At 39.9% G+C, this 70,946-nt stretch overlaps 6 protein-coding genes and 2 non-coding genes across 10 annotated transcripts in view; 4 read left to right on the top strand and 4 right to left on the bottom strand.

Moving 5' to 3' along the window:
* The window catches only part of LOC133793662 (putative ripening-related protein 5), a 4,584-nt gene extending 3,492 nt beyond the window's left edge, over positions 1-1,092 (bottom strand). Inside the window, exon 1 of the mRNA XM_062230963.1 lies at positions 510-1,092. Within this exon, the coding sequence (XP_062086947.1) occupies positions 510-1,066 (557 nt within the window). The 5' untranslated portion in view covers positions 1,067-1,092. The remainder of the gene's footprint in view (positions 1-509) is intronic.
* Positions 1,093-35,852: 34,760 nt separating this feature from the next.
* Positions 35,853-39,093, top strand: LOC133795245 (serine/threonine-protein kinase VIK-like). Its single transcript, XM_062232699.1, has 11 exons — positions 35,853-36,086; positions 36,338-36,412; positions 36,620-36,700; positions 36,789-36,883; positions 37,325-37,442; positions 37,536-37,615; positions 37,963-38,025; positions 38,179-38,288; positions 38,377-38,462; positions 38,568-38,686; positions 38,810-39,093. The coding sequence occupies exons 1-11, from the start codon at positions 35,853-35,855 to the stop codon at positions 38,946-38,948; spliced, it is 1,200 nt and encodes a 399-aa protein (XP_062088683.1). The 3' UTR covers positions 38,949-39,093.
* An 80-nt stretch (positions 39,094-39,173) lies between these two features.
* Positions 39,174-39,247, top strand: TRNAV-CAC (transfer RNA valine (anticodon CAC)). Its single transcript has one exon. It is a non-coding gene; the product is annotated as a tRNA-Val (tRNA).
* Positions 39,248-39,423: 176 nt separating this feature from the next.
* LOC133796704 (voltage-dependent chloride channel 1, chloroplastic) lies at positions 39,424-42,249 on the bottom strand. The gene is made up of 4 exons (XM_062234335.1): positions 41,335-42,249; positions 40,738-40,905; positions 40,244-40,450; positions 39,424-39,850 (listed from the first exon to the last, which is right to left on the bottom strand). The coding sequence occupies exons 1-4, from the start codon at positions 42,052-42,054 to the stop codon at positions 39,674-39,676; spliced, it is 1,272 nt and encodes a 423-aa protein (XP_062090319.1). The 5' UTR covers positions 42,055-42,249; the 3' UTR covers positions 39,424-39,673.
* A 204-nt stretch (positions 42,250-42,453) lies between these two features.
* Positions 42,454-44,226, bottom strand: LOC133796705 (uncharacterized). The gene is made up of 2 exons (XM_062234336.1): positions 43,938-44,226; positions 42,454-42,832 (listed from the first exon to the last, which is right to left on the bottom strand). Exons 1-2 carry the CDS (start codon positions 44,049-44,051, stop codon positions 42,707-42,709), a joined length of 240 nt encoding a protein of 79 aa, XP_062090320.1. The 5' UTR covers positions 44,052-44,226; the 3' UTR covers positions 42,454-42,706.
* A 5,306-nt stretch (positions 44,227-49,532) lies between these two features.
* On the top strand, positions 49,533-51,753 carry LOC133796703 (uncharacterized). The gene is made up of 3 exons (XM_062234334.1): positions 49,533-49,921; positions 50,364-50,418; positions 50,978-51,753. The coding sequence occupies exons 1-3, from the start codon at positions 49,715-49,717 to the stop codon at positions 51,286-51,288; spliced, it is 573 nt and encodes a 190-aa protein (XP_062090318.1). The 5' UTR covers positions 49,533-49,714; the 3' UTR covers positions 51,289-51,753.
* Positions 51,754-51,984: 231 nt separating this feature from the next.
* TRNAC-GCA (transfer RNA cysteine (anticodon GCA)) lies at positions 51,985-52,056 on the top strand. Its single transcript has one exon. It is a non-coding gene; the product is annotated as a tRNA-Cys (tRNA).
* Positions 52,057-52,451: 395 nt separating this feature from the next.
* Positions 52,452-58,458, bottom strand: LOC133796701 (serine/threonine-protein kinase BSK3-like). Of its 3 annotated transcripts, XM_062234333.1 has the most exons (12): positions 58,377-58,458; positions 57,607-57,915; positions 57,041-57,235; positions 56,708-56,928; positions 56,095-56,230; positions 55,279-55,412; positions 55,095-55,200; positions 54,624-54,709; positions 54,274-54,462; positions 53,529-53,681; positions 53,211-53,324; positions 52,452-53,125 (listed from the first exon to the last, which is right to left on the bottom strand). In XM_062234333.1, exons 3-12 carry the CDS (start codon positions 57,120-57,122, stop codon positions 52,871-52,873), a joined length of 1,476 nt encoding a protein of 491 aa, XP_062090317.1. In that variant the 5' UTR covers positions 57,123-57,235; positions 57,607-57,915; positions 58,377-58,458; the 3' UTR covers positions 52,452-52,870. The 3 variants fall into 3 exon arrangements, with proteins under 3 accessions (XP_062090317.1, XP_062090315.1, XP_062090316.1); XM_062234331.1 differs by lacking the exon at positions 58,377-58,458 and having other exon boundaries at positions 57,607-58,163; XM_062234332.1 differs by lacking the exon at positions 58,377-58,458 and having other exon boundaries at positions 57,041-57,131; positions 57,607-58,163.
* Between the last annotated feature and the right edge of the window lie 12,488 nt (positions 58,459-70,946).

Raw genomic sequence — 70,946 nt, 5'->3', positions numbered from 1 at the left:
CACATGCCAATAATGTATAAGATAGATTTTCAGTCACGTCAATTATAGACTATGTTCTAAATTATTATAGTAATTTATAGTTACGTAACAGTTCATTTAAGATCAATCATATTGACCCTTAAAATACCTTTAATTGTATTATATATATATATATATATATATTTAAAAAAAACAACATATGCAGACAATATTTTAGTCTCCGAAAATCAATTTCACACAAGTACACCGCCCTCTAATCTTTCGATGTGTCATTCTACTCTTATAACCTCTTAGACTAACAATTGAAAGTAGATCAAAAAGAAAGTGATAAAGTGAAGAAAGAAGGCCAAACTTTTCTGTTTGAATAGATAACAGGGAAGATATGCAATTACATTAATTCAATTCAAATATAAAAAAGGAACGCTAAACAAACAATACACACAGCCTCAAAAATAGACTAGAAGATAAGCTACTACAGTTCAGCACAATGATAAAATATTATATATAACAAAGGAAATCAAGCTTGAGACCAGTAAATGTCAAGTTCACCCCAATCGCCTTCTGGAACTCGTAAGGCCTTCCAAACAGCTTTAGAGGCATCGACAATGTTATTAGGACATGGGGGCTGAAAATCATGATCAGAATCACATCCTGCTGTTGAGTCACACTCATCCACAACCATTGCATTCACACTCCTCCCATTACCATATATGGTTATGTTCTGTAAACACCTCTGCATGTTATTGAACCATCCCGTGGATAAGGCCACCACTGGAGTGCTGTCTGAGTGGAACTTGTTGTCGCATTCCGAGGGAGCGCCGCCATCTCCACCTTTCTCGAAGCTGTTTAGTGTCAAGACTGCCTTGGTGTGGCCAGAGACTCTTGGTGAGCACTTGTAAGTGGTGTAAGATTTGCCTTGTTTGCAACAATCAGAGTCATTTTCCGGGTTGCATTGTCCTGGAGGAGGAGTTTTTCCTTTTATTTTGCCACTAGGATTGCAAGTTTTGGCCTCAATGGTCAACCACTGTGTGACCACAAGAAGGAAAACGAGGAAAAGGCTCTTAGAGCAAAATTGGTTCTTCATCATTTTCTATTCCTTTTTCCTCTCTTTCTTTCTTTTGCGTTGGGTTGGATTGGTGAAAGTTGATTTAGAGAATGATTATATATAGAGATGAAGTACTACTCGAAGTATAATTGTCATTTCTTTATTTCACTACATGACATGTTGAGAGTCTTTCTACCAAATAAGTGCCGTTGGTGATAAAATGAGTGTACCAACTATGGATAGAAACAGGAACACAAAAGCACAAAGTTGAATAATTAAAAAAAAAAGAGGAATAAATTATTAGTGTTCATTATATCACCAAGTTTGAGTCTATTTTTTGTATTTTAGTGATGATTTCCCTATCTGAGTTGCTATTTTACTTAGCTTTAGCTTTGATCAAATTAATAAAGAATTTTCAATTGGAAGGTCTATAGAGATATAGAGAGATTTTAAAGATTTTTTCTTCATAGAGTACTCTGTCGCTTTTTAATAAATTACTTCAACAGTACTACATCTGTCAACTATTCTCATTATGGATCAATAAAACAACGAAGAGCGTATCTTTATGTTAATGGTTGAAAAATAGCTCTTTTGGGTAGAATAGTATTATGTGTTATATATATATATATATATATGTTAATATAGATGAGTTAATCTATTAAGATACTATTGAGTCATTGACAGAGATTGCGTCCATTTTTAGGAAAATAGAGAGGGACTGTTATTTTGTCACTGCATGCATCAATTAATATTTAATTAAGTTATTAAAAATCATAATAAAGTATACATATTGCATTAAATGTTGGATTATCATAGAGTAGAATATTTAAATCAAAAAGACAAAAGACAATGGTTAGAATGGTCATAGTTCTACATCCTTTTTCATTGGGAAATTTGATTTTTAATGCAATAAGTCAAACTCCATTTGAAAAATACATTATCCCTATAAGTCTCTCGTTTTGGTCTACTAATGCCGTTATTACCCAAAATACCCCTGGCATAATTTTCCCTCGCTTTTTCTCATAATCTTCACTCTCTATCTCTTATTTCCCTCTCTATCTCTCAAACTCTCGTACACACAAATAAAGTCAGTCACTATTAATTTGCATTTCGGATCTAGAGGCAAGTTGTGAGTACTTTCAAGTCAAGAAACTTCATTTTGGATTTCAGATCTAAGGGAAAAAATCGTATGGGTAAGTATATATTTGTTATATGTAGTGAGGAAACTTGTCTGGTTACATTACTTGTCTTATTTCGAACAGATCTATGTATGCCTTCATGTTTTATTGCAATTTTTCACGGAATGAATTTTGGATACTTCGTGCGTTTTTTTCTGGATTTTTTTCCTGCCTCGATGAGTTTCGATGAACTCGATAGGTCTCGATGTGTTGCATGCATGCTGGCTCGATGGACCTCGACGTGCCTCGATAGTGTTAGGATGTTAGTACCTCGATGGTACTCAATTGTACTCGATAAAACTCGATACGTATAGTATAAGAGTTTAATTGGAATTAATAACTTGATGGTACTCGATTGTACTCAATAAAACTCGATACGTGTAGTATAAGAGTTTAATTGGAATTAATAACTCGATGGTACTCGATTATACTCGATAAAACTCGATACGTGTAGTATAAGAGTTTAATTGGAATTAATAACTCAATGGTACTCGATTGTACTCGATAAAACTCGATAGGTGTATAAAAGTTTAATTGGATTTAATAACTCGATTGTAATCGATTGTACTCGATAAAACTCGATAGGTGTATAAGAGTTTAATTGGATTGTTTGCCTCGATTTTACTCGATAAAACTCGATAGGTGTATAAGAGTTTAATTTGATTGCTTGCCTCGATAGTCATCGACTGTACTCGATATGTGTGACCTCGATAGGACTTGACAAATATCGATAGAAATCGATATTTTCTGTTTTATGTTGTAGTTTAACTTTTTGACCTTTTTTGTTTTTTTTTTTTTTTGCAGATTCGACTGTTTCCGTATTTGTTGCATTCAATGGTGTTTGGGAACTCGAAAATAGGGATTGGATTTTCAGAGATGCTGAAAATCAAGTTCTGCCCGTGGAGAAGGGTGTGACATATGAGCAACTGCTTGATATTCTGTACGATGAGCTTGAAGTGGATAAATGTGTCCATGACTTGAAAATTGAGGTCCCGTACACATGCCTATCACAATCCGTCAAACCTACCATTATAAAAAATGGTAGGCATGTGCGTGCATTCATTGGGTTAGCATCAAAATCTATAGAGAAGCTCATTCCTCTATGTGTCACATTGATTAAGAAGGGAGGTGTAAGAAATGCATCGACTTCTGCCAGCGTTAATAAAGAAGTTCGATTTGAAGAGAACATTTCTCTTCCATGTCATGGTTTCAAAGGAACTCAAGGTGATTTGGAACATGTGTTCCCGAGACAAATCCAGATGTCATAGTCCATGATGATATCCCGGTTAGAGATCCTTCATATGTGCATGACACGGCGAAGTACGATCCTTATGGATACGAACCTTATGTCAATGACGATCCTGTTGCTGATGCAACAGATCTTGGTGGGCCAGATGTTAGGGCAAATTTTCCAACAGAGAGTTCAGATGTTATAGTAGATGAAGAGCGCATAATAGAAGACCGGCAAACACCTGGGACCAACAGTAGTCGTCTAGGTCCAAGTAGAACCGATGATAGTTTTAGATGGAGTTCTCCAATGGACTTAGGTGAAGATCGTAGAACATGGAGTGCTCCCATGTTCACCAAAGAGGATATAGAGGCCTCACATCAACATCATTCCTCAACCACCAAAACTTGAGGAGAATTGCACCTTGGGAAGTTCTTTTAGAACAAGCTTGAATTGAAAACCAAAGCATCCATATTTGCGATGAAGAATAATTTTGAGTTTATGGTGAAGAAATATGGGACTGATGTGTGGTACATTACCTGCAAGGATCCTGATTGTGGTTGGAGATTGAGGGGTAAGAAAAAAATGCGATCTGAAATGTTCGAGATTACTGTATACAACGAAGTACACACTTGCTCACAAGAAATTCGAGATAAGGACCACCGTCAAGCATCACCGTGGGTTGTTGGGCACCTAATCAAGAGGAAATTTGCTACCGATGGTACTCGGTACATGGCAAACAACATAAGGGAGGACATGAAGCACCATTTTGGGGTTGAAATGAGCTATGAGAAGGCGTGGAGATGCAAAGAAAAGGCTCTTATGTATGTTAGAGGGACACCTGAGGAATCATACTCCAAGTTACCTGAATACCTGTGTCAGGTGGAGCATAAGAACCCAGGTACAATTACTGATTTTGTAGCAGAAGATGGTCGTTTCTTGTATTGCTTCTTTTCCCTCGGTGTTTCTAGGTGTGGTTTCCAGTACTGTCATCCTGTAATTTGTGTGGATGGCACATTCTTGAATAATAAGTATGGTGGCCACATGCTTTGTGCTGTTGCGTTGAATGCAAACAACCAGTTGTTTCCAATTGCGTTTGCATTGGTGGACAGTGAGAACCATAACTCTTGGACTTATTTCATGAGAAAATTGAAGGAAGCCATAGGGGACGTTGAGAACCTTGCTTTTGTATCGGATAGGCATAAAAGCATTAATCATGCTTTGGAGCTTGGGTTCCTAGATGCATATCACGGTGCATGTCACCATCATATATGTATGAATGTTGTGGCAAAATTCAAAATTGACCACGTGCAAGACATCATGGGGTGTGCAGCGTACGCATTTCGAAGAACGGAATTTCACAAGTTCTTTGACAAGATTAAGGTAATTGATCCGACCATTGCTCAATATCTAGAGGGAATTGGCTTTGAAAGGTGGAGTAGTGCTCATTTTCCTGGTAACCGATACAATATCATGACGAGTAACTACGCAGAAAGCTTTAACAATAAGACCAAGGAGGCAAGGAGCTTTCCAGTCGCCACGTTTCTTGAATTCATAAGATTCATTCTTCAGTCTTGGTTTGCAGATAGACGTGAAAGAGCTGCAAAAGCAACAACAATGTTATCACCTGAGATGGAAAAGGATTTGAAGCAAATAGGTGATAAAGCAATCTTTTTAGATGTCCAAGTCCTTGGTCATCACGAATTTCTTGTGGTCGATGGTAATGGTGATGGTGAGGTGAACTTGGCCACAAAATCATGCTCTTGTGGCATGTTCCAAACCATTGGGATACCCTGTGTACATGCTTTTGCTGCAGCCAGAAAAAGAAGCATAAACATTTACTCATTGTGTTCCCCTTACTACAGAATCGAGGCATTGAAGGTGTAATGCCCCAAATTTCCTAATAAGGTTTAGGACCTTGATTAGGAGGCCGGGAGGGCCATAATTGATTTATTATGGTATTTAATGATTATATGCATGTTTATGTGAACTATATTATTATATGATGGTGAATGCATGCATGTGGGCTCATATTTTAAATGCAAGGGCATTTTGGTAATTTGGTCGTTGGGGGGCGTGATTGTGTAATTTCATGCATATGGGTGAATTATAATTTTACCACATTATATGTGGATTGGTTTGAGCCATTCGACATGAGACGATCATGGGAATGTAAGTGTTTGGTCTAGTCATAACGGGTCTAAGTTCGGGGCTCGGGGTGAGTCTCGGGGTCACTTTGATGATTAGAACATTACCGGGAATTAAAGGGTAATGGGGTATGATTTATTGGTATTTGAGAATATTGAGAATAGCGGGAATTGGAGAGCGTTAATTATGATTGACGGTATAGGTTGGAAAGGACAATTTTACCCTTGAAGTGGTTTTAGAGGCTTTAAGTGACTTAGGGGTATTTAGGTCATTTGGCAAGGGATATGTATTAATTAGAAGGCTGTAGAAAAAATAGAACCAAAACAGAGCATCATCATCCTCATCCCTCTCTCTTTGCAGTACACCATTTCCCTTCTTTCTTCCTTTGGAATTTTGAGAGCCAATTTGAAGGAATAAGCTAGGTATTCAAGGGTTGAGCTTAGGAACTTGATTCAGCCATTGAAGGGGGTTGAAAACCGAGCTTGAGGTAAGGAAACTCAGCCATGAAAGTCTGATTATACTCTGTTTTCTTTTAAGTTTCAGCTTGTGATTTTGATGTGTTAGTTGGGAATTAATGGGAGTTTAATTGATGTTTAACCTGGATTTTGATGTGGGTGAGTTATGGGTGATGTTTGGAGGTTTAAATGAGTGTTTGGAAGAGGTTTTGAGCTGATTTGAAGGGCTGGTTTTAGAGGAAAAACATAGGGGAGTTGGCTGGTGCGTTGCTGGTTTTTGGGTTGATCGGGGTAATGAGCCGCGGCCTGGCTTTTGTGTGTCGCGGCCTAAAGTGGTTTCTGAGGCAATTATGCCTCTGTCAGGGGGATGAGCCGCGGCATGGCTATGGTGAGCCGCGGCCCATCAAGGCAGATTTGGCCAAAAATAGGTTTTTGGCCTGGGGATGCTTGCCATAGGCCTCGGGGTTGATCCTACTACCCGGTTAAGTGGGGATTGATGTCCCGGAGGCTAGATATTGGTTTGGGAACTTATGTTGATTATTTTTATTAATGGTATCCTATATGTTTGGTTATGACTAGGTGACCGCTAAAGGACTAAAAACTGATCGTTCTCAAAGGTCGTTTCTTTTATTAATTCTCGCTCGGACCCAAGGTAAGAAAAATGCACCCCATATGTGACATGCATGGTTATGTTTGATGCATGTTGGATGTTTAAATGTAAACATTGATAGCATAATGAATGATTGGCAATCTTGCCCATTTGCATATGATTATTATTGAGGCATGCTGGATGATTAAGTGTGATGCATGTGATGCACGAGAAACATGTGATTAGGGCATGCCATGAATGAAGAATATGAGAATGGTCAGAGCTTGAGTCTCTGTGTTTGATCATGATCATAATTATGCTAGCAACTGTTTAGTAAGCATGTTGAATGCCCTGTTCTTGGATAATTGGCATATGATACACATTGATAGCATTGCTTACTTGTGCATGGTACTGACTAATTAGTCAGGTTTGGCAAAGGTGCTAGTATCAACTGTGAAGCTGTGACTTATTAGTCAGGTTCGGGAGTGGTACTGGGCACTGGTCACACAGGGCTGACTCGTTAGTCAGAATTGGAAAAGGTGTTAGTATCAACTGTGAAGCTGTGACTCACTAGTCAGGTTCGATAGTGGTACTGAGCACTGGTCACATTGTGCTAACTCACTCGTCATGACAGCCCTAGTGTGTAGTGCAAGCTATGTCGATTGGACCTAATCGACCCTCTGCATTGAATGACTCAAAGAGCATTAATGCAGGACCGACCTCAAGTTCGATGAATATAAACAAGCATTTATCTAGCCAGAGGCTAGTCATGTAGAGTCATTGCAGGAAAACGGGCACTGGGCCCTAGTGACCTGGTTTTCAGTCACTCAGTATGGTTTACCAGAACCTCAAGTGATATTCACTCATCTGATCAGAGCTATGAGCTCTGCATGATCATTTTGATCATCATATGCATGGCTTGGGCACTGAGGCCCCAGTGACTTGCTTGTTGGTCACTCAGCATGGTTTATCGAAACCTCTAGTGTTACGACACTCATCTGATTAGGATTGACTTGATAGTCCTCCAATCAGAAGGCCAGAATTTCTTATCCTGGATACCCCAGCATTTGTTGAAATCCATTTGCATGCTGAGTAGAGCTGTGATTGCTGGGCATGCCAGATATGATTTGATACCATGATATGACTAGTTATGAGCATATGAGTTTTCTTGCTGGGCTTCGGCTCACGGGTGCTTTGTGGTGCAGGTAAAGGCAAAAGGAAGCTGGACCATCCTTGAGTTGGAGAGCTTAGGTGATGATGTGTACATATGTAGCTGCTCGACCAATACTTGGGCGAGGTTTGAAAGTGGAACTAGGGCTGAACCCTATTTTGCCGCTTAGAACGGCCTGTTGTAAACACTTTCTTTTAATAAACTCTGAAATTATATTTTTGGGATCCCAATGTATACAGTAAACGTTCTAGTGAAACGTTATACCCTAACCAAGGTTTTTAACCCCTAAACCGCTAATCACACTTAGTTACACGTTTATGGCCAAACGACTCGATTAGCGAGTTTAGCACTGTTTGCAACGTGCACTGTAGCGGTCCCTGGAGTTGGGGCGTTACAATTTTGGTATCAGAGCATGCCATGGTTTATGTGTTCCTGAAGACAAGCTGGGCATGTACACTCATCACTGAAGATAGCTTCACTCAAGGAATGGTAACTATTTTTGTAGTTATGTGCTTAGCTACTTAAATAGATTGTGAATGCTTTACCTGCACATTGCATTAGGGAGCATGAGATTCTGATAGAGCTTGGCTCTTGACTACATGATTATATGCTCCATGAATATGTTTATGAACATGATCATTTGATTACCTGCTCCATGATTACATAATTGTGATATTTGCATGCTTGAGTTGAGGCATGGTGTGAATGTTGGAAGAGCAGGGATTTTGATTAAGGTATGAATGCCATGGGAATGTTTATAGCACTGCAGTGATTTGTGAATGTGGTGTGGTAAGATTGATCCCGTGGGGGGAAAGCTCATGATATGCTCATTGTGTCTAATGGGTCAAGTTATTGACTGCAAAGCAGGTTTATAGCCAAGGTAGTCATGAGGCCTGGTGGTGGTTATTCAGAGGCTGGGAGCTTCAACCAGGGGTTGAGTTCTTCATCTGCCCCTCAGAGTTTTCAACAAATAGTCACAGACTTGCGATTAAGATTGCAGAGGCATGAGGAAGAGATCAGGTGTTTGAGGCAACAGCAGAATCTGTTGGGAAGCACCTCTTCCTATGTTGTGCCAGGAGTGGCACCAGGTCTGGCTCAGTCTAGGGTTGAGAGCAGATGTGAATTTCTCTGTGGAAGATTCCAGGAATATTACCCTCCAGTTTTTGAGGGAGGCCTAGATCCATTTAGAGCTGAGCAATGGATGGGCATGATCAGTTCCATTCTTGACAGTATGGGGCTGGTAGGTCACGATAGGGTGATCTGTGCTACTTTTGTATTGCGGGATGATGCCCAGACGTGGTGGGAAGTGATATCCCAGACACGAGACACAACTGTGATGGACTGGAAAGAGTTTAGGCAGCAGTTTAATGAAAAGTATTACTGTGATGTGGCCAAGGCTGCCAAGATGAATGAGTTTCCGAATCTCGTTCAGGGAAAGGCATCAGTAAGTGAGTATGTTAATTAATTTAATGGGTTGACCAAGTTTTCTTTAGACATGGTACCCACAGATGTGGCTTGGAAGGAAAGGTTTGTTCAAGGATTGAATCCTGGAATAGCTTAGGGCATCAGAGTTGCCCCAGTGCATGAAGTCTCTACCTATGCTCAGGTGGTAGAGAAGGCTCTTGCTATTGAGAGCATCAGAGATGAGGAAAAGAGTGCATCGGAGCATGGAGCTCAGATAGTGGTACCTCCACTTAGTGGAGCAAGCAAAAAGAAAAGCTGGAAGACTGATATAGTATGCAACCGATGCAAGAGGCGTCATCTGGGAGAATGCCGAGCAAAAGCATGTTTCCTATGTGACATGGTTGGACATCTCAAGAAGGATTGCCCAAGGCTAAGAGAGCTTGAGCAAATGAGGATAGACAGCTCGACTCCAGCTCGAGTGTTTATTCCAGAGCAGACAGGGTCTGGGACTGAGACTAGCTCCTCAGGAGTGGCAGGTCAGTTTTCTAGTTGTTATTTCTAAGTTGTGTTGATTGGTTTTGGTACCATGTTGTTCCTTTGGTTGTTGCATATAAAGAGGCATAAAGTTGACATGCTGATCCCATGGTCATGTTGTGATGGAAAGGTGGTAATGTATTGGTGGCTTAAGAATAGTACCCCTTGGGCTTGAGAGTGGAAAGCCTTGTGGCAGTTGGCACTGTGCATAGAATATACTTCACTCACATTTTGCCATGATACAAGGAATTGATTATCATCGCCCTTCAACATTCTCAGCACATCATCGTCCCATGTATACTTAGTGCCGGTATCTCTGAAATGATTCCAACGACCTAGGCACACCTAGGGAAAGGTGGTGTTCATGATCGCAGCATCCTACCGAAATGCAGCATGGTAAAAGTGGCGTCGGCGGCGTAGCATGTGCAAAGCGGCATCAATATGCTAAAAAAACATAAAAATTTGTTAGTACCATCAATATATTTTAAGATTGAATTGAAAACATGAATGTAATTTACATACCGAATCCCAAAGCCAAGTCTGGACTATGTGCAACTGTAAGAACCATGCCACACCGTGCATCCCAGTATACACGTTGCGGTCTCTCTTATTGTCGATCTTCCCGATGATCCACCTATGGAAGCTCTTCTCCTGTTGTGGGTCACACTTCCTCAGTGGTTCAGCAACTAGCCCTTGTTTATCTAGTCTGACCTTCTTTGTTGGGTCGGTGAAGTCATCAAAACGCTTGGGCCTGCGTTTCCTCCTGACAACTTCAAGGCCAGCTGCCTCCTCGGGCTGTAGTACTCGTACACTGGGACTGTCAGCATCACTGGGAGCTACAGATGTCTGGGCCTGTGGAGTGGAGGGTTGATCACCGCGCTCGTAGTCTGCAGGCAAGATATCAGACTCTGTATCTGATTTTACGTCGGTGGATCGACCTGAGACCAGTGAAAGCACCTGCGCCAACTGAGCCATGATCGTGGTCTGATGAGCCATGATCGTGGTCTGATTCTGTAGTAAGGTTGCCTGGCCCTCCTCAACCCTCTTGAGCCTCTGCAGAAGTTGCTCATAATCAGGCTGGGCAACCTGACTAGATGAAGTTGCACAGGCCTGTGAAGTGCACTCATCAACCCTCAGGACATCCTCATAAAAAATGGAGGCTTCCTTTGCAACTTCTGCTAGCTTCTCTGCCTCCTTCTCAGGTGCCACTACTTCATCCACTGCAGTCCCAGCCTCTAACTCATGGAATAACTTGGAATCAACTTCTGGGAGGCTATTGTAGTAGACTACCTCACTGGGACGTGGCTTCGGCATGGAAAATACCACTAACTGCATAGTTGAATAACATGTGTCAGAAAAACTTTAATAAAATAAATCGTTAATCAATTAATTTGTGACATTTAACAAGATAAAATGGAACTTACTCGACGATTGGCAAATATAGGAGCCAACAGAGCTGTCGAAATAGTGATATCAGTCTTCGTAGCCCAGCTGAGCATCCTGGGAATCTGATTCCCACTGTTCTCACCGAACTTACTCCCGAGAGAAGGCATAGCCTCAAAAGCCCAGTAAAGAAGCGCGGGTGCATAGCAAGTGAAACTATACTTCGCCTCCTTCTGTTTTTTGCTTGACCCCTCTTTCTTCTTCTCCTCATAGTGTTTCAATTGCTTCTTCATGTCCTTTTAAAGGCCTTTGCTAACCTTCTTAAATGACAACTTCCCCCAAGGATACTTGAAAAAGTAATCAATATCCTCAACCATCCTCAGGGAATCTCCCCATATCGTTGTTGTCTTCTCTGGGGCATTCAGTACCCCCTCTATCAAATAGCACAAACCCAGCTTAAATGCATCTTCTGGGTTTGTGGAGGCCTTCAATGCATCTTCCAACTGACCAAAACTAACCTTCGAATCACCATTAAAATATTCCTAGATGATCCGATCACTTGAAAGATGCTCTTTCAATTCATCTGGGGACGGTGATTTCCCAAAATTTAGCCCGGTAACTAGGGCAAACTCTGCAATACCAAATCTACACAGAGTGTTGCCCAGGAAGAATTGACCCTCTTCAGGCTTTTTACTTTCTACCTTACGCAACATTAGCTGATGCAGCAGAACCCCAGAAAAACTAAACGGTTTTGCCTTAAAGAACTGTCCCAGCAGGCATGCCTGTGCCCTTTCAATAAGACCATGCCTCTTAAACTGCTCTATAAGGGTATCCAAGTAGGCACTACCCCTATAAGTGACACGGCCAGAAAAGTGTTTCTCCAACGGCACAATAAGTTCAGGCATCTGGAAAAAAAAAAACAATTTTTTTTTAAAATGTTAAAAATGTAAAACAATCTGGTAAGGCAGTTACTATTGAGGCAGAAGCAATCGAGTTCTATCGAGTACTATCGATGCCTATCGAGGTGGGTTCCAAAATCACAAAGAATAATATAATCGGGTTACTATCGAGTCTTATCGAGGCCTATCGAGGTAAGGCAAAAAAATCAAAGTCTAGTCATATCGAGTCCTATCGAGGCCTATCAATTCCTATCGAGGTGGGTCCTAAAAATCCCAAAGCCGTGTATCATCGAGTCTTATCGAGTCCTATCGATTCATATCGAGTTATGTTCTAAAATTCACAAAGTCTTGTATCATCGAGTCCTATCGATTCCTATCGAGGTAGGTTCTAAAAATTCCCAAAGTCGTGTATCATCGAGTCCCTATCGAGTCCTATCGATTCCTATCGAGGTAGGTTCTAAAAATTCCCAAAGTCGTGTGTCATCGAGTCCTATCGATTCCTATCGATGTAGGTTCTAAAAATTCCCAAAGCCTTGTATTATCGAGTCCTATCGATTCCTATCGACCACAGTCTAATCCATTCCTTATCCTATACTATCGAGTCCTATCGATTCCTATCAAGTTTCATGAAAATATCGGAAAAAAACCCAGATTTCTTCATTGCCAGCCCCGATCTATCTTATAAACAAAAATCAACAAAAAAAACCAGGCACGTACACATATTGCAGATTAAAAACGAAATCCCTCACCTTCGCTTTCTTTGAGGTTGTTTCCTAAAAATTTGGTTGCCTTGCTCGACGTTTTCTCCTTCCCCTTCTCCGATCGTCAAGTCCGACCTTTGGGAGCCCTTGTTCGTGTTCGTGGAAGACAATGAAGGTTGGGTTCTACGGATTCAATCGAGGCCTATCGCTTTCAAAGTTTGCTTGGTTCGAGTATTTTGGGAGAGAATACAGAGAGTTTGAGAAAATTATGCCAGGGGTATTTTGGGTAGTAACGGCATTAGTAGGACCAAAACGAGAGACTTATAGGGATAGGGTATTTTTCAAACGGAGTGTGACTTATTGCATTAAAAATCAAATTTCCCTTTTCATTTTGATCTTCTAGCATGTAACAACATATATCATAAAAGTGGTGCAGTACGTGTAATATAACTTAAGTACTTAACTGATCGCCTAACAAAACACTAGAGTAGAAAAGGTCCCTAGTTCAAAAGTACATTAAATTTGACTCTAATAATGTAGCTGTTAAACTGAAGAATGTGAAAAGAAGAACACTAGCCTACTTAAAGGGGATTGACAGTGGCGCCAGAGAGAGGACAGAGAAGCCTCCCAAATGAACAAGGTCTAGCTTCGAGTACATATATAAATCATCTTGTGTTAACGTGTATAGTACGAAATATATGAATTTCTAGCTTATGCCATGTTCAAAATTCCAATAATGATTTAAGCTAGAAGAAATACGAGTACAAACGTCATGGGCACACAATGAAGTTAGAATCTTTATTAATGATAAAAAGATTAGGCCAAGAAAAGAATCGTGGGAGCTAGATTCTCTTCCTACTCCTCCTCTGCCTTTGATCTTCTACTATGAGACTAAGCTCCTCTCCCCAACACTACTTGGACGTTGGTTGGCTTTGCAGCAATGAGCTTTCCACTAACTTCCCCATCAAGTATATCAGTACGGCCATTCAAATTACGAAAAAGACTGACCAAAAAACTTTCACTTGAATCGTCCTTACTATTAAATTTCACTATCACGAATTGTCCCTACGCAAAAGAATCCACCAAAAAAATTTGTATAAACAATCAAGTAGTATACTGTGTATAAAATATATTGTGATAAGAATACTTTTGTTACGTACCTCATGTACGGTTTCCTGGCCTGTATGCATCTTAAGAGTGGGATTAGAAACAGATCCAACTGCTGACGGAACGAACGCATTACTTGACTCCACCCCATCTGTGACGAAAATGTTCTTTAGCTTTCCTATGATGTCCTACATACATTCATGACCAAATACCAGAAGATCAGGGAAAATTAATGGAACCCTTATTATTGTCTATTTAATGTTCTAAATTTATTGAAAGAAAATGCCTACTTCTCCTACTGCGACTTCGATAAATTATCGACGATAATATGATCAGAAAGAGTCTGCGCAACACCTGACACCACACCAACCAAAATTATCATTATGAAAATATCATATTACCTATTTGTACAAAATTTTATTGTAATTAGTTGATCATAAAACTTATCCCCAGAAAGAAATGTTGACTTTCAGTCACTATTTTCACCTATATATATAATCTATATACCTCTTGGCTCCATCTTCTATGAAAATGAACTTAGACAAAATACCAGAAGATCAGAGAAAAATAATGGAACTCTTATTATTGTCTAAATTCACTGAAAGAAAATGCCTACTTGTCCTCTTGTATCGGGGATAGTAATATCAGAGGGAGGATTAGCAGATACTTTCGGTGGCATCACAAGTGGTAGTGGTAGTGGTATTTTATGGTAGGATTAGCAGAAAATTCCTACTGTGTATTAGGAATATTGGTTGTAACTGTTTTATGGGTTGTTGTTTCTGTTGGTGTTATTTTGTTGTATACTCTTGGGCCTTTATATATTATATATTGGGGTCTTTTGTGTAATAATAATATTTAGGTATTTTTTTACGTTACTGTCGTGGGCTTTTACAGTAATATGGTATCAGAGTTTATCCAGCCCATTCTTGAAACTCTCTATTCTTGAAACCCTTTCTTCTTGAAACCCTCTGTCGTTTCCTTCGTGCCTCTCTGCTCAGCCGCCTTGTTCTTTGCCCATGGCTCGCACAAGGCAATCTCAGCCACGAAGCTCATCAGTCTCCAGCCTGCCTCCTGCGCCGGTCACCGTCCCTGGTGCTTCTCCCTCAGCTCCGACCATGGCGTCTGACCCTTCTCCGAACCCAGGTGTTGTTGCGCCTCCTGCTGGGTCGTCGTCCTCGCCTCCTCGCGAAGGTCTGCCAATTGCCCCGTCGCCTCCCTCTCCAGGCCCTCAGCCACCTCCTCCGGCCGTCGTTCTCCCGAGAAGTACTGCTCCTCCCACCGGTGGTCCTCCGAGTCTTAGCATTCCGTGTGCCTCAACAGCCCCTACCTGTCAACCTTCCCACTTAGATCACACATATCACTTGGGAACCGGAGACAACCCCAACTTTCTGATATCAACTCAGATTTTAACGGGTCAAGAAAATTTTCAGTCATGGAAGAAGGCTGCTTCCATCTCCATTGCTGCCAAAAATAAAACCCAGTTTATAAACGGGTCCCTCCCTCAACCCCCTCCCCATGATCCTTATTTTCATGCTTGGGTTCAATGCAATAATATGGTTATGGCTTGGATTTTACAATCTGTTTCTCGTGAAATTGCAGCTAGCATTATGTTTCAAGATTCGGTCACTACTATGTGGAATGACCTCCATGAGCGATTTAATCAAGGCAATGGTCCTAGGATATTCCAGCTACAAACTTCAGTCCACACCATCAAACAAGGTGACTCGGATATCAATTCCTACTTTACCTGTCTCAAAGCTATTTGGGATGAACTCAAGGAGTTTCAACCCATTATCCCTTGTTCTTGTGGCTGTAAATGTGGTGATGTTGAAAGATTGCTTGGATATTATCACAGGGATCAAATTATGCAATTTCTAGCTAGTCTCAATGACTCCTATTCTTCAGTGAGAGCGCAAATTCTGCTCTATGATCCTCTTCCTCCGCTGTCCAAAGTCTTCTCCATGGTATCTTAAGAAGAAAGACAAAGAAGTCTAGGCCACACCACTCCATTCATTGCTGCTACTGGGGGTTCGCACACCTCTACCAAGCCTCCTTCATCAAGATCAAAGAAACCGAGACCCACTTGTTCTCATTGTCTCAAGCCGGGTCACTTAGTGGACAAATGTTTCTTTCTTCATGGATTCCCTAACGGGTACGGTGACAAGCGTCGTCAAGATGAAGCTCTCAAACCCTCTGTTCATCAAGCTTCCGCTTCTCCTGTTTCTGTGTCGATTTTGGGCAAACCACCTATGTTATCCCAAACCAAGCTCAGTCAGCAGCTTATCTCCCTTCTAAGTCAGAATCTTCAGCACACCGTGGTTGCCACAGACACCAACGTGCCGATTGCCTCACAAGTCTCTGGTAATCTCATTGACTTCCCTTCTTGTCTGTGGATTGTTGATAGTGGAGCATCCCACCATGTGTGTTACTCCCTTAAATGTTTTAAGACTATTGATAAACATCCTACTGCCACTTTAGTCACTTTACCTAATGGACATATCATTCCTATTTCTTATTCTGGCATTGTTCAACTTTCTAGCTGCATTATCTTGACTGATGTATTATTTGTACCTAATTTTCAGCATAATCTCTTCTCGGTTAATGCTTTTTTGCAACATAGTCATAACTCTCTAATTTTTTCTGCTTCTGAATACTTTATTCACGCACCCTCTCGGACTTCCAAGATTGGGATTGCTAAGAAAATAGGTCGGCTATTTTACTTTGAACAAGACCGTCAATTCTTGCATTTTGTACATTCTGACAGCACTCTTAATACTTGTACTAAAATGGACCAATGGCATTTCCGCCTTGGCCATCCTTCTATGTCAATTTCAAATTCAATAAATAAAACTCTTGTTTTTTCTAACAAATCTTATGATCATGTTTGCTCTATTTGTCACTTAGCCAAACAAAAATGGCTTCCCTTTGTGTCTAATAATAATCTTGCTTCTAAGCCTTTTGATCTTGTTCATTTTGACATTTGGGGGCCCTTTCATGTTATTAGCATAGAAGGTTACAAATATTTTCTTACAATAGTTGATTATCACACTCGATTTACATGGGTATATTTACTTAAAGCAAAATCTGATGTGCAAACTATTATTCCTCAGTTTTTCTATCTAATTACTACTCAATTTTCCATTTCTATTAAAGTTGTTAGATGTGATAATGCAAAAGAACTTAACCTATCTTCTTTCTATGCTTCCAAAGGGATTGAAAAATTTCACTCGTGTGTTGATCGGCCTCAACAAAATTCTGTGGTTGAACGAAAGCATCAACACATCCTCAATGTTGCTCGGTCATTATTATTTCAATCTCATATTTCTCTATCTTATTGGTCTTATCTCATTACCACAGCTGTCTATCTAATTAATAGAACTCCATCTTTACTTTTAAAGAAAAAGACTTCATTTGAGCTGTGTTATAATAAATTGCCCTCATATGAGCATCTTAGAAACTTTGGCTGCCTTGCTTATGCCTCTACTTTAGATCGGAATAGACATAAATTCTCACCTAGATCTAAAGCTTGTGTTTTTATTGGTTATCCGCATGGAATGAAGGCCTATACTTTGCTTGATATTGAGACTCACCAGATATTTCACTCTAGAGATGTCATCTTCTATGAACATATTTATCCTTTAAAGCATGATAACTCTACTGTGTCTAATGATTCATTTTTCCTAACTAAAGTGTTTGATACAGGATCTCATCATCCTCAAGTGCCCTCTTCTTTCAATAACGCCCTTGAGGATCCCTCTCCTGCGGTTACCACTTCTAAAAGTGGCCGGACTATTTCTCGCCCCTCTTATCTCAAAGACTATGCTTGTAACTTTGTTATTTCTGAGTCTTCTACTACTTACCCCTTATCTGATGTTCTATCTTATGATAGGTTAAATGATCACTTTCGGGCTACCATTTTGTCCGCCCATATGGTAGTAGAACCATCCAGTTACAAGCAAGCTTCAAACATTCCAGAGTGGCAGCAAGCAAGGCATGATGAACTCCATGCACTTGACCGAAATCACACTTGGGAAATTGTCTCTCTTCCTCCTGGCCAGCATGCTATAGGATGCAAATGGCTCTACAAAATCAAATATCAACCAAGTGGAGCCATTGATCGCTACAAGGCCCGGTTGGTTGCCAAAGGCTACAACCAAAAGCAAGGTATTGATTACTCTGACACTTTTGCACCTGTTGCAAAGTTTAACACCCTTAAATTACTTCTTGCTGTTGCTGCCATTAAAAATTGGTCTCTATACCAATTAGATATCAATAATGCTTTCTTACATGGGGACTTAAATGAAAATGTCTACATGACAATTCCAAAAGGGTATCAATCCAATAGTCCCCTACCAAAAGATGCTTGTACGCCCTGATTGTCCCACGGGCTGATTAGCAGGACGAGCCTCGGACTAATCAGGTTTAGTCCGAGGTGCCCACAGGACGAAGATCCTATTTCCAGGGCGGATCTTCTCAGCTCGAGAGGGGCATCTGAAGGCCACGCCAGGAGAACAGCTCGGAATACGAGCTGTTCGTGTCGCGAGGAGCCCAGGAAGCTCTGAGCCTTTATGAAATCAACGCACGCAAGATAAACGTGCATATATCTGACATCACGTGTCTGATATCCCCTTGACTTCTCGGACACGCAGTAGGAACGTGCATGTCAGACACCCACGGATGGGTTGGGCCGTGCGGCCCATTATATCCTTCCATGCTGATTAGACCACACTTATGTGTCAGGTTTATGAATTAATCATGAATGCCACAGAGTGGATATGACAAATGGTAAGGTCATGGGATGACCTCCCTACCAACTTCCAGGTGCCTTCTCCTATAAATATGGAGACCCTGGGAGTTGATAGGGGTTGGAAAAAATAGTCTTTGAAGGACTATATACTTTGTAAACCAAATACCCAGAGAGGATGAATAATATTGACTAGTGGAGTAGAAGGATTTTAACCTTTGAACCACTTAAAAACGTGTCTTGAGTCACCTAGTTCATTATATAAGATTTCATATCTGTGACGGTTCTACCTTGAGTGCTAATCTCTTTTTCTTCTTCTCTTAATTACCTGTTGCCGAAGAACCGCGTCAACAGTTTGGTGCTTTCATTGAGAGCAAGTTCGATTAGTACTACCGCAGACATCCAACTATGGTGACCACTCGATCCAGGCATGGTAACGAGACAGAACAGCATGATGGGCAGGAGGCCCACCAGGTTGCCATCCCTGATGAGCAAGTTCCTGAAGTCCAGCAGAGGCCGGGAAAGCAGCCGGCGGGCCAAGACGACACTGGTAGTTCAGCGCCCCGGCCGCCTAATCCGAATCCATGTTATTATTCTGCGGTGGAGATGGAGAATGTTCAGCTGAGGAGCCAGTTAGCAGCAGCTGGTCAGCAAATCCAGGATATTCTAAGCCGACTACCCCCTCTCACAACCAACGGTAACGTTGGAGAGAGGCAAGGCGAGGCTCCTAAGTCTCGCCAGAGTAATCGGTCCAGGCATAGCCGTTCGGGTTGACTTCCTGCAGCCAACTCCACCCCTTCATCACGCCATCAGGAGGCAAACCTCAGGGAAATGCCTCGGACCGGACAGCAGCAGTACAGCCGTTCGGTTAGGACGTCGACCCCTAGCTCTCAGCCTTCCTCGAGAACGCCCAGAAGAGATCGAGGAAATTCCCGAAGAAGGGCCGAGGAAGGCCAGAGACGTCGGGCCGTCCCCGAAGGACGTCCAGTTCCTCGTCCAGCTCGCCCAGCGCGGGACCAGCAAGCTGGCAGGGCCGAGAGGCCCCCACCAAATTTAGTCCGTCCGGACGGCACTAGGATCGCCTCCCCGGTCAGGCATCCTCCTTCTCCCATCAGATATCCGTCTCCTCAGCCCGTCCGAGACATCCCGACCTACGGAAATAGCAGGAGAGGCCCGCCGTCAGCTGGACCCTCCTGGCGCGGCAGGGTGCCGGAGGAAGGATCAGGTCATAGCCGCCAAAGACGCACCCCGAGCCTGTCCAACAGGAGTCACTGGACCGGTAGTGGACAGAGTGATCTCTCAGGAGGAGACCTGCGCCAGCGACTAAGTTCGGCACAAAGTCACCATACTACCCAGGGAGGCGACCTTCAAGATCGCCTCAATTCTCACAGAGAGAATCGAGTTAGGGATGGTAGCCAGACCCGCTCAGTGGGGGTCCGATCCGAAGTACGTAACGGTGGAAATGTCCCAAATAACCTATCTCAAGATAGGAGGGGCAACAACCCACCTAATATGTACAATGGGACCGGAGCTGTTGAACAGCCCCGGAATAACCCAGGATCTCAGGACAAAACCCTAGAGCGCCTAACTCAGATGGAGGAGCTGATGAAGAATCTCCTATCGGAAAAAGAAAAAGACGAATATGATTCAAGGGACGAGATGGAACTCTTCGCCCCCAATATAGCAGCAACGGCATACCCTTCTGGTTTTCGTATGCCCCACCTGTCAAAGTTCAACGGGGATGGAGACCCGTCTGACCACTTAGGGATGTTCAACACCCTAATGATGGCCCATAACATCGGCCCGGAGCTGCGTTGCTTGATCTTTCCCTCCACCCTGATTGGACCTGCCAGGCAGTGGTTCAAGCAGAGTAAAAGGCAGTCAATCAGCTCCTGGAAGACCTTCTCGGCGGACTTCAAGAGGGCATTCCGCGCCTCTCAGGCCGCCCGGGTCCAGGCCGATTCTTTAGCTAACGTGAGGCAGAAGCCCAGTGAGACGTTGAAAGCCTACTTGAGCAGATTTGCAAATGTCGCTGCTCGAGCAAGGGATGCTGACGATAGCTCCAAACTAATGGCCATGAGGACCGGGATCCTAGTCGGCGGAGACCTGTGGAAAGATATTCAAAGGAGGGGAGTCAGCTCGGTTAGCGAATTCCTTAACAGAGCCCAAGAGTGGATAAACTTGGAAGAAGCTGAAGCTTCGGCCGCCGGGACCAGCCAGGTCCCCGAGAAGACTGCTGGGACGGAGACGGAGATCGTAGTGGTGACTCCCGACGTCGCGCAGAATAACCAGCCCGGTGGTAGCAAAAGAAAAGGACATGGTGAAAACAACCAGCACGGCCAGAAGAAGAATAAGTCTGTGGATAAGTTCAAGCCTGTGTTCACAACCTATGCCGAGCTCACCCAGACCAGGGAAAATATTTTCCTGGTCAACGCTACTCGGGTCCCCTGGAAGAGGCCTGAGCCATTGAAGCACCCTAAGGGAAGGAGAGACGCTTCGAAGTTCTGCCGTTTTCATAACGACGTTGGGCACAATACCGACGACTGCAGGCACCTCAAAGATGAAATCGAGACTCTCATTCGAGCAGGACCATTGGCGCAGTACTCGCGGAACCGGGTCCCGGCAAGTCGACCCGTTCCGGAGGTCCCAGCCAGTCAGCCCGGGCGTCAGGCAGATCAGGACGTCCTTCCCCCCGTGGTCGAGGGAGAGATATCCACCATCTCTGGAGGACCACACATGGCCGGCACGAGTAGGGGCGCCCAGAAGAGATATGTGAATGAATTAAAGGCCCACAACGGAGTGGAGTTCGTCCCGGAACAGCGTCAATCAAAACAGCAACGATTAGAGAAACAACCGATAACTTTCACGGAGGAAGACGCAGGCCATGTCCAATTCCCTCATAACGATCCCTTGGTCGTAGCAGTCCAGCTCGCCAACCGGAAAGTAAGGAGAGTGTTGGTGGACAATGGGAGCTCGGTGAACCTCCTGTTCTGATCCACCTTAGAAAAAATGGGTCTGACTGTTGCCGAGCTTAAGGCAACCTCGATGATGCTATATGGTTTTTCAGGAGAAGGATCAGGAGCGATAGGGACAATCGAGCTGGTGATCACCCTAGGAGAGGAGTCCCGAACATTGTCCAAACTACTCGAATTCGTGGTCATTGACTGCTCCGCTGCCTACAATGCCATTTTGGGCCGACCTACACTCATAGCCTTCAAGGCTATCACTTCCATCCGGCACCTCGCCATGAAGTTCCCTACTTCAACAGGGGTCTGTACTATCAAGGGCGATCAGCTCGCTGCCAGGGAATGCTACAGCATTTCCATGAAGGGAAAATCTAAACCCGAGCAAGTGACGATGGCCGTTCAGGATGAAGAGGAATCTCAGGGACCCAAGGCGGCTCCTGAGATTGAAAAACCTCAGATTTCCGAAGATGAAAAGCCCGTCCTGAGTGAGGATATTGACCCCCGTGTAGGCGAGGACAGGTCCGAGCTACAAGCTATTGAGGAGCTCGAGGAGGTGAGCGTCGATAAAAAAAACCCATCACGGATGGTTAAGCTCGGAAAGAACCTCTGCGATAAAAGAAAGGCGGAGCTGACTACGTTTCTGCAGAAGAACCTAGACGTATTCGCATGGTCGCATGAGGACATGATAGGAATCAGCCCGAGCATCATCTTGCACACGCTCCACCTGGATAAAAGCGTCCCTGCCAAGTCTCAAAAACAGAGGCGTCTGGGAACAACCCGAGCCGAAGCCCTCGAAGAAGAGGTGGCCCGGCTCAAAAAGTGTGGCTTTATTTGTGAAGCCAAATTTCCAATTTGGGTCGCCAATCCCGTGCTAGTTCCAAAGCCCAACGGGAAGTGGCGGACCTGTATTGACTTCTCCGACCTGAATAAAGCCTGCCCCAAGGATTGCTTTCCATTGCCAAGGATCGATCAATTGGTGGATGCCACGGCGGGGCACGAGCTCATGTCCTTCATGGACGCGTACTCAGGCTACAATCAGATCGCGATGAATCCGGCAGACCAGGAGCATACCAGCTTCATGACCCCAACTAATGTCTATTGTTATAAGGTCATGCCATTTGGTCTGAAGAATGCCGGAGCTACCTACCAAAGGCTAGTGAACAGAATGTTCGCGGACCAGATCGGGAAAAACATGGTAGTGTACGTCGATGATATACTTGTCAAGTCAAAAACTGCCAGCAACCACGTTGCCGACCTGGAAGAATGTTTTAACATACTGCGTGAATATGGCATGAGGCTCAATCCTCAGAAGTGCACTTTCGGTGTTGCATCGGGGAAATTCTTGGGTTTCATAGTCAATACCCGAGGAATCGAGGCAAACCCCGACAAGATCAGGTCACTACTCGAGCTTCCTTCCCCCAGGTCGCGGAAAGACATCCAAGGCCTCACAGGAAGAGTGGCAGCACTGAACCGGTTCGTCTCCAAGTCGACCGATAAGTGTCTACCCTTCTACAACCTGCTCCGGGGAAACAAGAAATTCGAATGGACAGTGGAGTGCGAAAGCGCATTCCTCGACCTGAAAGCGCATTTGGCTGAACCGCCTGTGCTATCAAAACCCAAAGTAGGAGAACCTCTTTTCCTCTACATGGCCGTCACTGAGGACGCAGCTAGTGCCGTTCTGGTGCAAGAAGAGGACCAGGCTCAGAAACCGGTCTATTACATCAGCAAGAGACTCCTCGGAGCTGAATCAAGATATCCAATGATGGAGAAAATGGCGTTCTGCCTAATCACGGCCTCGCGAAAGCTCAGGCCATACTTCCAGTCCCACTCTATACACGTCATGACCGATCAGCCTTTAAGGAAGGTTTTGCAAAAGCCTGAAGCATCGAGACGCTTGCTAAAGTGGGCGGTCGAACTCAGTCAGTTCGAGATTCTCTATACTCCCCGAACTACCATAAAAAGTCAGGCCTTAGCTGACTTCGTGGCGGAATGCACGGGATTCCAGGAGATTCCATCAGGAGGCTCACCTCAGGTCGCCTCCCCCCACTCGTCGTGGAAGATCTTCGTTGATGGCTCATCTAACGAGAACGGCTCCGGGGCCGGAATCATTCTGATATCCCCAGAGGGACATAGATTCCACTCGGCGCTAAGGTTCGGGTTCAAGGCGTCTAACAACGAGGCAGAGTACGAGGCTTTGTTGGCTGGACTTAGGATAGCTAGTGAGCTAAAGGCGAGCTCTGTCCAATGCTTCAGCGATTCCCAGCTCGTGGTGAACCAGGTTCTAGGCGAATATCAGGCGTGGGGACCCAAGATGGCTGCCTATTTGGCAAAAGTAAAGTCCGAACTGTCTGCGTTTGGGCGAGGGTCAATCGAACAGATACCTCGGGAGCAGAACGCCAACGCAGATGCTCTCGCCAAGCTCGCCACCTCGGGCGAGACAGAAACCCTAGGGTTGGTGCCAGTTGAGTTCTTGGAGAATCCTAGCATAGACGGGGATCGGGCGGAAATTGAAATGATTGACATCAGGCCGACCTGGATGACTCCCATTATTGAGTATCTCGTCGAGGGCAAGTTACCCAAAGGGCGCAACGACGCACGGCGGGTCCTTTATCAAGCTCCGAGATATACGCTAGTCGAAGGGGTGTTGTACCGATGTGGGCATTCCCTACCTCTCCTCCGGTGCGTTCTTCCAAGTGAAGCGAAGGCCATCCTGCAAGAAGTTCATGAAGGATTCTGTGGAGACCACACTGGGGGGCAAAGCCTGGCTTTTAAGGTTCTCAGGCAAGGTTATTACTGGCCGACTTTGTCCAAAGACTCGATCTCATATGTAAAAAGGTGCGACAAGTGTCAGCGATTCGCTGCGGTTGCCCGAGCTCCTCCGGTCGAGCTAAAAATGATTTCGTCTCCCTGGCCATTTGCCGTTTGGGTGATAGATCTAGTAGGCGCCCTGCCTCCCGGAAAGGGCGGGGTCCGTTACGCCGTAGTAGCCATTGACTACTTCACCAAGTGGGCCGAGGCAGAGCCGTTGGCGACAATAACATCGAAAAAGGTGTTAGACTTCGTGGTTAAAAGCATCATATGTCGATTTGGCCTACCTAAGAAAATCGTCTCCGATAACGGAACTCAATTTGACAGCGATCTTGTAACGACCCAAATTCGCTAGTAAGGCTTAAGGGCCTTGATTAGTATGTCTGGAGGGCCTGATGGAGATTATGTGTGGTTTTAATAATTTAGATGCATGATAATGATTTAAAGCATGTTATATGATTACTTGAGTATTTGAGATGCATGACTATGTGTGTTAGTGTGCATATAGGCCCAGATTAGGTTAGAAGGGCATAATCGTAATTTTGGCCATTATGGGCATAACTGCTTTGATATATGTGATAATTGTTGAGACCACATTATTATGTGGATATATATTCGCGATCACTGACTCGAGACGATCCTAGTGAGCCAAGTAGTGGAAAAGTCATAGCGGGGATTTATACCCGGCTCGGGGTGAGCTCAGGGGTATAAATGGGAATTTAGTGGATGAGCTGGAGATTATTATAACATTGAGGAATGCTATTGGTGATTAATTAGGTATCGGGAAATAATAGAGACACTCGAGGAAGTAGCGGGAATTGGGCAAAATGACTAAAATGCCCTTAAGTGGACTAAAGGACTAGAGTTAATAGGGAGGGCATAAAGGTCATTTGACTCTTAAGGATGGGTATTACTGAGGTTTTAAGTTAGTGGAATTTGTAGAATATCAAAGAAGTCTGAAAAAGAAGGGAAAAGAAAGAGGGAAAACAGAGAGAGTTTCTCTAAGTCGGTTTACACTTTCCTTCACCTGTTTCTTGAGAATTTCTGGAGTAAAGCTTAGTGGAGAGCTGGGATAACTAAACATCAAGGATCTTGACCTAAGACTAAGGAATTGGCAGAGGTTTAGCAGGGTTTCACTAACACTTGAGGTAAGATTCTAGAGTTCATCCATTTCTGTTTCTGGTTTTTAAGTTGTGGTACTTGAGTTGAATTGAATGGAGCTTTGGGGAATTCAGGCTTAAGGCTGAGGAATAGCAAGCCAAGGGAGCCTAGGGATAGCTTGTGGGCGAAATTCTATCAAAGGTATGAATTCTAAGCTCTAATTCTGTTGTTCAGCTGGTTTATGTTGGGTTTAGAGTTTGGAGGTGGCTATGGTGAATTTTGAGTTTGTGATTGCATGTGCTTGGGTTTTAGATGTTTAGGGTGCTTGGGATGAGTGGAGTGTGGTCATGAAGTTGTTTTTAAGTTTGGGTAAGAGTTGGAAGAGGTTTGGTTGAGGTTGGCTCAAGAGAATCGCATAAGGGAAATTTTGGTGCTGGGCTGTCTGTGACTAGCGCTACAGCGCTAGCCTTTGGGCGCTGTAGCGCTAGGCCATTTTGCTGGAAGGGTTTTGGTTTCTGTCTGTAGCGCTATAGCACCCTCCCAAGAGCGCTGTAGCGCTACCCTGCCTTCTGAAGGGGATTTTAGGGTAATTTGCAAGGGTTTTGACCTAAGGTTTGGGGTTTGGTTCCACCACCTTGTTTGGTGGAACTAGGACATCCCGGGGGCTCGGGATTGGCCCCGGGGCTAGGTTTTGAACTTGAGGGTTGATGATGACTTTGGCCATGATTGTGTTTAGGTGAGCGCTAGGGCTCGAGTGGGATCGTGCTCAAGGTGTCGAGGGATCAAAGCTATTGAATTGAAAGGTAAGAGAACTGCACCTGGTTATATGATTGTGATGGGACTAAGTGCTCCCGAGATTTGTATCATGTCAATGTTGGTATCACGCCATGGGACATGTAAAAGCGGCCTAAGAGTGCCGTACATACTAATAGCGCACAGAGCGCGACTCGGCCACTGGGAGCCAGGAACACTGGGATAACAGAGGGAGCAGCCTGTGAGCGCTAGCCCTGGTTATCGTTTATAAACTGTGCATGTAATGTGTTGATATACCTATTATGTGGAATACTTGATTATATTGAATGGTTATTTGACTGAGGCTATGTGACGCAACGTGAGATATTGACTTGTCTGATAATTGCTTATGCTTTGTTGATATTGTGTTTTCTTGCTGGGCCTTGGCTCACGGGTGCTACGTGGTGCAGGTAAAGGCAAGGGCAAGTTGGACTAAGCCTGAGGTGGAGAGCTCCGAAGTGAAATGTACATAGCCAGCTGTTCGATCACCGCGATCGAGGAGGGGACCAGGACAGAGATTACCTAACCGCTTGTTTTGCCTTAGTATGGCTGGATATTGTACCTGAGTCTTGTAACTTTTGTAAATGATCTTTAAACTTGTATTTCTAGGATCCCGTGTAAACAAATAGTGTTTCTTAACGAAAAATGTGACTTATGAGACCAAAATGCTTTAACCCTAGTCCCTTTGAAACTTCTGCAACACAATTTTAATTAAATGACTTGATTAGCAAGTCTGGCACTTTAAAAACACACAGTGTAACGGTCTTGGCTATCCATGGCGTTACAGATCTGTTCACCGAATTTTGCGAAAGGCACGGAATTGTGAAAAGCTTCTCATCCGTGGCCTATCCCCAGGCGAACGGCCAGGTCGAGGCTGTCAACAAAACTCTGAAGGCGAGCCTCAAGAAAAGGCTAGATGAGGCAAAGGGGATCTGGCTCGAACAGCTCCCCCAAGTCTTGTGGGCATACCAGACCTCACATCGGACTCCCACGGGTCACACGCCTTTCTCCCTAACCTTTGGGAGTGAAGCAGTCCTCCCCGTGGAGGTTAAAGTTCTGTCACATAGGGTCCAGCACTACGACCAAGACAGGAACTACGAGCTCCTATGCCATTCCCTAGACTTAGTGGATGAAAGGCGAGAAGATTCACAACTCCAGCTCGCCCATTATCAACAGAAGATCACTCGCTACTTCAACACTAAGGTCAAAAGACGTGCCTTTAGCATCGGCGATTTGGTCCTAAGGAGAGTTTTCCTGGCCGGGAAAGATCCCAAAGATGGGGTTTTGGGACCAAACTGGGAAGGACCATACCAGGTCATCAAAGTCATCAAAGAGGGAACTTATAAGTTAGCTCGGCTTGGTGGAGGGGCGGTCCCGCGGACATGGAATGCCATCCACCTAAAGAAATACTATCAATGAGCCACTTGTAAGGCCTAGGAGGTCACTTTCCATGTATAAATAAAAATCAAATGTTTCTCTTTATTTGCAAGTGTGATTTTAAAGTAACCACGAAAGACCCTTTCCCAGTTACTTGGGGGGCATATGGTACCTGGATATAACCAGGTCTCCTTAACGACTTAGGTGTTAATTTTTATCCATGGATAAGAGTTATCACAAACTAAGCCCTATCCTGGTTTTAACCAGGTCATAAAACTTAGAAGTTAACTAAAATTTATTGACCGCGGTTCTTCTTTAAAGAGCCCGGGATATGGATAAAAGTTGACGCGAACTAAGTTTTCAAAATAAGTTCCTGGTTTTAACCAGGTCATAAAACTTAGAAGTTAACTAAAATTTATTGACCGCGGTTCTCTTTAAAGAGCCCGGGATATGGATAAAAGTTGACGCGAACTAAGTTTTCAAAATAAGTTCCTGGTTTTAACCAGGTCATAAAACTTAGAAGTTAACTAAAATTTATTGACCGCGGTTCTTCTTTAAAGAGCCCGGGATATGGATAAAAGTTGACGCGAACTAAGTTTTCAAAATAAGTTCCTGGTTTTAACCCGGTCATAAAACTTAGAAGTTAACTAAAATTTATTGACTGTAGCTCTTCTTTAAAGAGCCCGGGATATGGATAAAAGTTGACGCGAACTAAGTTTTCAAAATAAGTTCCTGGTTTTAACCAGGTCATAAAACTTAGAAGTTAACTAAAATTTATTGACCGCGGTTCTTCTTTAAAGAGCCCGGGATATGGATAAAAGTTGACGCGAACTAAGTTTTCAAAATAAGTTCCTGGTTTTAACCAGGTCATAAAACTTAGAAGTTAACTAAAATTTATTGACCGCGGTTCCTCTTTAAAGAGCCCGGGATATGGATAAAAGTTGACGCGAACTAAGTTTTCAAAATAAGTTCCTGGTTTTAACCAGGTCATGAAACTTAGGGGTTAACTTTAATTTTGATCGTGGCTCTTCTTTAAAAGCCCGGGATATAAATAACGGTTAACCCGAATTAAATTCATAAAAATGAAGAGATGAATTGTAGCCAAAAGCATAAAAAAAATATATATATATGTTAAAGTTGCTGAGCAAATTGTCTCAAGGTGGAAACACCTCATGAAAAAGTACAACGGAAAATAAAATAGTTCAAAATGCCCAAAGAGAAGTATCCTAAGCCCCACCAGTTGGCCCTTTGGAGGTCGCGGTCTCGTCCTGCTCCGCCGCGACAGAGGCCTCTCCAGTCTCCGAGGGAGGTACCTCTTTATTTAGGCGGGCTTGGAGCTTCGGCAGCAAAAACGCCCAGAGGTCCGGCGGCATGAAAGAAAAGTCCGCATCCGGGTTGTGAGACCAGCAATGATAGAACAGGTCTTGCAAGGACTGCTCCGAGATGGCCGGTTCGGCTTCCATGGCGGCCTGGGCCTCGGTCTTCGCTACCTCGAGATCTGTCCGCGACGCGGCCAGGGAGTTTTTAAGCTCTCGGTTCTTGGAGCGGATCTTCTCTAGCTCGGCTTTAGAGGCCGCCAGCGCGTCTTTCGCCTCCTGGAGGGCGGTCTGGCGCTCAGCCTCCACACCCTCGAGCTGGGCCTTGGTCCTAGCGATGCCTCTGTATGCGGCAGCAATGCCCTGCAAGAAAGGAAGGATAAATTAACTAACTGGAAGAAAAAAGGCGGCGTGTAAGTGTTAAAGCTCTAAAAGAATGGGGCAGTTTACCGTTAGGGTCATGTCCATCGAAGACTCCATAACTCGGACCGGGCTCGTTGTTTCGATGGCCCGGAGCTCCCTCTCCCTGAGCATGTAGAAGTGGCTGACGGCATAGCTATCCGACTCATACACCGTCCCCCGGAATGCTTCTGGCATCTTCTCCAGATCCTGGGGATCGACCGGGATGCGCACATCCGGGGCTGCCGCGGCCGGATTCCCGATCTCTATTACCCCGTCCTGGGCGGCTAATGGAGATCGTTGGGGTGGCGGGGGCATGGGCCCTGTCCTGGCAACAGGAAGGATCGCCCCCGCGACCTGGGATGGAGGGGCTTTCTCCTTCTCCTTAGTCGGGGATTTGGTGGAGGTCCCAGCCGAGCCCTTGGACTCTCGAAGCCTTTTCAACCTTGGCCCCGCTGGGGGGTTCCCGCCGAAGACCACGCCCCGCAGATTACCTCCGGGCTGAGACATCTCTTCTGCCAAGAACAAAAAACATGGTTATTACAAGGTAGCAATCATGCAGAAATAGAGGCAAAAGGTTTAAAGGCAATGAGTAAGCGAATACTAAGGGAGCCCTACCCCCCGAGCTGGAAGAGTCTAAGACGATTATCTCACGAACTGGCGCAGGTTCTAGGTCCGGTTCCGACTCGGGGCTGGACTCTTCTACATACTGCCTAATCCCCGGAGCATAGATGCCCCTCTGGAGCACCGGCCACGTGCGTAAGTTGGTCCCATACTCCTCAAAAAGGATCGACCTAAAAGCTAAGGTGTTATCTACTGCTACGGCACCCCTAGGCCGACTCTCTTGGTGATCCAGCACGAGCCGGTCAACACAATGGAGCAAGAGCGTGTCCAGGTCCGGATTCCTCGGGTGACGATGGACGAGCTTCCTAGGATTGAACCTAACCAGCCGGGGGTCTGCAGTGGCCCTATCTACATTCTTAAATAAGTAAGGATTACCTTGGCCGGAGGGACCCGCGGCTGCTCCGGATTGGACCCTCTCCTCGTCCATCATCTGGGCGACCTCCAAGGTCCTCTTCCTACTCCTCACGAGAGGAACTTCGTCACTCTCTTCCTCACCTCCGTCTTCTGCGATCTCCTCCGCGACGATCGGTCTGTTGTCGCGAGCTGGGGGCGGCCCCCGGGGCCTCTTCAAATTCAAAGTCTGATTTGGGAAAATCAGCTTGCAGAATACCATGGTCTCGTCGGTCACGAGCATGCGGTAGTCTTTCTCACGGGGGGGCAGGCTCGCCAGTGTGTCGTATTGACCCCCGAGGGTCACGGACTTCTCGGTCCTCGAGTAGATGGCTGCAAGATTGGTTGAAGTCAGAAGTGGAGTAAGGAGGGAGCTAAAATAAGATAACCCTTAAAAGGCGGGCTAAGGTCAAGGACCACTTACGAGGGCGATTAAAGTAATGATGATCGCAGTTGCGGAACCCAGTTGACATGAAAAACTGGTCCTTGAAGTCATTCGGGTGGCTCAGCAGCTCGATGACCGCCGCCGTATTAGGGAAACGTGTTAAGTAATAGAACCCGTCGCCTCGCCCCCGCTGGTCCGGGCTGGCTTTGAGGCAAAAGAAGTATAGAATATCAGCAGGAGTGGGGACCTCCCACTCGTGCTTTTGAAATAAATACCTCAACCCCGCCAGCAGACGGTAGGAGTTGGGAGGGAGCTGAAATGGGGCCAATCCCACATAATTCAGGAAGTCGGCGAAGTACTGGTCCAGGGGGAGGAAGGCCCCTGCCTTGAAGTGTTCACCGCTCCAGGCCGCGAACGATTCATCGAGCGGCGTGCAGCTCCGCTCGCCCTCTGCGGCAGGTCGGGCAATCACTGAGGCTTTCCCCAAGGGAATGTTGTGGGTGATGAAGAGTTTGGTGATCTTGGCCTGCTCGGTTATCTTCGAGACGATTCTCTCCGCCTCGAAAAACGCGTCAGGGGCCACCTCGGCCTGTTTCTCCACGGCCGGGCCAAAGTGGGTAATCGGCGAGCTGGGCATCACCGCCTTTCCTTTATCTTGTTGGGAGGCCGAGCTTCCCACGTTCTTCTGGGGCAGGTTCTTCTTCGGGGCCATCTGGTCGCCTATCGAACAAAAGAAAACACTTTAGAAAAGGCGACCCTAGCAGAAGGATGAAACAAGTGTTAATTACACGAGCTGGGGTAAGCCCAGCCCGTGGAGAGTGGAACCACACGGTTCAATGAACACGCGCCTAGGCCCTCAACAGATCCCAGATTACTCGGAATTCGTGTGTCAGGGGGCTCAGAATAAAAATTTGCCTTGGGGGAAAGTTTCAATAGGCAAAACGTGCAAAACCGCTTTTGAGGCGTATTCCCTAAGCTACCCGGTTTTGCACCCAAAATTCCTAAAGGTCCTACCCAGAAATTGTCTCTGAAGAAACACCTTGAAACCCATGTTCTAAAACGATTTCCTGCAACAGGCGTGCCCTAATCTAAGAAGGGCCGTCACCCTCCATATCCACACAACCCAGAAAACCCCTGCATGTGGCTACAGTAAAAAAATTTACCTAAGCTACAGTGGCATGCTTTCAAAATAAACTGGGTCAGAAAACTTACAGTGTATGGCTGGATGGTGAGCGAGATTGCTGCGCTGGTAGGAGCTTCGTTGGTACAGTGGCTTCAAAGGCTTTGAAGAAACTCGTACGCTTAGGCTTCGTGAACGGAGAAGATAAAAACAGCAGAGATGAGGGTTTCGTCCTTCGGAAAGTCGGAGAATGGAGAAGGAAATATGAGAAATTTTTGAATGATAGGGTGGCCCGTGCGTAGGGTGGCCACCCCCTCTTTATACAAGGGGAGGATCACGTGTAAAAGGCTCTTGGAAGACCCTCCACTCGAAATGTGAAACAACGGCTGGTCAGTAGGCTAGGCCATTTAATGCGGTTCTCGTAGAGTGTACCGTCGCCACCCACGACGCTCCACGTATCAGACGCCTGCGAGAAGAATGGAATGCGAAGGGTTGTGGGGGAAGTCTAAAAGCCCCTACTGTGGTCTCCTATACATGATGTCATATACCACGAGCAGGAGCTTGGGGGGCAGATGTACGCCCTGATTTTCCCACGGGCTGATTAGCAGGACGAGCCTCGGACTAATCAGGTTTAGTCCGAGGTGCCCACAGGACGAAGATCCTATTTCCAGGGCGGATCTTCTCAGCTCGAGAGGGGCATCTGAAGGCCACGCCAGGAGAACAGCTCGGAATACGAGCTGTTCGTGTCGCGAGGAGCCCAGGAAGCTCTGAGCCTTTATGAAATCAACGCACGCAAGATAAACGTGCATATATCTGACATCACGTGTCCGATATCCCCTTGACTTCTCGGACACGCAGTAGGAACGTGCGTGTCAGACACCCACGGATGGGTTGGGCCGTGCGGCCCATTATATCCTTCCATGTTGATTAGACCACACTTATGTGTCAGGTTTAGGAATTAATCATGAATGCCACAGAGTGGATATGACAAATGGTAAGGTCACGGGATGACCTCCCTACCAACTTCCAGGTGCCTTCTCCTATAAATATGGAGACCCTGGGAGTTGATAGGGGTTGGAAAAATAGTCTTTGAAGGACTATATACTTTGTAAACCAAATACCCAGAGAGGATGAATAATATTGACTAGTGGAGTAGAAGGATTTTAACCTTTGAACCACTTAAAAACGTGTCTTGAGTCACCTAGTTCATTATATAAGATTTCATATCTGTGACGGTTCTACCTTGAGTGCTAATCTCTTTCTCTTCTTCTCTTAATTACCTGTTGCCGAAGAACCGCGTCAACAATGCTGTTTGTAAATTAACCAAAAGTCTATATGCCTTAAAACAAGCCCCAAGACAATGGTACTACAAACTTAGCACATATCTTATCTCTAGTGGTTTCCGTCAATCTCAATCGGACCACACATTATTCATTAAGAGCTCTTCTAATATCTTTATTGCTCTTCTAATCTATGTTGATGATATTATTATTGCTTCAAATAATGATGTCGTTGTCTCTCATTTTAAAGACATGTTACACTCCGTCTTTCAACTAAAAGACCTTGGCCCTTTACAGTTCTTCTTAGGCCTTGAGATTAGGCGTTCTCCCAAAGGTATATCTATGTCTCAACGCCCATTTACCTTACAATTGTTGAGTGATACAGGTTACTTGGGGGTCAAACCTTCTTCCACTCCAATGGAGCCTAATGCCAAGCTCAACAAAGATGAAGGGGATCTCTTAGCCGACCCCACCATATATAGAAGGTTAATCGGTAAACTCATCTATTTAACGATTACTCGTCCTGACATTTCTTTTGCTGTCAATAAGCTAAGTCAATTCTTAGCTTCTCCCAGGACTCCTCATCTCAATGCAGCGCATCGTATCCTTCAATATTTAAAAGGCACTCCTGGCCAAGGCCTATTTTTTTATGCTAAATCTCCTCCTCACATCAATGCTTATGCTGAAACTAACTTCAACTGTGAAGATCTATCTCTCAAAATTTTTACAGATGCAGATTGGGCTTCTTGTAGTGATACCAGACGGTCTGTGTCTGGTTACTGTGTCTTCCTTGTACAATCTCTCATCTCATGGAAATCTAAGAAGCAAACCATTGTCTCTAGATCGTCAGCTGAAGCTGAATACCGTGCTATGGCCAATGCCACATGCGAGATCACTTGGCTTCTCTCCTTGCTAAAGGACTTTGACATTCAGTATTCTCATCCCGCCATTCTCTCTGGTGACAACACGGCTGCTATACACATCTCGGAAAACCCGGTGTTTCATGAGAGGGCGAAGCATATCGAGATCGATTGTCACCTTATTCGTGAAAGAGTCCAAGACGGCTCCATCAAGCTTATTCATGTCCCCTCAAAGCACAACCTTGCTGATGTTCTCACAAAGCCCCTGTTTCCGAATCAGTTCCATGAGTTAATCTCCAAGATGAATGTCAAAAATTTATACCGTTCATCTTGAGGGGGTGTATTAGGAATATTGGTTGTAACTGTTTTATGGGTTGTTGTTTCTGTTGGGGTTATTTTGTTGTATACTCTTGGGCCTTTATATATTGGGGTCTTTTGTGTAATAATAATATAGAGGTATTTTTTTTACATTACTGTCGTGGGCTTTTACAGTAATACTGTGTCCATCAAAACACCATTAATTTTGTATTGAAAAAAATATATAGTTTTTTAAGGTCGATGCTCGCAATGCAATAATGAAAATTTTTTTATTTTTTTTTGACAAAAATATGATTTTTCGATGTAAAATTGATATTTTTTCGATGCTCTTGCGATGCAATCATGAAACTTGATTTTTGGCTAAAATGATGCTCTTTCGATACAAAATCGATGTTATTTTAATGTTTTTGTGATGCAGTCATGAAAACAATGCTTTTTCGATGCAAAATCAATGCAATTTCGATGTTATGCACTGAAATTTGACGAAAATTTTAAAAGTTAATATATTTTCACTCAAATGTCTATCTCAGTTGATTTTTTTTAATTTTGGTATTTTTTTCGACATCTACACTATTAGAATGATAGAGAATGAGAGTGTAAGAGAATAGAAGACGTTAGAGAGAAAGTGTTCCGACTAAAAGAGAGAAGAAGTGTTTGAATGCCACCGGTATATCTTGAAACTTTCCTTTTCCAATAGAGTGCTGAAGGTTTTAAATGTCTGTAATATCATTTTGTAGAAGTTGTCAAAATAACTATAAAAGTACACCCTTATTAATAAATGGATATCAATTTAAATAAATGTGTTTATTTAAAAAAAAAAATACATCCTAGCATATGATTTTTTATTTTGTCATTTCTAAAAAAATAATGGGATCTCTTGTTTTTGCTCATAATTACCTTTTGCTAATCACTCTGTTTGGCTTCCGAGAATTCGAAATTGGAAAAATAAAAATAATAAAAAGGGTAGTTAGTTAATTTTAAGTTACGTACTTAAAACACAATCACAGTGACAGAGTAAACCCAATTCTACCTTAGGCGAAGACCACAAGGCTTCCTTTCCTTTCTTTATTATTTTTTTGTTTAATTATTTTCATTGAAAATGAGTTCAAAAACCGACATATATATGTCTAATAAAACTCGGCAACTCCGAAGTAAAATGCATGAAACTCGCTTTTATTCGATGATACCAAGCTACACTGCTACTATGTTTTAAAAACAAAAACAGTTTCTTTGTTTGGTTGTAATATTACTTTCAAGGAAAAAATATATACCAAAGCTCAATCCTTTTCAGCTTTCCAAGGTGATCTTTCTTTTACTTATTTCCTAATGTTAATTTCATCCTTCGAACTTCAATCTTCATTAGTCGATCTATGAAAAAGCATAGTATCTAAACAAAACACGTTACATGTGTAGATGATAGCATATATTAGAATTAATCAAGAACAGTTATGACATGCATTAGAGATTTAATTGAAAATTATTAACTAAAAGCAATGAAAGGACGATGTAATAATAATAAGTATTAATTTCTTGGTGAACAAGCAACAGAAAATGCATCCACACGAAATTGACTCAGCAGGGCCTTATAGGTTGCTGTATTGTTCTGGTAAGGGAGACAAAGCAGGGGTTATACAGGAGTTGGAGAAAGGTGTGGTTCCTAATCTAGCTGACTATGATAAGAGAACAGCTCTCCATTTGGCCTCTTCTGAAGGTTGTAAAGACATTGTCCTTCTCCTTCTCGAGAAGGGTGCTGATGTCAACTCCGTCGATCGATGGGGCCGCACAGTGAGTTCTATCATTTTCATTTCCATTTCTCATAAATGCGCACAAAACTTCATGATCTATGTTTGCTTGAAACAAAAAATTTGGACACGATCTGATCAGTAGAGTAATAGTAGTCTAGCAAACTTAACCTTCTTGTGTAGCAAAAGAAAATTAATGAAATCTGATTTTGAGAATATATAGCTTAGAAACTTTTGTAGTGATTGCTTAGTATTGTTTCTGTATATTGTTTTATGATGTTTGTTATTGTGCAGCCTCTGTCTGATGCTAGAAGCTTCGGTCATGAGGAAGTTTGTAAGATATTGGAAGATCATGGTGGAACAGATCCGGTAATATTGCATACTTGTTCTGAAGAGTAACAGATGCTAATATTATGTGCCTCTAAAAGTTTTTGTTACCAAACAAGTATTTGTTAATATAATTGACATTTTATCCACAAATATATATATATATATAATTTTGTTGCCCCATTTGCATATCAAAAGAATGTCATGCCTGTACCTTGATGTATTTCTAACTTTTTCTTATTTTTGAAGGTGGGAATTGACTCTCAGTTTCCATGCTATAAAATTAGTCACACAGAGGTGGATATGAATCAAGCAAAACTTATTGGAGAGGTAATATTTAAAAGTGAAGGCAGATTGTTATTATTATTAATATACAGAAAAGGAACTCATACGATAAGATAATGTTTGTTTTAATCAGGGATCTTATGGTGAAATTTATTTGGTGAACTGGCGTGGTACTGAAGTGGCCGCAAAAACAATTCGTTCCTCTATCGCATCAAATCCAAAAGTAAAGTGAGTTTCTTAATTTGAAGAACACTTCCATAATTTTCAGTACCTACCACATAGCATCGTTTTAGTACCTGAGCAAATCAATTGAAAGATAATGCAGCTCCAAATTAAAGAATTACAGAAACAAGTAATATGTAGAATATATATTTTTAACCTTGTGGAGTAAGATTCAACTAATTCATCTCACTTGTGTTTCTTTCATACTAATATCAATGGAATTATTTTATTTTGTAGTTGTATAATAAGATAGACTATAAAAGCTTTAACACAGTTTGGATTTGCTCCCAAAATCTATGTTGATCTTCTTGGATTCTAATTATAGCTCATTCTATATATATTTTCTCAATTGGTAGTGGGGCTAAAATCATTGTTTGTGTTCTTGCTATAGAAACTATTAAGATTCACACAAAAGGTGATGCTAAATTCTAAATTTTCGTACTACAGAGATTCCTTTATGAAAGAACTCGCTTTATGGCAAAAGCTACGCCACCCTAATATAGTGCAATTTCTTGGTGTTCTAACCTCTGACCGGTTGATCTTCCTTACTGAGTATCTTCGAAATGTGAGCTTTTCTGCATTGATTTTTGGCTATAATTTTTTCCTTTTTTCCAAATTCATACTAAAAGTTTTTTTTCAACTTATGTCAATGTGACAGGGAAGTCTGTATGACATATTGATAAAGAAAGGAAGACTTGATCAAAAAACTGCAGTTTCTTATGCTTTAGACATTGCCAGGTTCCCTTCTACTGATATATGCACTTACTTCCCTATAATTCACACTCAATGATTCTGTGCTAAGCCAGAAAAGTTTGTATAGCACACAAAGATAAAAAGACTCATTCTTATTTACAAAAAGCTTCTATTCTAACTGTATCCGTGTTCTTTCAAAAAGAGGGATTTACTGCATAATTTCAATGAAATAATTAAGTTAGGAATTCTTTTGATTATGTTTTCAATGCATGCATGACATATAGACGTAGTAATGACCAAAATTTTAAATATTAAAAGTTATATATCTGAATTTTAGTACTCACAACTTTGGCTGCTATATTTTTTTTTTTTACTAACTAAATATCTTGCAGAGGAATGAATTATCTCCATCACCATAAACCACATGCTATAATTCACAGAGATTTGACACCAAGGTACTCCGACATGATCTTTACATTATAAATAACAAAGTATTTTGCAATAAACAACAACTTTATATTCTTTCTTGGGTTTTTTTCTATGAAAATCCTCCCCTTGAGAAATGGAAGAAGACCTTTTAGATACATTGTCATTTTATTGACTTACAGAAATGTGTTACAAGATGAAGCTGGGAGACTGAAGGTCACTGATTTTGGATTGAGCAAGATCAATCAGGAGAAAGATCCTGGTTATAAGATGACTGGAAGAACAGGTTCATGTAAGATATACATCTCAACAACTAGATATTGCTCTTCTGGAAACTTTGGTGTTCGTTCTCATTAAATTTTCTTTACTGAATTTGCTAGATCGCTACATGGCACCTGAGGTTTATCGTCGCGAAACTTATGGAAAAGGTGTTGATGTCTTCTCATTCGCTTTGATAGTATATGAGGTAATCAAAATGAAGATTTACTTATGATCAGTTTTGTTTCAATGGATACTCATAATACTCTTGTTATGTAAATAATAACATGTTGGTGTACTGATGAAATCTTAGATGTTTCAAGGAAGACCATCAAATCTAGCCGAGGATCCAGAGCAAGTTGCAGACAGGCGAGCATATGAAGATTCCAGGCCTGCACTATCCTCTTCCTTATTCCCTGACAAGATTAAGGCGTGAGTGTTCTTGATATATATACTTCCCCAGTTCACCATGTCAGATTGCTGTGCTTATCAAGTATAGCTGTTATACAAGAAGAAGACACACATAAATAACTCTTCTTTTCGTATTAAGTGCAGGCTTCTAAGAGACTGCTGGCACAAGAATCCAGAGTCCCGGCCAACATTTGAAGATATAATTTCTGAGCTAGAGCTCATCCATCTCAAACTCCAAAATAGGAAACCAGCGATATCATTGTGTAGTTGTGTTGTCTTGTGAATCTCAGATTTTCATCAACATATTATTTAGTTTGTTTGTCAGATTGTTATTTAATGACAACATGGACATATAAATGTTTTACCAAACATGTAGATATTATTTCGTAAGTGTGGTTCTTACCGCTACCGGTACCGACAAATAAAAAAAAAACATATTTTACTGGTTATTGTTTTGATAAATTGTATTGTATCTAGTTTTAGGAATGTAGTCATCAACCCTTCAATTGTCTGGGTGGTGTAGTTGGTTATCACGCTAGTCTCACACACTAGAGGTCCCCGGTTCGAACCCGGGCTCAGACATTATATTTTTTATACGACTCCACTCCATCTTATTGTATATAGGTCATAGGGACGTTGGCTAGGGATTACTTCTTAAATTCCTTGAGAGATTCGATCCATTTACATCTTCTCTTACAGAATCACTCATTTCACACATTCAAACTTAATATAACAAAAACAGAAAAATATATACCATATGAGGCCTGTTAACAGTTTCATTTAACATATAAATCATTTATGTACAGAGAAAATATAGAATATACACAGGGTTTCTTGTTTACATAAAATGTAACGTATCTACCACATTCAATTGATGAAACTCGATAATATTAGTGTTTGGTTAAGAGGCCAACAGATCCAATGATCACTATTCACAAGCTCTGCCCGAGTGTAATACTCAAAATCACACAAGTTGTGCAAAAATTTCTATATGATTATCCCACCCAACTACAAATTAGGATGGCCATTGGAAGAATGCTGCTCCGAGTAGATCTTTCTTTTTGCATTTAGCAAAGTCCGAATTCGTTTTTCACTTGCTATGGCTTCCTGAATGTTCTCCCTAACCACGTTGCAGAGATCATCTAGGGCAAGCACCGGAAATGGCTCCTCAATAAGAACACCAACCTACAGAAATCAAATCGTGTGATAGCTGATAACAAAAGTAAAATGCAGTAAATAAGCAGAATGAGAGATCAATGGTAAATAAAGTCATCTAAACTAAACCAAACTTTTACAAATTTCACAACTTGTCTCTCATAATCTGATATCCTATCTATCTCCTCTTCAGAAAGAAAAAAAAGGTTTGAGATTTTGCCTTCACCTAATTTGGCTAGAAAAATCTCCCACTCAACTGACATTGACAAAAACTGATTCATTAACTTTAATAGCTCCCTAATTATCTAAATCATATAAGAAGCACTCATAACATGCTTTCCAATCTTTAAGTGATTAAACTGTCAGGCAAGAAGACAAACATATGTCCGAAAAAGAGTATAATATTTGAGAGAGAAAACATACTTCTTCTATGCAGAACAAAGAAGCAGCACTAATGAAAGTAGCAGGAACCACAATCCAGTGGCAATCATCCCATAGTATGATAGGGAGAGTTAGATGCCAAAGGACAAGAAACCTTGAAGTTAAGCGAGTGTATGATAGAGGGATTGGGGTGCCAATGAGCTGTTCACAAACACCAATTCCTTCATGAAAACAAGAGATTTTTGATTCCTGCACAATGTTGAGTTTAGTGAAATACCATTAACTATCTACTTCCATGAAATAGTGGTTGCTAATTTGAAGCTTCCACTTCCACTTCTCTGGAATACTAAATAATAATCATAAAAAAGAATCAATAATTTACACCTGATTATATCTAAATTACAAAATGTAACCTAAAATACCTAAGCTTGTTAGAGAAGTTTGATAAAACTTGGAAAATGAAACTGACAAAATACGCAAAGCCACCATTCGTGCCAAAATTTTCTGAATGTCTTGCTAATTCAAGAAAAGATTACCAACATAATTCTCTTTGCTTCTTCCAACTTCAGCATTTGCAGGCTCTGTGAGATGAACTGAATGATGCTGCGAGGGCGATGTTTTGAATTTAAAACCACCGCCAAATCATCTCCTTCAAGCAAATTTTGGAGATCTGCTTCAGCATCTGAACCATAAATCACATGGCACTGCAATCAAGATGTCCAAAAAACCAACATCAAACTACAGTATGAAAATAGATGAAATTGAGTAGTTCATGAAAATTCTTGGAAAATGCTCGAACTCAAGAAGCACTAATTAATTAGCCACAATTTTAACAGAGTAAGCAATTTTTCTCACAGCCAAAAACACAAATTGAGAACAAATGAAAAAATGATATATTTTGAATCCATTACTTTCATTAATAATACTTTTGGGTTAACTTCTTTTTTTTTTTTGTTACCTAACTTGGGTCAAGCAAAACTTCTTCTCTACTTTTGGATTGGTTCATATTAGCTATTTTATATCCGTTTTGGTCTTCACTTTCATAAGTACTGAAAGAAAGTAACAAAAATACTTGTCCAAAATTTCAGAAAGAATATAATGTAAAAGAAAAAAGGGGGGAAAATGGAACTGACCTTAAGGGCAACCGGGAAAGCGATTATGTACTGCAAAAGCGCCTTTTTGAGCGGCGCGTCAGAGGAACTCTTCACCGATGTAATCACCAATCTAGCCATATCATTCGTCCCCGCAACTACTTTAGTCCAAGCTTTCCTACCTTCCTCGAACCTCGAATACGACGCCTCCGTACGGAACACCAACAGTAGCGCCAATGCCGGCGCCGTCAGCTGGTACGGTAGCGACGAGGTACTCAACACCGGGAAAAACTCTGGCAACCAGTGCATCAAAACCACCGAGTTATAGCTCGCAATGACCGCGGCCACCGACGTGAAAGCTATTACTGGCGGTATCAATGAAAGGATGACACGTGACGACGGGCTAGAGAGAAGGTGGCGGACATGGCGGAGCGAGCTTCTGTGCTCGACCCATTTCTCGTGGTTGTAGAGGGTTCGGTCCCGTCGCATTCCTCGCTCTTTGATTCGGTCGGCCCAGTCGGGTATGGCACAGAGGATTGAAATTAGGGTTTTGGAGGGAGAGGAAGATGGGTTAGTGGGGTTTGAAGAAGAGAGGATTTTGGAGGAGATGGTTGTTCTGGGTTTGGAGGGAAGGGTTGGGTGTACTTTTGCGAGGTTTTTGGGGGTAAGGTCGGAAGAAAGGGAAACTCTGGTGGTGGAGTCATTCCTTGGGATTGTTAGGTTTGGAGTTAGGGTTTTGAGAGAGAAGGAAGAAGAGGGCATGTTATGGAGTTTCAGAGAGTGAGGGTTTTGACAGGAACCAGAAGAGAGAGTGGATTGGCAGTTAAAAACAGTTATTTGTGAAGGAGGTTTTTACACGTTCAAAAAAACATAAACATAAAATATGATAGTGTTACAGCCTTATTTTTGCTCATTTATGTGACAGACACATCTCAGCCGTTGACTGGAAGTGGGTTTAAGATGACAGAATTAAGTGGAGTATAGAATTCGTCTGAAAGCAACAACGACATCAATTCAATTGATTATTCTGGAAGAAGATTAACAACACTAATCATGAGTCATAGTCAGGACTTCTTTTAACTAGAAGGTTTTCTCTTGTTTTCTTCAAAATCATATTCATTTGATAATTCGACAAAGCTATGGTATGCAAAACATGCAATCGACGAAAAAAAAAATTGTACTTCCAAAGATTATTGAAATGTATGACAATGAATAAAAACTAGGGGTGAGATGATGGCCAAGGAAAAAAAACCATGTCATGGTTGATAACTGGTGTTAAGGTGTATGTTTTAAGATAAAGTTGAATAAAGCTACAAGAAACCAACTGAGCCCAAAACAGCTTCACATTTTGAAAAAACTATAAAAATTTACTCAAACCCCGGGTGTTTCTATGCAAAGTTTACTTTTTATTAAACTATGGTTGTTTCTTGGTGCTGTTGTTAGAGCCCAGCTTCTCCACTTGACTTTCTTGAGATTGAGTCTTTGGTCCAAAGATGTATTCCTTCACCAAATTTTCTGCCGACTTTATGGCCTTCTTAACCTGCCATACAAAGTTTGAGCTTTAGATAACAAACCTGAAATATGTCTTAATCTTATCTCAGACGATAATGAGATAAGATTAATTCTTCAAAACAAAACTAAATAAACATAAAATCCTTTAGGCTGCAATTTATACTTCATAAATGACACCCAGTTTTGCATCTAATCTTGAGGCAAGTTAAAATAAGAACTACCATTGTCAGGACTTAAAATTCTTGACTCTAGATAGTAAAACTAGAAAGGAATTGACTTTGCAAAGAACTGAACTGATCTACATTTTTTACCCACTTCGCTTGTGGCTAGGCTGAATGGTTGATCAAATCAATTCTGATAAACATTGACCTATTTGTACCTAAAAAGCAAAGCAATTCTATCATCCAGCAACAAATACTGTCCAGAAAAACTGAACAAGTACAAATCTTTCACCTCCAAATATAAGGGGCCTATTTGTCATCGCATCACAGACCTCTATTTGATATCACTTCAAACCCATAAATGGTAGCCAATTCTATCACTGTGCTTTTGCCAACTTACATATAACAGCGTCACATGTCTATTATATTCTTATTCAATGAACGAGGAACAGATTTTGAAGACAAACTCCTACCAACTTATTGATTTCCTTCAAAGGGTGAATAGTTAAGTTGCTTTTATCTATCTGATGTCAACTGTAATAGTCTAGTTACTTTAACCTTCGCTTCCATACCACATTTACTTATCCCCCCCCCCAAAAAAAAAAAATGTGTTAAATTTTTATGCATGCCAAATTGCCGATAACAAAGTGAATTACAATAACGAAAAGCGCATCAATGAAAAACGACAACCACCAGAGACATTCCCACAGTATCTCAACCACCCCCCCCCCCCCCCCCAAAAAAAAAAAAATCTAGAACATAAATTAAGCAAAATTACAGAAAACCCACATACCAAAACATAAAAAAAGTGCTTCAAAACACTGCGCTGAGCTGAGTTGACCAATCGTTTTAGTGGCGGAAAGAAAAGATTGCAACCCCATTTTGCAAAACATCCGACAGCTTTTTCTTTTCTATTTAATAGCAAAACAATAACACAATGGTGAATGGATTTAACGAATAAGAAAAGCTTACAGGGTCGAGAGCATTTGGTTGGGAGCCATAGTCGGCGGTTAAGAGAAAATAAGCAGCAGTGACGGTAGCCACCATAGTCGTCCTCCTCACTAACTTGTCTGTTCGTGGATTCATGAATTTGTTGTCTTTGATTCTCAAAGAGGGAAAGGGTTTTAGATCTTGTTATTGACAAAGAAACCACGAGTAGTAGATATTCAGCGGTGGAAGAAGGTTTTAGAAGGAAAAAAAAGTTGCAGAGAGAAACCAGGGAGAAATTTTATTGAATTTTTTAATTTTTGTAGAAATTGGAAAATCAACTTCACTAAATTGATCCTAAAGTCTAAAAAATGAAAGTTATCTTATAATATTAAATTTTTAATAATAAATCTCATTTTTTATATTAAATATTAAATTATAAATTCAATCCTTTAAAAAAAATTATAAACTCAAAATATTTATTTCTTAAGAATACTTTGATTAATCATATTCTCATTTAGTAGTTTTATATCACTTTTTTTCTTAAAGAGACAAAAAAAACTTCACTACAAATATTTAAATTATAAACCTTTTTTTTCATAAATTATAATAATTTTATAGGATTTATATATTATTTTTTATACAACGTGTTTTATCTTATTTTCTGTTTGAACCATATTTTAACAAAATGTTTTGAATACAATAACGTTAGACATAATATTTAGCTTTTTATTTTAAGTTGTTAGTTTAATGAATTATTTGTGATTTTAGTTCATAAAATTTTTATCAAAATTATGTATAACGATCTATCTCAACTATTTTACAAAGCATAAGATTAAAAAAATAATTTGTCAAAAAATAATAATTTGTCAAAAAAATAATTTGTCAAAATATAGTAACAGGGGTTCGGATTAGGCGGTCGAGACGCTGAACTACCAGTATCATCTTGGCCCGCCGGCTGCTTTCCTGGCCGCTACTGGACTTCAGGAACTTGTTCACCAGGGATGGCAATATGATGAGCCTCCTGCCCATCATGTTGTTCTGTCTCGTTACCGTGCCTGGATCGAGTTGTCACCATAGTCGGATGTTTGCGTCAGCACTGAATCGGACTTGCTCTCAATGAAAGCACCAAAATATTGACGCGGTTCTTCACCAACAGGTAATTAAGAAATGAAGAGAAAGAGATTAGTGTTAAATGTGAACCGAAACAGATATAAGATCTTAGAAAAGGAAAGAGGTGACACAAGACACGTTTTTTTAGTGGTTCAAATGTTAAAATCTTTCTACTCCACTAGTCAGTATTATTGCTCTATACTGGATATTTGATTATATGGCCTTTCTTACAATAGAGAATCTAACCCTTATTAAGTCCCAGGGTCTCCATATTTATAGGAGAAGGCACCTGGGAGTTGGTAAGAAGGTCATCCCGTGACCCTCTTATCTATCACATCAACTCTGTGACATTCATGATTAATTCCTAAACCTGACATATTAGTATGGTCAAATCGATAGGTAAGGAGATAATGGGCCGCACGGCCCAACCCAGTCGTGGGTGTCTGAATACGCAAGTTCCTGCTGCGTGTCCGAGAAGTCAGGGGCATATCAGACACGTGATGTCTGATATATGCACGTTTACCTTGCGTGTGTTGACTTTACAAAGGGTCATAGCCTTCATACCCAGTTCGTACCGTGAGCTGGATACTTAACTTGACCATAGGCCTTCAGAATCCGGGGTCAAGTCTTGTGCAATCTTGGTGAACCCTTGAGCTTCCTCGAGCTAAGTAGGTACGACCTAATGATAGAAGCTCCGGTCTGCGGGACGTCTACGAGATAACTATGATTAGGCCGCAGCTCGGCTCGCTAATTAGCCTGTGGGAAAAACAGGGCGTACAGCGTCATTATAGTACTTCTCATTAAACAAGGTCTGAAACTCCTCCCAGCTCAGGAGATTAACATTCTTGGTCTGGCCAACCACCTCCCACCAAATCCGGGCATCATCCCGAAACATATAGGTAGCACAGGCCACCCTCTCACTACCAATTACCCTCATAAAATCAAGAATAGTGGTAATCATGCTCATCCATTGTTCAGCTTTGACGGGATCGGCAGTGCCTTCAAACACAGGTGGTTGTTGCTTCCTGAACTGCTCATAAAGAGGTTCCAATCTGTTTTCAACCCCAGGCAGCTGCCCTGCTGGCACTGACACAGAAGGTGCCTCTAATACATTAACTACTGCAGGCACTTGTTGCTGTCTCAGGAGACGAAGCTCATCTCCCTGTTTCAACACTGTAGCCTGCAAATCATTAAACAATTGCTGCCAGTTTGCAGGGGCTAGCTGTGGAATCTGAGACTGGTCATTTTCCTGACCCTGGCTGTTATCATTATTCTGACCCTGACCACTCTGGCCAGTTGCAGTGTCTGTCTGTTCTAGGTTCATTCTGTCACTGATACCTTACTGAAACAATAACCAATACGGCCAGTCAGGTAGTTATAACTAAACCTCTTGCCGCCTCACGGTCCAAGAACAAGCAGACAACTATCATATTCCACAGTCATTCAATATTCACAAACAGATACATGTTTATGGCACTCAGCACTCAGCATGTATCACATAACAGTTCATAATATTTCAAGGGCACAAGGCCAACACAGTGTCTCATGCATACAGGTAAAGCATTTGCACCACATTTAGGTAGTTATGCACATAACTACATAAAGAGTTACCAAACCATGAGTCGAGCCTGACTTCAGTGATGTGTGTACATGCCCAGCCAGTTTACAGGAACCTTAACCTTGGCATTGCTCTGATACCAAGTTGTAATGCCCTGGTTACCCCAGAACAGTTACGGTGAACGGTGGACCGAAAATTTGACTCATTACCCGAGTCCTTTGGTCAAAAACGTGCTCTAAGTGTAATTAACAGGCTAAGGTATAAAACCAATAAAAAGGAAAGGGATAATTTCACTACAAACTGCTCTGCAGAGCTAATCAAAACGTTTACAAGTCGTTCTCAGTACAAAACGGTCACTACTGATTTAAATTTACAATCCCGCCGACCTAAGCGGAAAAATTAGGGTAAACCTCCTAGTTCCTCTGAGAACTCCTTGGCCGTGGTGGTCAAGCGGCCGCATATGTACACATCACCACCTAAGCTCTCCACTCAAGGCTAGGTGAGCTTTTCTTTTCCTTTACCTGCACCACATAGCACCCATGAGCCAAAGCCCAGCAAGAAAACATAACACTTTATATGAACATTATCAGATGATTATCATTATAATCACACTGAGCAAAAAGCTTTCAAACAAATGAGTCATGAGGTCCTGATAAACCATACTGAGTGACTGACAAGCAAGTCACTAATCTAAATGGGAGAGTGGCTGCTAGGTAAGCCACTAGCCTCCAACAGGTTCTGGTAAATCATACTGAGTGACTGACAAGCATGTCACTGTTTCAAGTGGGAGAGTGGCTGCTAGGTAAGCCACTAGCCTCCAAGCGCTTATTTCATTCATCAACCCTCGAGGTCGGTCTGGCATTAATGCTCTTTGAGTCATTCAATGCTGATAGTCGATTAGATCTAATCCTTGTTGGCTTGCGTGATACTCGCTAAGGCCGTTCTGACTAATAAGTCAGTGCAACGTGACCAGTGCCCAGTACCACTGCCGAACCTGACTAATAAGTCACAGCTTCACAGTTGATACTAGCACCTTTGCCAAATCTGACTAATAAGTCAGTACCATGCACAAGTGAGCAACATATGCTAAGTATACCACAATCAATTCATGTCCATATTTATACCACCAACATGCCTCATGAATATCCATGCATGTCACACTTGGGGTGCAGTTTTCTTACCTTTGATTCGAGCTAGAGTGAACAAAAGAACGACCCTTGAGAACGGTTTAGCTTTTAGTCCTTTAGCGGTTACCTAATCATAACACATATAGGATACCATCAACAATCATGATAATAAAGGGTTATCAAACCATTATATAGCCTCCAAGAGATCAATCCAAACTAATCCAAGTAGTAAGGACACTCCCGAGGCCTAAAACTAGGTTCCCGGGGTCAAAACGAGCAAACGGGGCGAAAACAGGGCAAGGGCTGCGGCCCTAGCACCTTGGGCCGCGACCCCCAGGGTTCTCTGAGGCAAGGGCCGCGGCGCCCTCCATCAAGGGCCGCGGCGCCCAGCAAGCACAAATTTTCCACCTGCTTCTTCAAGGTAGGGCCGCAGCGCCCCAAGAACAGGGTCGCGGCCCTTCACCCTGGGCCATTCCCAACCGCGTTTTTAACACTCCAAAATCATACCTAAACATTCTCCAATCATCAAAACAAAGTTCTCAAGCTTCCCCATGCATCAAAACCCAAGGTTCAAACGAATCGAAAACTCAACAATTCACAAAATCAATTCAAAGCTTAGAAACTCGGAAAAACTCAAAACTTAAACTTCGATTACCTTCAATTGGGTTGTTTTCCGTCAAATCCTTCGGTTAAGAAGCTTCTAATCTTTCCTAGGATCACTATGCCTCGATCCTCACTCGATTCTGACTCCTAGAACTCAAGATTTCGTCAAATATGCTCCGGGTGGCGAAAATGAACTAACGAAAGGGAACGAGAGGTTTTCTATCGTATGTTCTATCTGATAAGCTACTTCAAGCTTAAGTAACCTCAAATAAAACCTAATGCTCGGGGTCCCGAAAACACCCCCCGGGGACATTATAGTCAAAACCTCCAGAATTTCACCATGATCTCAAATATTCCCAATTTATCATCAAATAGACATTTCTATTACCCCAAAATTGACCCCATTATGACAAAACCGCTAATCCACTAAAAATGACCGTCTCATGCCGAATAGCTCGAATATATCTCCATAATAATGGAATCTCATTCCCAAATCACATCATGCACCCAAATACACAAATTACCCTCAACGGGCCAAATTATCATCACACCCCTGTAATTAGAAATATGGACTCACATGCATGCTTTTCACATCATATTATAATATAATCGACATGTACATGCATATTATCAATTAATAACATAATTAAGCAAGTATGGCCCTCCCGGCCTACTATTCACGCCGTTAAACATATCGGAGGATTTGGGGCATTACAGGTGTTGTATTATTTTGAACAAAATAGTGTTTATGTTTATAATATTATGAATTATTTGAATAAATTAATCTAAATAAAGACTCCAAAAAAATTGATGGATTCAATCCGATCAAATACATAAGCAAGAAGGACATATCTAATGAATAGAATCGATACAATCTAATGCATAATTATATCAGTTGATTGAGACAAATTAATTAGAGAGATCGATTGTAAAAATTCAACATCTAATGAATAATTAGATCGGATCAAATATGCTATTGAATGTGAACATATGAATACTCCAAATTGGAGTGCTCTAATGGTAAATAAAAGTCAAATGCAAATTAATAAGCTTTAAATAGTAAAAACTGAAAAAAGATGTTTTAAAAGGAGAAAAAAAATTGCAATAGAAACAGAAATACCTAAAGGGAAAAAAGATCTAAAAAATTCGTTAATTGCTACCCAAGTAGTCATTTCAGTCCCTTTTCGAAGAATTGTTTTCATTTTAAGTTAAACGACATGTCGTTTTATTAGTATGGAATAGAGAAGAATGGAAGGAAGTAAAGGCAGCTCAAAAGTTAAAGTTGCGAAGTTAACTTGTCTTTTGCATTACGGTGACCCAATTCCAACGAGTCGCCCCGCCCACCCGGATCAATCTTCAAATCCCCCGCTTCACTGTGAGGCTTCTGAAACATCTACACCCCTCACCTCACCACACCATCCATGGAGGGACCAAAGGCAGCGCAGCCCACACTCACACCCGCCCAACCGCAACTCTCTCCACCGACCCCACCATCCCAACCTCTTCCTCCTCAACCTCTCTCCTTTAATTCCAAGAAGAGACCCCTTCCCACTCACTCTCCTTCACACAATTCCAAACGCCTCAAACTTCGTCTTCTTCTCAAAGGTCTTCGTCCTCATTTTATTGAGGTTTGTTTTCACTTATATCCAACTTTATACGTTTTCTTAATTTTTATTTCTTTTTATGGATTTTTTTTTTTTGCTAATTCCTTCTAGCGACTGGGTTCATGAAATTGGGCTCTCTCTCTTTCTTTTTATTTTTTTGGTATGTGTGATTGTAATTTTAAACTCATGGAGGTTCAGATTTTGAAAGATCATGGTTGCGAGATGACTTTTTTTTCAAGAAAACAAAAAGAAACGAAAAAAAAAAGATGGACTCTGTAAAGAAAGCTTATAAATATAGTTGATTTGATTGTTAAAGGAACATTAGTGTTTGATGAGGAAGATTGGGAATTTTTAGGTTGGGTTTGAGGACATATATAGCATTCCTAATTACTTTCTCTTTACATTGGCTGAATAACCTTCTACTTTGTATGCCAAATAATTTGAGATCCTTTCTGTTATCTTGAAGGTTTTACGGACCCCGGATTTTCGGAAATGCAGGGCTGCAAATGAAATCCAAGAACGTAAGCTCACTGACATGCTTTACTTTCTTTTCATATTTGAATGTTGGATTGGACCCTTAAATGTTAATGCCTTTCAGTTTCATGACTCATGTCCATGTCTCTATTGTCTCTTTTTTCACCTTTATATTAAGATTAAATGACTGAGTATTGTCTTGTCTATTGCCATACAAATTGTCCCAAACAAAGATTTAAGGAGCTTTGCTAGGTTAAATACTTTATATTCGAAATTGGTTGTTTGCAATCCTTCTGTTTTTCGAATTTGCTAACGTAGTTTTTGGCCTCAAGTTTTAAGACAAAGCTTGTGTTGAGTTGCTTGCTATTATAGTTTTGATGGGCAGAGGCCATCATAAGTTTAGACTGGTCTGGTACTCTTTGCACACGATGGAAGATTGTACTCCAATTTATAAACTGGTTGTGACTGTTGTAGGATATGGGGTTTTACTAGAAATTAAATAAAATTCACAGTAGGTTAGCAGTTGATATTTGTATGGTCTGCCAGTAGATTAGTTGGATTGGTTGTTAAACTGTGTTAATGACATTCTAAACCTTCAAATTACAGAGCTGAAGCATGTGGTAGAGCTATGCAAACAGGCGATATCAGAAGCAAATTCCTCTTGGAAAAAGAATGTGAACGAAAGGCGGCCATCATCAGGTGAAAACAAGGATGGTCAAAATCAACAAGAGAAGCCTCAAAATGTTTCTTCAGACCAACAAGAGAAGGCACAACCTGAATTTGGTGAGATTAAAGGGACATACGTTGTTGGAGGATCAGCTTTCGGATGGAATTTCGTCACCTTTTCCAGCAAAGATCCAGTTTATTATGGAATCACCAAGGAGTCATTCCGTGCAGCTAAATTAATTACTCCCTAATCCAGTTAGGGACTCCTCTGGGGCTAGGATTGCTGATTTTTATTCTAGGCCAGGGGTCAGTTCAGTGTCTAGTACACCAGAAGTAACACCTCTCATTTTGAAGAGCAGAAGATCCAGTTTAATTGGTTCAATGCTATTAAGAGATTAACATCAGTACTTAAAATTCCCGACCCTAACCCAAAGTTTACAATTTTAGATGTAGAACTTTAGAAACATTAAATTATTATAGGTCTGATATTTATAGCTGGATATTTTATTATGGAAGGGGATTGGTTTAAGTCTTGTGATAGTTTGTTATTATTCAATCTCGTTCTTGTTATTTTTCAATCACTCGAGTTACAAAGATGAACCGAAAGAGAAAAGTTTAAGCTTATTATGGAGTAAGGAAATTAGATTTTATACTGATATGAGAATTTGTACCCAGAAAATTGATTATTTTTCTTGGGATGGAAGTTAATGGCTGTATCAGAGTTGTCTTGTAAATTTCTTGTTGGTTTCTATGTAGTTCATATTAGAAGTTAATCGCTCTGATTATGACATATGTAACCTCTACTGAGCAAGAAGTTCATGATTTGATTAGTATTGTGCATTAAATTCATTTTGTAGCAAAATTCAACCCAAAAGGTTGAGTTAATTAAGATTTCCACTATGTATTTTATTATTGTTAATTAATAAAACATACAATCTGAACAAAGTGGGTCCATAGCTCAGTGGTAGAGCATTTGACTGCAGATCAAGAGGTCACCGGTTCGAACCCGGTTGGGCCCTTTTTACAAAATCATCTTTTTGAATCTTTTATTCATTTATTTGTTATACAATTATTTTAGACATTACATTAATTATTATTATTTATAGGCATCACCATTGATCATACAATTACTCATTACGGAAATTTCTTATAAAGTTTTACCACCACTGAGTAATTACCTAAATTCTCACTTTTTTGCCTCCTCGAACCATTGAATTCATTTTTCAATAGACATGAGAAAAAAATCTGGAAAAGGATAAAATGAACTACATTACTAAAAAGAAAATATTACACGTTTTGCGATTTATAGATAGAGCATGACACGACCAAGTCTATAACTATGAGTAGTAGGTATAAAATTTAGTAAGAGTAGCAATTGCCAATTGATGATCAAGTCTAATGAAAAAGCCAACAATAAACTAATCAACAAGATCAAACAAAACCAAGGGTGGTGGTATCTGTACACAAATTACAAGCTTGTGGAACACTATTCAACTTCAACTCATGTTTTACACCTTTTTTCTGATTTAAAAAATAAAAATAAATTGCATTTATGGATCCTCCTCGCATACACAAGAAATCAAATCAGACAAAAAAGAATAAGCAAATAATAATATTAATAATTATATAGTAAGAGAATAAAGCCCACTAGGAAAATGGCAAAAATCCACACTGCTCCTTCCTAATACTGTTTTCTCGGGGGACTCTTCAGTCTTCAATCCAGTTATGCTCTCCTAGCATTCATTGAAGGGAAAGAATTCTTCTGTGTGACATTTGAAATGGAGGCAAAGGAAACAAACTCTGGATGTTGAAATTGCTTCAACCATACCAATGTCACTTCTGTCCAGCAGTAGCTGTTCTCTTAGCTTCAAGAGTTGTGCCCTCCTTCAGTGCTACACGTGCTTCATTCTCCATTCCAAGCGCCGTAAGGGCGGCGGCCTGAAGATAGGAAGCAACATGCCATACTGGAGAAATGACCTGAGCTTGCATTGCATCGTTCAGAGCTTCTTGATGCATGTCGCTCATGAGGTACGACAAGCTACGACGTGCAAAAAGAGTTGGGGAGACCATGGTTCCAACGTCAATGAACTGAAAGACAAATAAGAGTCTCTCAGCAGATTATAAACAACAAAAGCATTCCAAGCAAGCAAAAGGGAAAGTAATGTGGTATTACCTGTGAATAACACTCGATAGCCATTGCAAAATCCTTTTGCTTAAATGCAACATCACCCTTTTTCTTCGAATTTAAAGTTTCCTGCATTTGGTCAGTCCACATCTGGAATGACAGCTGTAACAAAATATAAAGGGGGGGAAAACAGGTTTAGTATTTGCAGGTAAGACAGCTAAAGTTGCAGAGAAACAAGGAAATGAACCAATGGACAATAGCAATCAGTGAAAGAGGTAGCACAAACACTAAATAGTTATGACATATAACTTATAAGAGACATGACTTTGTACATATATATTGTATGAAATGAAACAACTACAGGACCTCATTTGTGACTCCTTCATCATCCTTATAGCCAATTTTTTCTAAGATCTCATGAATAGCAGTCAAGTCTCCTCTCGAGCAAGCCTCACCAAGCGGCGACAGAGGAGTGCATGAACCACTGTGTGGAATACCCATCAAGAGATAGGAGAGAACCTGCACAGCACAGTAGAATGAAATTTGATATAAACTACAGCTACCAAACATGAGTTTGAATTCCTAATTTCTTATATTGAATATGAGATGTGAATTGAAACAATGCCAGGTTTTACAGTTTAAACGCATGAGTAACCACAACATAGCCTGCCATAGGAACTAGGAGTCAATGCCCATTCATGAGGCTGAATCATTTGTCCAGGCAATACATTATTGCAACTTAATTGAAAAAAGTTTTTAGGTTCCTAAACTAAAATATGAAGGCTATGTGAAGAGTTTTTAGATGGACATATTTACAGCAAGAACATTAGAAAACGTTACTAGTGATAAACTCGTAATTCATAAAACAAGAAAATTGACAAACCAAAGGCCAAGAACAAAAGAAAACAGGACGTTGGCCACTTTCAGCAATCATCGGAATTAAGTCACCTTAAAAAGAAGATTTTACTAGAAAAAAGTGGCAATCTTGATTAGAGCAGCATATTATAGTCTGCAAACTACAAAAAGATAATTTTGAACCAATTCAAACAATATTCACCAACTTATAAGTTAGTAAAGAAGATTTCAAGAAGAGGGATCAAGGATAACTGACCTCTGTTTCCTTCTGAAGAGGACTCAATGCTGTAACTAATGACTTCGGATTTGGCCGCTCTCTGGGTTCATACTGCAAACATCGTGATGCCAAGCGTACCAACTCTGTACCATCATCCTCAGAAAACTGTCCTTCCAAGCAAGAATCTGTTAACATCTGGATATTTCTGTCCCGTATAAGGTCAAGAGCCTGAAAAAAAATTTAGGTCGTTAGGTGAGCTTATAATCCACACAGGAAAAACCACATCTAGGATACATATCAATTCAAATTAAGTGAATACTTTTTTTTCTTTTGCAGCAATTAGCAATTAAGTGAATACTTTAGTTATACAGATTACATAAATAACTTACATGGCTCGGGGGAATATGTTTTCCACTGAGAAGATCAAGCAAAAGAGTACCAAAGCTATATATTACACTCTCGGGTGTCACTCTCCCTATACACAGCATGTCAAAATAGAAGAAACAAATTAAGTGATGCTTTTGACATAAAAGATTTTCAAATTACATCCGACTTTAAATCATATAGGCATAAATACTAAACACATGTGGAAACTGAAATAAGAAAAGCATCGTGATGTGATATTAACGTGTGATCAATAAAAAAATTATATTGCCAACATATGATTTTTGAACTATTTCTTTGACTGGTCAGAGAGAAACCACGTAATTAGCCTAGACACTTGACATAGATTAATAATACATCTCGTTTGATGTTTCATTTATCTTATTGGAAAAGCCAGTAAAGGACCTTCACCTTGAAGCAATAACCTCGAAAGATTGTTCCTAATGCCAAAAAATTTATCAATAGGGGTTGCATACCAGTTCTCAAGTATTCAGGAGGAGTAAACGCCAGATTTGTACTATAACTTTTCCCATCCCTACTATTTTTCATCAGGCCAAAGGTTGAAAGTCTGGGATTAGCATCCTGCAAAAATTTTAATCCAAAGTTTAGGAATGCAAATAGATCATACCAAGAATACTGGTAAATATGAAAATAACATACCTCATCAAATAAAACTCTATAAGCATTAAGGTCGTGATAAAGAGCACGTCCTTTGCTTGTGCAGTATTCTAAAGCCTGTGCAAGATGTAGAACAACCCTTAATCTCATCGCCCATTTCATAGGCTGTTTTTCCCCTATATCAAGAAAGTAATCAAGTCAATTTACACAGAAAAGACAAATTAAAACACTGAACATAGAGCAATGCAAGTTTAACTGCACGGGCAAAGCAACTTTTTCTAGGAACCAAAAAAAAAAAAACAGAACAAGTAACTGACTGCAAAAGTACCAGCCAAAAAAAAAAACGCAATAAGCCTTGCATGAAGGGTGCACTTAGAGCTGATCATATTTTCACATGGTCCGTCTGTACATCAATTTATATGATTTTTCAAGCAAATGGGAGGGAGCAATGTTTATATAGTTATTACAGCAAAGAACTTATAAAAGATACTCAGAAAGTGTAAATTATGATGAAAACCATATGTCATTTACTGCAACCAGGAACTATTTTATCATATGGGTTTTGATAGATTGAAATAACCCCAAGAAAATGGTGAAAAGCCAATAGACGGAATTTTTAAAAGTAATGTAAACAGCATACATGACAATGCTTCAAAATAATTATTTAAAATATCTTGTTCTGTACTAGAGGGTAAAGCCCATAGTTTCCTATTTCAACTTAATAAATTTCAAATCTGTTTAAGCTAAAGTTAAAGGTAAGGACATAATCAGAATAATCAGTAATTTAATGATTAGAAAATAAATTAAAATAGATGTTTTCACAAAAAGGGCAATGTATGTGTGAGCATGAAGCCTTACAGTGAAAAAGATGTTTTGCAAGTGTTTCATTGGGCATGAATTCAGCCACGAGTAATCTCTCATCATTTTCACAACAACAGCCCAGCAAATTTGCCAATCTCTGGTTTCGTAGCTGACCAACTGATCTTGCTTCTTCCTATGATTGTGCAAAAGAAAATCTATCATGATAACAGAAAATATAACCTATATTTGAGCAAGTTGTTAGCAAAAGAAAATAAACTTTTGTACCACTGACATGTTGATTATGTATATAACTCAATAAAGTCAGTCATAAAGATATAGGAAGTAATCTTGGACAGCAAGCACAACACAATGCAAAATTATATGAGCACACTCTGCAACTGATCATGGAGAATGGAAAAAAGGAAGATTTTTAGGTTGACAGAATGAAATGGAATTTTCGAAGCCTATAGCTAAAAGTGAACATAAATCATAAGAATTATGCACACATGCACCAACAGATACAAACGACATGCCAATGATGGTACTGTTGTTGAGTTAAAAAACTGCAGATAACCCTGATGATTTCCACTAATTATCATAGGGTGGTAAAAGATTTGATAAAACTGACAGAAAAAAAGAGAAAGAAATAGTGTAGTAATAGAATCGTTACCAGAAATTGCCGGGCATCAGGCCATGCCATTCTATTAAACCGTTTAACTGCAATTCTCCGTTGATTCTCCAGTTTCCCTTTATAAACAACATTTGGAGCTTTCTCACCATGCTCAGATACAATATTCTCCACTGCGAAACCAGATGTGGCATTTTTTAGTTGCTCAAATGTGAATTCACGAAATGCGGGTATGTCATCAACCTCACTGTTCCCCTCATTCTCTGCAAAAACAGAAACAGGCAAACCATAAAGTATCATCCATTACTTTCTTTCAAAATTATTTATTTAATGAAAAAAAAATCGTAGTAAAGACTATCTTCATCTTAAACCTACCAACGTCTGGAGCTTCAAGCACAGCTGCTTTGAATTGTGAATTCCAGCAGCAAGGACTCAGTTTGGAGCATTTAGACCCCATTTCAATTATCTGAAAAGATCAATGCTTTTTTTTATTAACAATCCGTTTTTCAGCACAGAAATTCTTGCGGCTTCAAACTCTGAATTTCATTCTATGATCAGACAGCTGAAGTCCTATATTTAGGATCAAAATGACAAGAAATTAATCTAAAACTGGTCTATTTTACATGACAATCAAACAAACTACAAAAATTTGATCTGCACATAATTTCTTATGGATTGGCATTTTAAGATAAAGATAAATTGAAAACCCAGCTCAATGCTGCAGGTATGACCAAAGTGGTCACCTTTCCCTCTTCTTTAAGCAACATTTTGGATAATCTTTACTGGGTATACGCAATTTCCCATATGTTATTAATTAGTACCACTAAATCATAAGTCAAAACTGAAACTAATGAACACAAAACAATAAATGCTGAAAGTCATAATGAATACACATATTTATACACATAATGAATAACTTAACTGTATACACATATTTATACCTATTTAAATTTAATTTTCTTAGTGTTTCTCTCTCTCTTTTAAAGCTTCTGAACCAATCCAATCTGGTCAAGCAGAATTCAGAACCAAAAGATACAGCACGACCCAGATTCCAAAACCCGAAAACCCAGTTAGAAAAAGCTTCCAAACTCAGTCAACCACAGGTCAAAACCTTAAAAGCTTCGTCTCCAGTCTGCAATAACCCTTATCTGGGTTTTTCTTTTCTTTTCTTTTCTCTTTCTACACCTTGAAACAATCAATCAACTTTCTCGATCCAATTTTAGCCCCTAAAAAAGACTGAAGCTTTTCGTCTCAATTACCGGAAAACAAAAAACAAGCAAAACCCAAATCAGAAATACCGTGAAGCTTGATAATCTCAGAGGTCAAGATCTGTATAGAAGAAAAAATATAAAAATAAAAAATAAAGAAGAGCTTGAGAAGAGTTGCTCTAAACCATTTGTTTTATTTTTGTTATCTCACTATTATTTTTTTAGTATTATCATTATTTTTAATTTTTCCTGTACAAAATATTAAATAAACCAATTATTTCCGACATGTCACGAACATTTATTCAAAGCCAAAGAATCTGCATAATATTTTAAGAAACTATTTCTGTTTTCTTTTTGTAATAAAAATCTGATAAGCATGATTACTTGAAGAATTATCAAACCTATTATAATAATATTATATATGTAAATTTGGAGTTTAAAGGCTGGAATTTGGGGTCGAGTTGAGTTAATTGATAGTATTAGCATTAGAATTAGGGACCAACCAAAGCAAAGTCGGAGGAGACTCTCTCTCTCTTTCTCTTCCATTCCCATCATTCTTTCCTGTGCCCCATCACTCCCGCCGTAATCATTTCCATTTGCCTCCTTTAATTATTGACCATGGACAACTCAAAACGACACCGTTTTCTATATTAACTCCTTTCTTTCTTTTTTTTTTTTAAAAAATAAATAAATTTCTAAATTTGATTATAATGCTAACTCAGTACTATTTACCATGTGCCTTGCTTGCTAAAGCTGGAATCCAACAAGGTGTGCAAAAAAGAAAATCACATGATGATGGTAAATTATAATTATTTGGAAAATTAAATCAGGTAAATAAAAAGGGAAATTTGAGTTTCTATGCTTAATGAGATATACTAAATCAAAAAAATGCTAGACACTTAAATCATTTCAAAACAATGCCAAATTTTTTGACAATACCCAAAATACCCCTCTCATAATTTTTCTCACCCCTTCCTCTTCCCTCTTCCCTCTCTCTCCCTCAACACATTCCTCTCAACTCCCTCTCTTGAAAAAAAATTCATGGGTAAGATAAAATATCATAGAAATCAATGTAATGGCAAGTATTCAACACTTAGGACACTAAAATACTACATTTCGAACAGATTTGGACATGATTTTTGGGTTTTTTTTGCGATTTTTTTCAGATCTGAAACTTTGAAATCTGCAGAAAATCGACGTGGTTCGATGGTGGTTCGATGGTGCTCGATGCCAGCTCGATGGGGCCTTCAAAATCAAGATTTTCATGAAAAAATCGATGTTGCTCGATGGTGGTTCGATGGAGGTTCGATGGTGGTTCGATGGTGTTCGATGCGATTCTTGCAAGATACGTAATTTTTCACTCGGGTATCCGTTTGGGGTGATTTTTTTTTTGATTTTGGGTATTTTTTCAAGATCTACACGTTTGGGATGTGTATATACACATTTGGGAAATGTAAATCTTGAAAAAAATGACAAATGCAAAACATACCTCATGTTCAAGATATGTTTTGGTATGTTTTCAAGTTCTAAACTTTGAAAATGTGTATATGAACATATAAAACGTGTAGATCTCAAAAAAATACCAAAAATCAAAAAAAAAATCATCCCAAACGGACACCCGAGTGAAAAATTATGTCTCTTACAAGAATTGCATCGAACCACCATCGAACCACCATCGAGCAACCATCGAGCAACGTCGATTTTTTCATGAAAATATTGATTTTGAAGGCCCCATCGAGGTAGTATCGAACACCATCGAGCAACCATCGAGTTGGGCATGATTTTTTAGTTATTTTTCAGATTTGAAACTCGGAAATATGTAGAAAATTGACTTTGCTCGATGGTGCTCGATACCAGCTCGATGGTGCTCGATACCAGCTCGATGGGGCCTTCAAAATCAATATTTTCATGAAAAAATCGAGATTTCTCGATGGTGGTTCGATGGTTGCTCGATGGTGGTTCGATGCAATTCTTGTAAGAGACATAATTTTTCACTCGGGTGTCCGTTTGGGATGATTTTTTTTTTGATTTTTGGTATTTTTTTGAGATCTACACGTTTTATATGTTCATATACACATTTTCAAAGTTTAGAACTTGAAAACATACCAAAACATATCTTGAACATGAGGTATGTTTTGCATTTGTCATTTTTTTCAAGATTTACATTTCCCAAATGTGTATATACACATCCCAAACGTGTAGATCTTGAAAAAATACCCAAAATAAAAAAAAAAATCACCCCAAACGGATACCCGAGTGAAAAATTGCGTATCTTGCAAGAATCGCATCGAACACCATCGAACCACCATCGAACCTCCATCGAACCACCATCGAGCAACATCGATTTTTTCATGAAAATCTTGATTTTGAAGGCCCCATCGAGCTGGCATCGAGCACCATCGAACCACCATCGAACCACGTCGATTTTCTGCAGATTTCAAAGTTTCAGATCTGAAAAAAATCGCAAAAAAAACCCAAAAATCATGTCCAAATCTGTTCAAAATGTAGTATTTTAGTGTCCTAAGTGTTGAATACTTGCCATTACATTGATTTCTATGATATTTTATCTTACCCATGAATTTTTTTTCAAGAGAGGGAGTTGAGAGGAATGTGTTGAGGGAGAGAGAGGGAAGAGGGAAGAGGAAGGGGTGAGAAAAATTATGAGAGGGGTATTTTGGGTATTGTCAAAAATTTTGGCATTGTTTTGAAATGATTTAAGTGTCTAGCATTTTTTTTATTTATAACCCCTCACTAAGCATAAAAACTCAAATTTCCCAATAAAAAATGGCATTCATGTCATTATTCTTTGTATTAACTTATTTTTAAATAATAATTGAAAAGGGGTAATTGCTTTATTTAGATGAATCATTTGTCAAAGCACACTAGTTTGATATTATTCGGTTGGTGGAAATAGTTGGCAAAGTTGTCAGTCAAAGGATGATCCTCTCTTATTCATCTTACTTGTAATATTGGTACATATACGTGTATTTCATATTTTAGCCAAAACAGTAACTTTTATAGTTTTTTTTTTTGGTAGAAAAGTAAAACTTTTATAGTTGTTAAACAGATATTAAGTTGAATAGAGTAGCTTCTAAATATATTATAGTATTTTTAACGGGTGTTCTATTTTATTCTTTAAATATTTTTTTTATTTTAGTTCTAAGTTTTATATTATACAATACAACCGTTTTTTTATATATTTCTCTATATTATTTAAATATTATATTTTATTAATTAAAGTAAAATAAAATAATTAAAAAAGAAATAATGAATATATACTAAATAAAAGAGAAAACTTATAAAGAAAAATATTATATAAAAGATATGTAAATGTAGATATAGATTAATTGAAGTTTGTGCATAATTATTATAAATATATGTATAAAGGAATTGATAGAAGATGTTTTTGTGAGTTTTAGCTAAATATTATAGAGAAAATATATTACAAAATACATCACCAAAACATAATTTTTTATAATTTACCTCAAATTTTTATATTATACTATAGGCTCCTTTATTTTTTTTCTACATTATTTAAATATTATATTTTTTGAAAATATTTTATTTATTTTAAGAAATAAAATAATTAAATATAACAGTATCACACTTATATATATACAAAAGTTTATAAAAAAAAAGTGTTAAAATATTTATAGCTTGATGAATAGTATTTCACTACATTTAGGTAAAAAAAAATATAAGTTTACATCACTCATTAAAAGACTATTTAATTATTTTTTTCTCTATATTATAAAGAATAAGACATTTTCCACTAAAAGTGCTCTTATGCTATTTATAACAACAAAGTAACTCCACTAATTATTACTCTATAATTTTTGTTATAGGATTATCAATATATAAATAGCAATTGAATATAAGGCAATATATATTGATGACAGTATATTAGTATAGGTTTCTTTTTTCAAACATAATTGAATAGAATAATATTTACAAATTACACAAATTGTACACATTAATTTTAAATAATATACAATAAAACTTCTAGAGTAATAATATTGTGACTAACCTATTTTATTAATATAAGGAGGTTATAATTTAATAGAATTATATTTATAAATTGTTAGAAATAAACACATTTAAATTTAAATTAAATAATAATTAATAAAATATATCAAATTTAATATAAAATACTGATAAATTAAAATGACATAAAAATATAACAACAATGTATATATCTATATAATATTTTAAAATATAAAGTTATTTTACAAATTTAAATTGATATTTAATTTTATCAATAAATTTATAGTACGCTCAAGATAGCATATAAATAAATATATTTAATATTAATATAAGTATTACTATGTGGAGACATATTTTCTAAATGTGGGACCTATACATATTATAACTATGTATCATGCAAAATTTATTCGTATTTATAACTGATTCTAAACTGTGAATACAACTTTTTATGACTATATAGTAGTTATTCTAATATAGAGTAACTCTTTAGGAATGTTTTACTGTAGTAACCAATCCAACAATTTTTTTTATTGAAACTGAAACTTAATTAAGAATATAATACTATAAATGTAAAAAAGAGAATAAAATTAAATGAAAAAAATAAAATTATCGTCACTACGCATACTGATACATACATAACAACCATTCACTAATTTTTCAAAATTAATCATTAAACAATCTTTTGAAGAAAACGACTAATAATTTTTACTGAAGCCCAAAATTTTTTTAAGTTCACGAGTGTCTTTTATTTTCTCATAAATATAAATTGGTTGGTGTATGAGTACACAAATTATCTAGCACTATTTGCATCAAAATATTACTTACAGTGAATAAACTCTAATTTAATATTCCTTACATATTGGCATATTGGGATTTTTTTCCATAATTACACCATCTGAATATTAACCAAACACATAAAGATGGAAAGTGTTTTAATTCAAATAAATGGATTATAGTAAAACATCAATATAGTGTTACTCTATAATAGAGTAACTCCTATATAACTATAAAAAAAATTAATAGACCAAATATATTGTAATAAATTATAATATTTCTATGGTCCTATCTTAATAAATATGTCCCATATAGTAATAATTATCTTAATATTGAATATATATATATTATCTTATACTAAAAATTTAAGATGAAATATAATATTTATCTAAAGTAGTTGTTGGAAACAATGATTTATTCTTCAGAGTTATTATCAAATCTTTAAAATTTCAAGTTTGTAATAACTTACCAACATGAGTATCTTCTTGTTCAAGCCAAAATATTTCTATCTTCTCAAACATGGTTAGTAGGGCAGCACATTTGGACCCCGAAAACTAGCCCAATTGATGGACCCGACCGACCCGAACCTGAGACACCCGAAAAAAATGTGAAACTCATACCGTCGGATCGAAACGGATGTAACCCGACTGCGTCGTCGGCTCAGGTTCGGATGAGAAACCTATGCATTTCGAGTTCAGGTGGAACTCAGCTCACCCGAAATATTTAATTTTTTTTTCAGTTTTTATTATTAATAATCATATATCTTTTTTATAAAAAATTTAAAAAAAAAAAAACAGAACCCTATCTTAAAATCCTCTCATCTCTCTCGACTCCTCTCCTTCCCGGTCTCTCCCTCGATCTCTCCCCCCTTTGGTGTCGAGACACACCTCACCATCACCATCCCTAGATCTCCTATGGCCTCACCCTTTCGATTCCTCCTCTCCTCCTCTTCTCGACTCTCTCCCTCGATCTCTCACTCTCTCCCCTCATCGGCACTAAGACACACCCCCACCACCCACCATAGGCCAGCCAGCCACCGACCCACACCCCTTCTCTTCTCCTTAATGTCTCACCTTCACTGTAACGCCCTCGAAATTTCAGGGACCGTTACAGTGTGCTTTTTAAACAATGTTAAACTCGTTAATCGAGTCATTTGGCCATAACCGTGTAACTAAGTATGATTAGCGATTTAGCATTAAAAAAATTGGTTAAGATATAACGTTTCATTAGAACGTTTACGGTATACATTGGGATCCCAAAATATAATTTAAAGGTTAATTAGAACAAAATATTTACAACTAACCGACCTAAGCAGCAAAATAGGGTTTAACCCTAGTTCCTCTTTAAACCATCGGCCGTAGTGGTCGAGCAGCCGCATATGTACACATCGTCACCTAAGCTCTCCAACTCAAGGATGGTCAAGCTTTCTTTTTCCTTTACCTGCACCACATAGCACCCGTAAGCTGAAACTCAGCAAGAAAACTCAATATGCTCATGAACAAGTAATAACATGTCACAACTCATAATAGGCATGCTTAGCAGTAATAACTCTACTCATGTATGCAAGCAGGTATAAATAAATGTTCATGGGGTACTATGTCTGAATAGATGACTAATGAGTCACACCATGTATAGGTGACTGATGAGTCACACTCTGTATAGATGACTAATGAGTCTATCTCTGTGTGGATGACTAATGAGTCATGCCCTGTATAGGTGACTAACGAGTCACACTCTATATCAATGACTAATGAGTCATACCCTATATATGTGACTAATGAGTCACACTCTATATAGATGACTAATGAGTCAATCTCGGTCAGATGACTAGTAAGTCAATATCTGAGGTCTCATACCCTCCTAGCCATGTGATGTGTATATCACCTTAGTATTTACGACTCTGGCTCTAAATAACTAGCCTTTAAACTAGACAAGCGCTTTTAGTTTTCATCGAACTTGAGGTCAGTCTGGCATTAATGCTCATGATGAGTCATTCAATGCAGATGTCGATTAGATCTAATCTTTCATTGGCTCTGCGTTCTTGACGCTTATGCCATTCCTGACTCTTAAGTCAGTAACATACGACTAATGTTCAAAACTACTGTCGAACTTGACTAGTAAGTCACAGCTTCACAGCTAGTTCTGACACCATTGCTGCTTCTGACTAGTAAGTCAGTGCCACGCACAAGTAAGTAATGCTACCAAGTATATTCATATGTAAAATATCTTAATGTAGGGCATTCAGCATGCTTACTTAACAATTGCTAGCATAATTAGGATCATGCACAAACACAGAGACTCAAGCTCTGGTCAATCTCATATTTAACATTCATGGCACTGTTGGAAAAAGCTTATACATGATCTTTATTTATTTTCATGTATATCTAATATTAAACAAATTAATACGAGATAGCCTAAAACATGTTTCTAAAATTGAATTCAAAGATAAACAAATAATATCATACTTCTGGTATACGCAGCAGAATTAAAGAGTCATTCCTTCAGTTTCTCTAACTCTTGTATCCTCTCTGTCGCAGAGTATTACCAAGAAACTGAACTGATCTTCTATTTTCTTCACGATCTTCCAATGTATCCTTAGAACCACCTAGACTAGTGTGGGCAATTCTCAACACATGAGAAAGATATAGAGAGAAGAAGAGAAAATAACAAAGTGGCTTAGAAAATGACTTGTGTTTAGAGAGAATATAAAACTATCAGAAAATCTGACTTGTGACCTATCTGTCGTCTCAAAAATCTTCTCTCTAAGCACTCCTTTTATAGACTCAATTAGGCCATTTAATTTAATTAAAAAATCAATAAAATAACATCCATTTTGAACCCCTAGGTCGAAATTATCATGGGCTATAGGCCCGTGAAATTTCACATTTGATTATAAGCCCATTGGACTTAAAATCAAGGCCTGTATTAATTTCTATTGATTTAATTAATTAAATAATTATTTAAATCATTTATCAAATTAATTATTTATAATTTGAACCTTGATTTAAATTTATTTATTAATTTAGATACCAATTTATCTTAATTAATAAATCTGTCATAATTTCTCTTTTCTTCTCAAAATTACACAACTCTGTGAAACTATCCAAAATTGACCTGGTCAACTTTGATAATTCTAATTGATGATTAAATCAATTAATTGAGACTATCTAGATGATTTTATCCAAGGTACAATGGGGACCATGGGCCTATGAAATCAAGCTCCAATAAGTTATCATAAATCTAACAAATAAATTTACTAACTTATTAATTCCTCGTGACTCAACTATAGACTTGGAATTGCACTCTTGAATTCATAGAACGCTCTATAACAAATATAGATACGCTATTAATTATCCATTGTTACAACGATAATTGTCACTCAATCCTCTATAGACGGTCTACAATGAGATAGGATTAAAATACCGTTTTACCCCTCATTGTATTTTATCCTTAAAACACTTAGTTCCTTGTAAATGATATTTCAGTAAACTAATTTAATTACTGAAATGAGATCTCTATCATTTAACACCTTGAACCAAACTAAAAGGAAACCATCATTTCACTTCTTCATCAGAAGCTATAGATGTTCATATCTATGATTAACACTCCCACTCAATTATACTACCAAGTTCCCAAGATGTAAGTATGGGCTAGTCCGTAGGGTAAGCTGGTAACGAACAAGTCAAAGAACTCAAATAATACAATCAGTTAGAATACTAACCACTCAGAATTGAGATTGAATTGACCTATGGTCAACTATATGATATGACTAGAATAGATAATAACGGTATGTTTACTTATCTTATCAACTGTCAATATCGGTCCTGTCCGATGTAACAAATATATCCGATCTTATCTACTTTGCTAATGTTCTAGAAAGAACATAACACTGTAATGTGTAAGTAGATCATATCGTAGATTGGCAAGTCAGTGTAAATCCGGTGCACTGACTAATCTTAGGACTAACTTATTTTGAACATATAATCATATTTATATTCCACTGTGATTACGTCACTATAAATAAGATTAGCTATATGCTCGGGATTTAATAGAAGTTTATATTAAACAAATAATCATGAAAATAAAACATGTGAGCAAAGTGATTGACCAAGTCAAAAAATGATTTCTATTATTTTATTAATAATAAAATGAGATTACAAAGAATTTGGGTTTTAATTAGGGCATAAAACCCCAACAAGCACGCCCTAACCAGATGTTTCTCGTGCATCACAAATAAGCAAGATTTACTAAGCATTTAATATGCAATCAATTTCTACATTTAAACACCCAACATGCCTCAATAATAACCACGCATGGCATGTATATAGGGTGTCGTTTTCTTACATTTGGTCCAAGCACAGGTTACCAATAAATGAGCCATAAGCACGATCATGATTCCAAGCCCCTAATGAAAACCTAGTCACAACCATAAACGGTGATCCAATGAGTTCAAGTTCTAAAACTCAATCCTGGAACCAAGACCTAGCCTCCGAGACATCGAATCCCACTAAACCGGGTAGTAAGAACGATCCCGAGGCTTAAGGTTTGAGTTCCCATGCTCAAAACATCATTTTTCCCACAAATGGCCTCAAGCGCCGCGGCCCCCAGGCCTTTCAGCAACCTCCACCTTCTTCATCGAGCCTGGGTCGCGGCCAAACCACAAACCATCCATTTTTTCCTCGATTTTACCATTTTAAAATCTTCCAAAAACCTACCCAAACATCTCCAAATCCACAAATCAAAGTTCTCAAACATCCCCACGATCCAAAACCAACAAAACTGTAACGCCCTGGATAACCAAGACTGTTGCACTGTGTGTTTAAAATAGTGCAAGACTTGCTAATCAAGTCATTTAAACAAAGTGTGAATTCTATGTCATCAACAGATTAGGAATAAAAGATTTTGGTCACAAACAGGCTATTTTCACTAAAAATGACAGTTTAATACATGGAAACTCAAAACAGGATTTAGACGTCTTAGTTACAACAAATTCCAAGAGTTACAAATAATTCAAGCCACTATAATGGCAAAATATACATTTTAGGTTTCCGTCCTTGTACAATTCCTCGACCGTGGCGGCCGAGCAGCTGACAATGTACACCTCGCCCCCAGAGCTCTCCAACTCATGGTTGATTCAGCCTACCCTTGCCTTTACCTGCACCATGTAGCACCCGTGAGCCGAGGCCCAGCAAGAAAGCATGATAACATAGCAAGATCAACATCATTTATCAAATATTTCACAATGCACAACCAGGAATTCAGCATTTCATAACATTTATCCAATCAGTGATATCACACAACAAATTAACAGTTTTTCATCCAAACAGCCAACAAATCACGTTCATAACACAATATTCACGATCATAATCAAATGATATTCAGGGTCAGCGCCCTTAGTTTCACCCTCTATTTAATACACTGTCTTCGGCTCTCTTGGGTCGCCCCCAGTGTAATACTCACTGACTCCGGCCAGCTTAACCGAGCTCAGTGATAGATAAGCTGCCTCAGCTACCAGTGGCCGAGCCGTGCCCTGTGCGCAAATATTGATTCCGACACTCTTAGGCCGGTTATCGCATGTCCCGTGGCATAATAATACCATCTCATGACATGATATTCAAGTGTAGGGAGCTCTTAGTCCCATCGTGTCCACATGGTTAATCACATTCACATAACAATGCATACAAACATAGGGAACACTTAGTCCCAACCTAGCCACATAATCAGGTGCAGCTTTCTTACCTTCGGCTTTCAAACGAGCTAGTTATAAGCGATGCTCCTTGAGCGCGATCCGATCCCCGAGCCCTAGCTTAGCACCTAGTCACAACCAAGATAAAGGATACCAATAACAATCTTAAATGAGCTTCTAAACTAAGTTCTAGTCCTCGGAACATTGAATTTCACCAAATATGGTAAAAGACTCAACCCCGAGCACCCTAGGTTAAATTCCCAAGCCTAAAATCTCAAAATCCCAAAATCCCTTAAGCGCCGCGGCATGGCCCCTAACAGAACCCTTCATGGGCACAAAAACAGGTAAGGGCCGCGGCATTGCTTAGACCATGCCGCGGCCCGCCCTCCTTCCTCAGCGTGCAACAATGTAATGCCCCAAATTTCCTAATAAGGTTTAGGACCTTGATTAGGAGGCCGGGAGGGCCATAATTGATTTATTATAGTATTTAATGATTATATGCATGTTTACGTGAATTATATTATTATATGATGGTGAATGCATGCATATGGGCTCATATGTTAATTATGAGGGTAATTTGGTAATTTGGCCACTGTGGGCGTAATTGTATATTTTGGGTGCATGATTGTGATTAATTAATATATCCACACTATAAGGTGGATTGGTTCGAGCTATCGACATGAGACGATCATGAGATGTAAGTGTTCAGTCTAGTCATAACGGGTTTAAGTTCGGGGCTCGGGGTGAGTCTCGGGGTGAATTTAATGATTAGAGCATTACCGGGAATTAAAGGGTAATGAGATATGATTTATTGGTATTTGGGAATGTTGAGATTAGCGGGAATTGGAGAGCGTTAATTATAATTAACGGTATAGGTTGGAAATGACGAATTTACCCTCGGGAGTGTTTAGAAGCTTTTAAGTTGGTCTAGGGGCATTATGGTCTTTTGACCTTAAGGATTTATATCACTTTTTGGGGGTTTGGAAGGCTGTAGAAACAGAGCAAAACAGAGCCTAACCTCATCCTTTCCTCCTTTCTCTCCCGTACAAACTTTCCTTCATCCTTTTCTTTGAATTTTGAGAGCCACCTTGAGGAGTTAAGCTTGGAGATCAAAGGGGGAAGCTAGGGAACTTGTCATGGCCATTAAAGGGGATTCAAAACTGTGTTTAAGGTGAGTTCTAGTTATGAATTTAAGGTGTGCTCTGTTTTTTTGAGTTAAGTTTTGAGTTTCTTAAGTTTTTAAGCTTAGGATTGGACTTTGTGAATTGTTGAGTTTTTGGTTGGTTTGAGCTTCAGGTTTTGGTGGTTTTGGACCATTGAGAAGTTTGGTAACATTGATTTGATGATTTGGAGATGTTTAGATGGGCTCTTGGAAGGTTTTAGAGGTGGAAAAACGAAGAAAAATGGTTGGTGCGAAGTTGGGCCGCGGCACTGTTCTTGGGCGCCGCGGCCCTAGCTTAAGGAAGGTGGTGGAGGCTCTGTCAGGGGAGCGCGCCACGGCATGGTCCATGTAGGGCCGCGGCCCTTAAGGGAAAAAAAATACTAAATGGTGGTTTTGTGATGGGAACTTAACTCTAAGGGCCTAGGATCGATCCTACTACCTAGTTGAGTGGGATTTGATATTCTGGAGGCTTGGGTTGGGTTTGGAAGTATTTAATTACTCATTTTGATGAGGTTTTATATTTGGTTATGACTAGGTGACCGCTAATGGACTAGAAGTTGATCGTTCTCAAGGGTCGTTCTTTTAATCGTTCTAGCTCGACTTTGAGGTAAGAAAACTGCACCCTGTGTATATGTGACATGCATGGCTGTTATTGGTGCGTGTTGGTTGATTATTGAGTATGACATGCATGGCTATTATGATGCATGTTGGTTGATTATTGAGTATGACATGCATGGCTATTCTTGATGCATGTTGGTTGGTTATTAAGCGTGGCACGCATGGCTGGTATTGATGCACGTTGATTGCAGGATATATTGCATATGATGCATGAGAAACATGTGATTAGGACATGCTTTGTATACTGGGTATGATATTGTTCAGAGCTTGAACCTCTGTGTTTATGCATGGTCCTAATTGTACTAATACATGTTAAGTAAGCATGTTGAATACCTTGTTTATGGATAATAGACATGTGATATATGTTTGGCGGCATGGCTTACCTGTGTATGGCGCTGAATTATTAGTCAGAATCGACAATGGTGTCATATCCGTCTGTGAAGCTGTGACTTATTAGTTAAGTTCGCCACGGGCTGAGCACTGGTTGTGTTTCACCGACCCAAGGGTCAGAAGTGGCAGTGCGTTGTGAACGCCGGGCCAAATAAAGATTGGATCCAATCAAGGTCGGCATTGAATGACTTATATGGGGTATTAATGCTGGACCGACCGAAAGGTCAATGAGAACTATAAGCGCTTGCCTGGTCTATGATCAGATGACTATAGCCAAGGTATATGACCCCAGTGACCATTTGTCACATGGCTAAGGGACGTTGTCCATAGTTTCGACTCTAGAGTCGTGAGGAAGGTTATGTTGGTGACTAATCACCTTGCACCTGTCCTAATCAAACTTAAGAAAGAATCACTTATCAGTTAAGCCCTGGTGACCCTATCGTCACATGGCTAGAAGGA

Source organism: Humulus lupulus, chromosome 8, assembly GCF_963169125.1.
Source record: "Humulus lupulus chromosome 8, drHumLupu1.1, whole genome shotgun sequence".
NCBI classification, from domain to species: domain Eukaryota; kingdom Viridiplantae; phylum Streptophyta; class Magnoliopsida; order Rosales; family Cannabaceae; genus Humulus; species Humulus lupulus.
This window is presented reverse-complemented; position numbering and strand designations above follow the sequence as displayed.

Coding starts and splice junctions, on each gene's coding strand:
- LOC133796703 (XM_062234334.1), top strand. CDS start 49,715: ATGGAGGGACCAAAGGCAGCGCAGCCCACACTCACACCCGCCCAACCG. Junction 49,922..50,363: donor TTCGTCCTCATTTTATTGAG/GTTTGTTTTCAC, acceptor GTTATCTTGAAG/GTTTTACGGACCCCGGATTT. Junction 50,419..50,977: donor TGCAAATGAAATCCAAGAAC/GTAAGCTCACTG, acceptor TTCAAATTACAG/AGCTGAAGCATGTGGTAGAG.
- LOC133796701 (XM_062234333.1), bottom strand. CDS start 57,122: ATGGGGTCTAAATGCTCCAAACTGAGTCCTTGCTGCTGGAATTCACAA. Junction 55,413..56,094: donor TGCAAAACATCTTTTTCACT/GTAAGGCTTCAT, acceptor TTCTTGATATAG/GGGAAAAACAGCCTATGAAA. Junction 55,201..55,278: donor ATAGAGTTTTATTTGATGAG/GTATGTTATTTT, acceptor AAATTTTTGCAG/GATGCTAATCCCAGACTTTC.
- LOC133796704 (XM_062234335.1), bottom strand. CDS start 42,054: ATGCCCTCTTCTTCCTTCTCTCTCAAAACCCTAACTCCAAACCTAACA. Junction 40,451..40,737: donor AAGCAAAGAGAATTATGTTG/GTAATCTTTTCT, acceptor AACATTGTGCAG/GAATCAAAAATCTCTTGTTT. Junction 39,851..40,243: donor CTTTGTTCTGCATAGAAGAA/GTATGTTTTCTC, acceptor TGATTTCTGTAG/GTTGGTGTTCTTATTGAGGA.
- LOC133795245 (XM_062232699.1), top strand. CDS start 35,853: ATGCATCCACACGAAATTGACTCAGCAGGGCCTTATAGGTTGCTGTAT. Junction 36,701..36,788: donor AAGCAAAACTTATTGGAGAG/GTAATATTTAAA, acceptor TGTTTTAATCAG/GGATCTTATGGTGAAATTTA. Junction 38,463..38,567: donor TCGCTTTGATAGTATATGAG/GTAATCAAAATG, acceptor ATGAAATCTTAG/ATGTTTCAAGGAAGACCATC.
- LOC133796705 (XM_062234336.1), bottom strand. CDS start 44,051: ATGAATCCACGAACAGACAAGTTAGTGAGGAGGACGACTATGGTGGCT. Junction 42,833..43,937: donor AACCAAATGCTCTCGACCCT/GTAAGCTTTTCT, acceptor TTTGTATGGCAG/GTTAAGAAGGCCATAAAGTC.